Source organism: Gallinula chloropus (assembly GCF_964237585.1).
Source record: "Gallinula chloropus genome assembly, chromosome: 15".
In the NCBI taxonomy this organism is placed as follows: Eukaryota; Metazoa; Chordata; class Aves; order Gruiformes; family Rallidae; genus Gallinula; species Gallinula chloropus.
In genome coordinates this window covers 511,275-581,258 of record NC_140100.1, presented here as the reverse complement: position 1 = coordinate 581,258, position 69,984 = coordinate 511,275, and the positions used below count along the sequence as shown (strand labels likewise).

The 69,984-nt window shown below is 57.8% G+C and overlaps 1 protein-coding gene across 1 annotated transcript; it reads right to left on the bottom strand.

Annotated features, from left to right (window-relative positions):
- Positions 1-28,866: 28,866 nt before the first annotated feature.
- Positions 28,867-49,342, bottom strand: NTN3 (netrin 3; the record flags this gene model as incomplete). The annotated part of the gene is made up of 6 exons (XM_084270852.1): positions 28,867-29,195; positions 29,455-29,529; positions 33,804-33,857; positions 34,680-34,829; positions 41,338-41,526; positions 48,376-49,342. The coding sequence occupies 6 exons, from the start codon at positions 49,340-49,342 to the stop codon at positions 28,867-28,869; spliced, it is 1,764 nt and encodes a 587-aa protein (XP_084126978.1).
- Positions 49,343-69,984: the final 20,642 nt, after the last annotated feature.

Below are 69,984 nucleotides of genomic sequence, written 5' to 3'. Positions count from 1 at the left end.
GGTTTGGCTGGGAGGTCCTGGCTGGGACTACTGGGCTGGTGTCTAGGCAGAGGCCAGGCAGGAGGTCAAGGCCACTCCAAAGGCAGCCTCCCTGCGGGGCAGGGAAGCAGATCTCCTCCTGCAGCTCTCTTCTGTTCTCCCTCTCAGTATCTCTACGTGGCTGGGGGATACACATTGCCACACCAGTGATGGGGCCATATGGGTCCATGGGGACTGGAAGGAAATTCCCTCCTGCCTGCGTTCACACCTTGGGCAGGGACTCAGCACCACTGGTGCGTGCATCACTGCCAGCCTGGCCTCACCCACCCTGAACTCACTGCAGTTTTGGGGTGGCTTTTAATAGGTGCTAATGTTTTAGCTGAAATGCAAAGTGCCTGAAGAGCTGGGTCTCTCTGCAGACCCACAGTGCTCCACACCACAGCGAGTCCTTGCTCAGGGGACACGGAGCAGGGAAGTGGGGGAACTTCCCCTGGCTGCAGACACACATCTGTGGCCAGAGGCAGCTGCCCCAGAGCCTCCCGTGGCTGAGGGACTCCCCAGTTCCCTGGGGAGGGAACAGGCACGTCCTTAGGTTATCATGCACATCGTGGCTGGGTGACAGCGCTTCCCAAGAACACATGTTCCCTCGTAAACCCAGGCTCTGCTTATCTCAAAGGGCACATCCGACAATTAGCTTATCTGCTGTGAAAGTGAGGAACAGCTTTGGTTATCTGCCTGGCTTCCGCAGGCTTGGGAGGGAAAAAAAAGAGAAGAAAAGGCAAAGAGCCCCTGGAAGACAGAGACACATCCCCAGTGTCCTATAAATAAAGGGACTGCGCTCCGAGCGTGCCGCAGACGGACTCCATGTGTGCTCCGGCTGGGCAGCCAGAGGTAACCCCTGCTTTCAAGGATGCTCAGTGGTTCTGTCTGTAACCCCTGCCTGCAGTTGCTGCCAGCTTTACCAAACGGTCCCAGGCTCTGTGGCAATGTTTTTGCAGGGTGGGTTGCAGCCTCCAGCTACGTTTTGGGGGAAAGTTTCAGCTGGAGAGCTGAAATGGCCCTTTCCAAGAATGGGGATAAGGGAAAATAAAGTATTTGTCCTTCTGTTGTTTTAAAATTCTGCCTTTGAAGCAATTTGGCAAGTAGGGAGGGAAGAGAGGCTGAGATTCGTCTTGTGTCCCTGGAATATGCTCAAATTTGACCAGGCTAGAACACTTTATTTGGGAAAAAATGCGGTTAGCACAAGCTCGGTGCAAACTTCTTCCATGGGAGCAGCTCCCTCCCGTCCCTGGGCACAGGTTCTCATCACCTCCCAGCTCCTGGGTGAAAGCAAAAGGCCACCTGTGTCCCAGGGGTGCTGAGCCCCACGAGCAGCGTGGGGTCAGTCAGAACTACATGGTCTGCGACTGGTGCCAGGGCTGTGCCATGACTGAATTGATTTGGGGTGATTTACACCGTTTTTCTCCTGTCCCACTGCAATCCCACATGAAGCACATGTGCAGCCAAGCACACGCTGTCAGCCAGCCCTGTGCAGCTTCAGTTGTCCTCTGCTCAACAGCCTTCAAGCCTAAGGATGGTTCTCCTCCTCGCCTGGCCCAGGACATGGTATCCCTCGCTTGGAGAGAGGATTAAGACTTGGTTGAGTTAGATTGCTGCAGATCGTTGTTTGAGGAGCCAATAAGCAAAACAAGCTGGTGGAAAGCCCATCTTTCCTCCTTCCTGGAGACTCCTGGAAACTTTCTGGAGGACTTTCTGGAGCACATTCCTCCTGGAGACTTTCTGGAGGGTGGTTGGTGCCCCATGTTCTGCTCTGAGGAAGGCATGGGCTGCCTTTGGAGGGGAGCTTCAGTCGGCTCCCCTGCTCCTCCCCCTGGCTCCTTCTATCCCCCAAATCCATACGAAGAAACAAGTATCTTGTTTGCAAGCTAAAAACTAGAAATGATTTATATGTTTATAAGCCCGTCTCTGGCTCCATTTATTTTGGCAAAGGAATTGTTTGCATCTTTGCAGAATTCCTTCACCCAAACCACTCATTAGATATGAATTTCAAAACAGCCAGAGGGAGCGGGTGACTCAGGGGAATTAGCAAATGGCTTCCCAAAGCCTTTTACGTCAAGGCCAGCAGCTCCATTCCAGACCTTGATGCCAGTGGCCCAGAAGACATTGTCATCTAATGTTGGGTCAGTGACTGCAAGTCCATGAGTGCATTTAAGGACCTCGGGCTTTGACTCCTGACTGGCAGGTGCCTTCACCATGAGAAACCTCAGCCAGAGGAGGAGCCAGGAAAGACTGGACAAGAACAGGTCAATCAGTGCACTTTCACTGCACAAAATGTTGGCTACAGGGGCTGACTGAGAAGGAGAGATGTTCCTCCACAGCCCTTTCATCCCAGCATGGAGATTTGGGGGCTTCTGGAAAGGACATTGGAGGAGGGTCAGCTGTGAAGCCTGCAGATGGGCAGAGCCTGTGACAGCTGGCCCCTCTGCTGTGTGTTTAAAATCACTTTGATTCTCACCTGGAAGCTCTTGAGAAAGTTGTGCATGGAGATGATATGAGCTTTCACTTTCCTCTGGCAGACAAGAACCCACAAAGCAGCCATCAGGTGGGATGATGCCTTGTCCTGGCAGAGCTTCTTGACTTGGGCTAGCACTGGCAACAGGAGCAAGCTGCTTTGGCTGAGGAGATGTGTGCAGGGAGGACGTTGCTCTTCTGATGGTATGGTGTGGGCTTTGCTACCTTTTGGTGCCCTCAGAAATGTGTGGTTGGTACTGGCAAAGGGACAGACATGTCTCTTGTGGGAGGTCTGTGAGGAGTGGGATCAGCCCAGATCCCCTTGGCAGGGGGAGATCCTTCTCCCCACCCTGAAGTAGGCAGCCCAGACTGCCAGACATGCCCCATCCCTGCATTTCCATGAGTGTGGTGTCCCCACACTCCGTGCCACCTGTTCTCCCAGAGGCAGAGCTGGAGGTGGGTCGGGCAGCGTGTCCCACCCCACGTGTGCCTGGCAGCCTGTGGTGCCACCAAGCTCCTGATCTCCATCCCCCCCAGCCCAGCCTGCCCGTGCCCCCGCCTCGGCTCCTTGTCTTGCCAGTAGAGATGAAAATAAACTGCAGTGAAGGGTCCTTTAACTTTCTCTACTCGAGTGAAAATACATGTGCTTTCCCTGCCACCCAGCCCTGTAAATTCCCCTCCCTGTGAAATATCTTCCAGATATAGTAAAGAGACGGGTTTCAGCTATTTTTTTAAACATCTTTAACTGCTGTATATATTTCCAGGGAGACGTAATAAGCGCTACAGCTAATTTATCTGCGTGTACTGTAAATATTTTCAGGAGATAGCAGAAAGGATTTCAAACACATGGCTGGGAGGACTGGCACACAGCGTATGCTGGGTGGGAAGGACACCTTTAACCCTTCCTGTGCTGCGTCCCTTCCTCTCGCTTCCTCTCTCTCTGTGTCCCTGTGAGAGCACCTACCCCCCGCCCCCAGTCCACGGCTCTCCATCCAGCCTGGTGTCCAGCCAGAAGATGCCTGGTTTGAACCACGATTTTGGCTCTTCACTTGACAGCAAGGTCCTTGCTCTGGGAGCACAGGTCTGCCAGGATCCCCCCTGCTGTGGCTGTGCTCAGACCCCTCCATCCCTGTCAGCACAACTACCTGCTGCTACGAGCACAAGATGGGCTTGGGGAAGATAAATGCCTGCTTGATCACCTAAGCAAGTGTCTTGTAGCCCAGCAGCCTCTATGTTTCAGCTGAGGTTGCAGCCCCATGGAGGGAAAGCAGGGTGCCCAGTTACTGCTGACCACTGGGACTGGGTGAGGAAGTGGAGCAGAGTAGGGGCAGAGATGCTCACCACAAACTTGGTCCTCTGGGTCACAGTCCTTCGTGTCCCTGGGGGATGGTTGGCTCTTTGGGGTGCCCTGGCACCTGGCATGGGAGTCTTGAAGGAGCTTTGCCCTCTTCCCTGCCACCCCATCCCCATGGAGACACCCTGTGTGATGGAGAGATGGGGGATCAGAGGGTGGCAGGGTGCAGGCACACGTGTCTCTTCAGGGAACAGCCACTGGCAGAGGCAGAGGTGGAGGTCCCTGTCCAGACTGCACCCAGCCTGGCTCCAGGCAGTGGAGGAGCAGGGAGCTGCTGAGACTCAGCCCTCCATGTACCCATGGCCCCAGTCCTGGCATGGTGACTCTCTGCTATGCATCTCACTCACGACCTCATCCATAATGCCATGACCCCCTGGGGACCATGACCCTGTTTTGGGGTCATGCACTACATCAAGTCCTGGAAGGATGGGTGAGATGGGAGCCCAAAGGCCACCTTCGCTCTCCCTGTTCCCTGACACCCCCAGGAGCTTCCGTGGGGGGACGGGAGGAGCCGTTCCAGGGGAAGGGCTGGGGAGGAAGCCGCGGGGTGCTGGGCTGGGGGGAGCAGAGGTCTTTCATCATGCAGCTGATGTCTGGTGTCAGCAGGGAGCCACACAAAAAGCACACTCAATTCAGTGCCTGTTATTAAGCAAACCCAGCTCTGCAGCACGAACAGCCCGTCCTGAGAGCGCGGGTGGCTGTAGCCAGGCCAGTCACCCTGCCGAGGGCTCTGCCCGGCGGGAGGAGGAGGTTGGGCACCCTCCTTGGAGCCACCCCCACCTCTGCCACGAGCTCACTGTGAACCTGCCTCCAGGTCCTGCCTCCTGCCTGCCCCATGGAGGGGGTCTGCTCAAGGTGGCGTTGCCCCTCAGATTGTCCCACCATAATCCCACTCCTCCACTCCAGCAGCATCCTCCTCCCTTCCTGGGCAAACCTGGGGGTCTGGGGACCCTGGGGATGGCTGAGGCTCCCACAGCCCAATCACTGAGGTGGTTCTGGCTTGCTACAGCCCCGGAGAGGGCAGCTCTGGGGGCTCTGTCAGCACATGGGAGCAGGGAGGATGCACAAAGGGCCTGTCAGGGAGGAAGGTGGGATTCCCCCGGCTGTTTGCACAAGCTCTTGTGGTTTTGGGACTCCTCTCCATCATCTGAGTGCTGGGATCCAGGCTTTTAGTGCAGAGATGGCTCTGATCCAGACCAAAGCCTAGATGGGTTGCAGTCCCTTCGGCTTGCTGCAAAGCATCACCTAAGTCCTAGATAGGGCAGTTCCTCCCACCAACTAGGGCTGGAGAATAGGCTGAGGTTTTCAGGGCTGGAAAGCTGCCCCACCGTCACCAAGAAGGCAGCCCTGGCAGAAGCAAGTCCTCTGCAGCAGAGGGTCATGCATTGGCTGCATCTTCCTTGTGCTCTGCTCCCCAGCCTCCTTTTTTCATGATGTAATGTAACACAGAACAAGGACACAAGGTACCTATTGGCTTGGAGCCCACCCAAAAAGCCATAAAAAGGAGATAAAAGCCTTTAAATGCTAAGCCTGTCCGAAGAGACAATAAAAGGCAAATGTCTTCCCAGCTTTATGTCTATGCCTTTTTACTTGATTTATGGAGTTTTTGCTATATTCCTTCATGCTTTGTGACTTTTCAAGCTGTTCGGCTGTCGTAAAAGGCCAGTGGAAGCAAACTGCATCAGCTGGCGGCTCATCTGCTCTCCAAATCCACTCCTCAGCCCAGGCTGGTCCTGACACAGGGTCCAGCTTGGAGTCTACAACATCCTTTGCCTGATGTGCCACAGGGGAGAGCAGCTGGGGGGGGAGCCCCGATGCCCTGGGGCAGCACCTGTGCCACCAAAGAAGGTGCAGGGAAGGTTTAGTGGCCGTGCCAAGGAAGAGGCGAGCGAAGAGAAAGGGCCCAAATGTTTCCATTCAGCCTGCGGGTGAGCGGCAGAATGTTTGGGAGCTGGATCTGCAAAGAGGATCCAGATGGGAGGAACCGCAGCTGCTCCCTGTGAGAGGAGCCTGGATGTCTTTGGGGATGTGGGGTGGAAGGTCGGCGGGGGGCAGCCCCGGGGTTGGGGGGCTGTGGGAGGCAGCCATCCCCACGCAGCAGATCTGGAGCTAATCAATCAGCCCTGAGACAGGATGCGTGCGTGTCTGCTGGGGCAGGGCTGTGAACGCAACTGCTCTCAATAAAACAAAGCTTCCCTCCTCCCTTCCATTCGGAAGTGAAGCTGTGAGCCCAAACGTCCTCAGCTGACTCTCCTGGTCCTCCTGCCTCCTCTGAGAGGGAGGAATTGATGGAGATGTGGGGATCCGTGCAGCTGAGCAGGAGACTCGTGCTTTGGCATCACCCAGTGCTGATGCCCCCAGGCCAAGCTCCACAGCTCTGCCAGATGTGCTGGTTGCTGGCTGTGGTGCTGGGCAGCTGAGCTGGTCTAAAGCTATGGACTCCCAGTCACAATCACCCCTTTGAGGTTGGGAAGTGAAGACATCCCTGCCTTCCTGCATCACTTTGGTCTTCCCAGACCAGCTCTTTTTGCAGCAGCAGCAATAGGGCTTGCACCACAGGAAAGGGGATGCTCTGAGCTGGCATGGATGCAGGGATGGGATGGTACTGGGACAGCAACTCCAGTCTGCAGAAGGGCAGTGGTGGGACAGAGCCCCTCAGAGCTTTGCCCTGCAGCAGCCTGGGAGGGGCACACATGTCCTGGCCGGTCCCTCCGGACCACCACCAGCAATGACCACTGCAGATTCCCTGCCCAGTGCCACCCTGTGCTGTGGCATCCCCAGCCACATTTCATTTTCTTTTCTTCAGGGAGGTGCACATACAGCAGCACTTTTTCTGTGCCCATTCTCAAAACCTACAGGCCACAGGTCCAACTTCTGCAGCTTCAGCTGGTGACTCTGAATATCCCTTCCCAACTCCAGCTCCACAGCCGGGCTCCCTGGGGAACCCCCTGTTCACCAAGCCCTCCATCAGCTCTCACAATTAATGCCAGTTTGCAACTCAGTGAGGGGGAAGATGTGGGGGTGCTGGGGGGGACACAAAAGCAATGTGGGGGAGCAGAATTGGTCCTGTCCTCAGAGGTCTCTAAAAATATATATATTCTTGTCTGTAAAAAAATTAGCAATTTTAAACCACAGGAAAATGCTTCACATTCCTGAGCAATGCTGCCCTCTGTTTACTGCCCTTATTGTTCTCAATGAGCTGGAACCGTGGAAATGAGTATTCGCTCCGACCCCATCCCTCGCCCTGAGAAAGAGAGGGAGAAAGAAAGGACAGAGGAAAAAGACCCAAAACTGCCGAAGGAAAACAGAGTCATTCTCCCCATGATTGAGTGAAAGAATAACATGGGACCATGGAAATAGAGCTGCCAGGGCGCAGCAATTGATTTAAAGCAGGATCTGAATGCCGTCACCGCTGTGGTGCGCGGGGCTCGCTCCGCTGGGGGCTGCTGCTGGGGTCCCCAGCCATCGCTCCAGCACAGGGAGCAGATGATGCCGGGGGGGGGGGAGGGCCAGGCACTGGGGGGTTGCTGACAAAGGGCAGGAAGATTTAAAGCTCAGGCTGGGGCTTCCTCTGCTTAGGTTATCTCAGGCTGGGGCATTGCTGCAGACCACACAGGCACATGCTGGAGTAATTTTTACTGGTTCCGCAGTATAACGGGCAGCACATGGGGCTGGGAGCCGGGCTGTGCCCACAGCCTGCCCGTGCGCAGTGCTGCGCTGCAGGCTGCAGGGGGCTTCACGGGGCTGCAGGGGGACATGTGTTGGGGGATGCACGCTGGGATGCAGGAGGATGCGTGTTGGGATGCAGGAGGATGCACGCTGGGATGCAGGAGGATGCGTGTTGGGATGCAGGAGGATGCACAGTGGGATGCAGGAGGATGCATGTTGGGATGCAGGACATGCACTGGGCTGCAGGAGGATGCTCACTGGGCTGCAGGAGGATGCTCACTCCGCTGCAGAAGGATGCACACTGGGCTGCAGGAGGACATGCCTCAGGGTGCAGGAGGACATACATGCACTACAGGGTAGTGTGCTGGGCAGGACATGCATTGGGCTTTGCAACCTTGTCCATCTGACTAAGGGCTTCCAGGCTGATGGAGGTCAGGGAGCAGGGACCCTGCCCAGAAGAGGACTCCAAGCCCCATTGCCTGGTTTTCTCTTCCCAAGTCATGAACCCATATCTTGAGGGATGGGAGGAGCAGAGAAACCAGCCAAGCTTTGGGCTCTGCAGCCAACAGCCCTATGCCCCACAAAATCCCTGGGTGCAGGGATGCTGGGGAGAGGACACTTACACTGAGACTCAGGTCCCTCAACGCCCACCTGCAGCCCCGGCTTTGCGGGTGGCTCCAGAGGCAGCGTTGGGTGTTGGGCTGCTCAGGGTGAGGGGGACCCAGCTGCCCTGCACCAGTCCCTGTCCCTCCTGCGCTCCCTCAATTAATCATCACGTTGGGTAATTGCACAAGTGGCCGAGGGGGCAGCCTGCAAGGACTTGCCTGCAGGTGTGGGGAGAGCCAGAGGCCCGGCGGGCCCTGGACGGGTGCAGAAAGCTTTTAACTGGAATAGAGTTACAGTCAGGCAGCCCAGCAATGCCAGGGATGTGAGGAATCCCCTACCTGCTTCAAAAGGACGCTTTCTTTATCAGCTAATTAAAAAGAAGGGCAGCGGTGGGGGGGGACACACCGGTGTGCACCTGTGCCTGCAAACACCCAGCCAAGAAAGGGGGGAGCAGGGGACCAAGCTGGGAATGGGAGTGAGGAGGGACTGAAGGGACTGCAGTGGGGGTGTGCAGTGGAAGAGCAAGGACTGGGACTGGTCAGCACCTCCAGGACCTGGTGGCATCGCTGTCACCAGCGGCTTGTCCCAGGCAACCTCTGCCCAATGCCCACTGCAGCCGTGCAGGGGAGAGGGTGTGCTCAGGTGTCTTCATCCCCATGAGTGGCATCCCTCTGTCAGCTTGTCCTGAGGCAGAGACCCAGGCTGGAAAGCAGCTCCGTGGTTGATCTGTTGGCAGGGCAGGGTCCATGGGGACCCATCCTAGCTGGGTAGGCTGGTGTGAGCTGTATGCACCGTCACAGCTCCCCAGCAGTGCCCTGGCCAAGTTTCATGCTGCTTGGCTCTTGTTCTTCCTTTCCTCTTCCTCAGTTGTTTTGCTAAATGGGAAGAGTGTTTTAAAATTGGGGTTTTGGTCAAAATGGTTCCTGCAGTGATTTAACCCAGCAGCCTGGAAGCAGGCAGAATTGCTATCAGTAAGGAGCAAATTATTCTTGGGACTGGTGGGGCTGAGCTCCAACCTGGGGATTTGTGCCTCAAAGCTGCTTTCTCATCTGGCTCCTTGTCCTGGTTTCAGTCACCACAACACTCCTCTGCTGTCCAGTGAAAGCAGGGCTGGGGATGCAGCATCCCCACCCTTCCCACAGGGTACGTAAGAATGGAACCTCTCCGAACTCTCCATCCCTCCACTGACTCTGGTTGAGAATGGCTGGTGGCTCTGGAGGTTAGAGCTGGACAGAGAGACATACCCACACACACCACGACTGCAGAAACCTCCTTTGCTTTGGAAACTAAGCCAAAAAAGTGGGGGGAGGGGGGAGAGAAGGAAAAAAAAGGATGAAGCATAGTGGAAAGGAGCCCTTGGTAAGCTGTCGAAACAGTTTGGACACAGAGCCCAGCACTGATTTAATGAGATCATTTCACACCTTTAATTAAATAGGTGTGACTCTGCACAGGGAGGAGGCTGTGGGCACTGGGACACCCGGGGGGCTGCAGGACCAGGGAACCCCAGGGAAGGAGGAGCAGGGCTGTTTGCAGTGGCCATGCTGGCTGGCTCCAGGAAAAGGGGTGGAACCATCACTAAGTCCATGGAAAAAACCTCAGAGGTTTTGTTGGTGTGCAGGGGAACATCACATCCCATCTCTGCAGTGGCATGCTGCAGGGACAGACACCTCCCAGGTGGTTCCCAGATCCCAGGGGATGCTGGTGGCTCCTGGCTGAGGCCAGGACGGGATGTGTTCCCACCTACTGTGCCTCAGTTTCCCCAGGCATGAACTGCAGGCTGGGACCCCTGAAGAGTGCTGGGAGGTGGCAGAGGAAGGAGCTGAAATCCAGCTGGACAGGGCTATGGCTCTTACAATCCTCTTATAATCACATAGTGTGCAGGAGAGGTACCCAGGGGGGCTCATCCCCATGGGTCAAATCCTGCACCATGGTCCCACCCCAACCTGTGCCTACCCTTTGCAGGGCCATAGGGTGGATGCTGAGGCAGCAGCACATACTGGGGAGTCCCTGGCCTGCCAGGATATAGGAAAGGCACAGTCCTCTGGGACAGGGGGTGGGAGGAGAAGGACAGAACTAAACCCTGAGCTTCACGTGCCTTGCTCCATATCTTGGCTTAGTCTTGTCTCCCACCCCGGCCTGGCAGCCGGGCTCTCTGTGGACCTGTGCCAGGGGAAAACAAATGCCCTTCGAGCCCCTGAAGGGGGGCAGTGGGGCAGGAGGGAGGAGGAGGAGGGGCTGGGGGTGTGCGGGAGTGAAGGAGCCCCTAAGGCCCCCGCCATGGGGAAGGAGATGACCCCTCCATCCCTGCTGCAGCGGGTCCCAGGGCAGGGAGGAAGCACAACCCTACCCATGGCGGGGGGGGGGAGCTAAAGGCACCCCCTCCACCCCCCCACTGCATGCTAAGGGTGTGCACACCCGGCCCCCTCCCCTTCCATGCCCCCAGCAGCGGGAACAGCGGGAGCTGCAGCCGGGCAGGACGGGCTGGGGTGGGGATGGAACCCCGCACCCCGCTCGGCCTCGCAGCGCTGTGCCGGCTACTGGCTTCCAGCCCAGGTCCTCACAGCCAGGGAAGGGACGAGCAGCTCCACAAAGCCCCTCCACCTCCCCCCAGCTCCTGCCCTCCTCCTGGAGGGGGATGCCCAGGCTGTGCACTGCAGCCTGGGTTGGTGTGGCATCCAGGCACGCTCCCTCTGGTGCTCGGGTGTCCAAGAGAGAGCTTGCAAGGACTGTCCCCATGGCACGATGGGCCCGTGCCAGTGGGAGCTGCAGGCAGCTGGGCATCTGCCCATGCCGCCTCCTGCCAGGCAAGATCTGGGATGTGTTTCCAACCTGGAAGACAGAGGTTGTTTTAATACCCAAGTTTCTTGCTGAAACAGTGCAGGTCCCAGTTTTCCAGCTCAGCTTCCCTGGCCAGGGCCCGCTTCATGTCCCTGTCCCCTGACCCTCATACCCACAGTGGGAGGAGAGCCAGTTCCCTGTCCCCTGCCAGCTCTCCCATGGGACAACATGCTGCCACTGCCCTACGCCAGGAATGACAGGGTCCCACTGTGAGCCCCCCCTCGCATGGGCAAGCACATGCAAATCTGTCCCAAAAAGCCTACATGCCAGCTTCATCCTAAAAACACCTGCTGGGGTCCTGCAAACACGGCACATGGGAGAGCTGTCCCCTCAGGACCCCACGACCCAGCCACAGCTCGGTGAGCAGGCTGGTGCTGCCCCTCCTCACACTGTCCCCTGCCACTCCTCTGCCTCAGGTGATGCATTTTAAAGGAAAATTTCAGGGAGGGTGTGGACTCAGCAGCTGCTGGAGCCGTTTGAAGCCAGGAACAGAATTCAGCTGGATTTTCCAGCATGTGCAATGGTTTGCTCAGCCACTCGCAGCTCCTCACTCTGCAGCGGGGGCCTGTGGCTTGGCATGGTGGAGCTTGGGGTGAGAATACCAGGTGTGGTTCAAACATTCCTCCTGGGAAAGCCGGGTGTCGGTAGCAGTGTGGCACAGCCAGCTTCTGGTGCCACCAGCCGCTCCGCACAGCTCCTGCGCCGGCCCCGTGCCATGAGTTGTGTCCCTGCTCAGCACAGTGGGTCACCACCCCAGAATGCTGCGCCCATCCCTGCTCTGCAGCTCAGTGCTGGCCCTCCCATCACCCTGCCCCTGGCCCAAAGGCTTGCCTGCACCTTGCCTCAGCTTCCTGCCTGCAACCTGGGGCAGCTGCCTTCACCTCAGGCAGGTCTGATGGAGCCCTGCAGGCACGGCCCTGCTGCCCATCACAGCATGGGGAGGTGCTCCCCAGCCTGACACACAGCTCCATGACGTCTTCAGCTTTTCCAGGAGAGCTGTGAGAAGTTGAGATGCCCCAGAGGAGAACCCAGGGATGGGGGGAGCAGTAGAAGTTGGGGGGGGGGGGGGGGAGGGGAGAGGGATTTTCCCCTCCTAATTTCAATAAACTAAATGAAAGGGGTGGAAAATTGGTATTTCATGCAAAACTTGGCAAAGGTTAAACCACTTCCAGATGCTGTCTCAGAAGGTTTTGCTCCAACCTGATCTGTTGCAGATAAAGTCGTAGACGCCCCTGCCAGATATTGTGTTACACGCCAGCGGAGTTTCCAAACAGCACCGTGACCCAGGCAGCGTTCCGTACAATGCTGTCCCACGAGGGGAACAGAAAGGACCCAGAAACATCCCCCTGCCTGCAAACCCAGACTAGATCTGCACTGAGCATCCCATGGGGAGGCCTAGGCGAGGTGAGAGGGTGGCAGCCCTGTGGCAGACCAGTTAGTTCCTCTGCTCTTGGTCACCACTATGGCTGTACCCCCTTGCACCAGCAAAACCATTCCCAGCTTCTCCTTCTGCTCCTGCTCTGACCCACTCCCACCCCCATGGTCTCTGCTCACACCCCATCACCCCTGTCACACCAGGCATGTATCTGGAAAAGACCTGTCAGGGTGATGGGTGGTGGTGCAGAGGTTGCTTCCTCCATAACCACGGGCCTGGGAGATGAGAAGATCCCTTGGTCACAGCTCTGAGTGAGGTCCAGGTCTGTGCTCAGCAAAGCCCTGCAGCTCTCAACCCTGCTGACGGCTCATGCCTTCCCCACTACCCCCCGGATGGGACTTGTCACTGCACATGGTTGATGCACAGGGTGGGGAAAGCAACCTTCCCTTGATTTTAAGGTTGGGGAAACTGAGGCAGGGCCAGGCCAAGACTAGAAGAGGAGCTGCTTGCAACCCTTGGGCTGTTGCTCTGCTCCATGCCTGGCCAGGCAGAGGAAACAGGGCTCCCACAGCTGAGCTGCAGCTTTGGCCAGGGCTGCCAGGAGTACCACCAGCGAGTCTGGCACACCTGCCCGGACCGGGGACATAGCTGCATTCCTGCCCCCGGAGCCCCCTTCCTGCCCCCCTGACGGGCGCTGCGCCCCCGCTGCCTCGCAGCCTCTGCTTGTTTTCTTAGCAGGCGGGTCCCGCGCTCACCAAGCCCAACAATTTCCTGCCCGGGCGAACACATTCCTCTACCCCATTGCAGGTCCCTCCTGTCGCCTTCCCACCTTGGTGATGGATGTTGCCGCCCTCCGCTGCCTGCACCACATCCCCCCTCTCCTCTGCTGCCCCCCCTGCCTCAGTTTCCCCAGCTGAGACCTCCTTCTGGGAAGCAGAGCAAAGCTGGGGAATGCAGGATCCTGAGGTCTGCATGATCCTCCCACAGGTTCTGGGCGTTAAAACAGGTGATATCGGTCCCCAGTTGTGGTGTCAGGGGGCTGGTTGAGCACCCATGGCGAGGTGGTGATCTGGAGTGGAAGCTGGGGGGACCCAGTCCAGCCCCAGCCTGGGCATTGGCTCAGAAACACTGCTGGCAGTGCCGATGGCACTGGGGATGTCCCCAGGCTCTTTGGTGAGAGTCAGTCCTGGGGTCCCTCTGTCCCCCAGGAGGGTGAGGCTGCAGGCAGGGTGAGCAGAGTAAGGTGATGCTGGGCAACTCCCTGCCCCTGCTTGGAGTACTGCTCAGGTGGGAAACCAGGAAGGCAGCAGGGACAGTGCTGCCAGGGTGGGATAGCGGTGCGACAGTGACCTGGGATGCCTGGGGAGGTTGCAGAACCTCTGGGTACTGAGCCTAGCACTGGTGGAGCTGCTGGGGGGGCTGGGAAGAGAAGTGGCGGGCAGAGCCCATCGGGTCCACCTCAGAGACCCCCACCCTGGCCAGCTGGGGTACCGCAGAGCAGGGGCCAGCTGCAGAGGGTCGCAGCCAGCGTGCCATGATGGGCTGTGGGCCCTGAGCCAGAGGGACCCCCGTTTCTGGGGCCGGCGCCGTTGGCAGAGGGGGCCGGGAGGCGGGTGGGCAGGGGCAGCCAGCCCGGCGTGGGCAAGCCTGCCGGACGTGCCCTTCCCAGCCGCTGCCCGCGCTGCCAGCGCTCCTACCCACCCGCGGCCTGACAAGAAAGGAAAAACCCCGTCCCGCCCCTCAGGAAACCTCAAATCAGGGCCAATGTTTTGGAAAGGCCTTTTTTTCCCTCCTCTCTCCTTTAACACATCTGCCAATATAATCTGACCTTTTCCAAACAAATACAGCCCGCGCTCCGGCTTTGATCCCGCGCTCCAAACTTTCTATTTACTTAATTGGCCCATCCAAGGCCTGAGCGAGCCGCGGGCCCGCAGCTGCCGCCGCCGCATTCCTGGGGGCTTATCGCTGCCCGCTCACCTGGTTGTCATTACCACTGCCGCCCCCGGCCCCCCGGCCCTGCCGCGGCCACCTGAGCCCCACCACCAGCCCTGCCCGGGCTGCCTGTGCTCTGGACCCCCACTCTCACCGGCTGTTCCCACTCTCACCCTGTTGCCATGGGGTGGGGGCACGGGAGTAGGATCCCCCCTCTCTTGGAGGATCCAGCTCGCCTGGTGCCTGCACTTGGCACCCTGCTCCACCCTGCCTCTGTCTCTAGAGAGCAACTTGGTCCAAGGTAGAGGGACCCTGACACTAAGAGGGTCCCACTAACCCCATCCCTGTGGAGGTCAGGGGCTTCCCCAGGCAGTGTGGGGAGGGGTGGCCCTCCAGAAGAGGGACCAGGGTTTGAGTTACTGCTCAGAGACACTTCTGTCTCTGTACAGGTTGTATCCTGGTAACCCTCCCCAGATGCTCCTGCCTGTGGTTCCTTGGCTTCTTCAGAGAATAACCGAAGGGTGTGAGTGGGCTGAGCTTTGGGACTCTGGGAGGTGGGGGGAGCAGCACCCAAAAGGACCCCTCTCCAAGCAGGTTTTACCTGGGCATGGCTACTGCTGGCAAGTGTCTCATGGGCTGGTGCCAGCCGTCACATCCCTAGGACACCACACAATGCCTGCTGAGGTGTGGGGGTGGAAGGGCTGTCCTTTCCTTCTCTGTCTTTCATTTCCCACTTACTGGGGGGAGGAGGTCTCTGCCTAACCTGGTCCAGCTCAGTGATGTGGGAAGACATTGGTAGTGTACCCGCAGTAACTTCTGATCTGTGGGAGGCCCTGGACGAGCCCTGGAAGCTTGTCCTGGTATTTGAACATTGCTGTGGTGTGAGGATAGATTTCAGCTCCTGAAAAACCCCTACAGTTGGCCATAAACTCTGGGTTCCTGGCACCCACCATAATGAGATACGGGAGATGAAAGAAACCTACAATGCCCTAGACAGGTTTTGATTGGCAGCAGTAGATCCTTTTCCTTACTGTTCCTCAGGACGGTGTAAATAAAGGCAGGTAGATGGTCCTGTTCATGGTTACTACCCTGGAGCCACCAAGCCCAGTCCCTGGGTTGTAGGAAGCTGAAGAGTAGCAGGTTAGAGGAGGCCATGGCTCAGCCCTGGAATAATGGCACTGAGGTGTAGGGGACGTGTTCAGGCTCAAAGGGGTGGACCTCAGCCTGCGCAGGGCATCCAGCACGGAGAAGGACCTGGCCCAGCAAGGCAGATGCCAAGAAACATTGCTCCTTTTACTGGGGTACCAGTTCTCCTCCCAAGCAGCCTGTTGGGATTTCCTCTGATTTACTCCCAGTTCTGCTTTTCCACATCGTGTCTCATGCTTTATAAACTGAGGGTGGGAAGAATGACTTCTTCACTCCCAAGCACCCCTGGGTGGCTCTGCTGGGTGCACCAGCTCAGTGACGGATGGGCACCATGGGGCAGAGGGCAATGGGCCAGGGCACCAGAGAGGGGCACCCCAAGGGTTCCGCAGTGCCGGCTGAGGCAGCTGACAGATGTGCCATGTGCAGCCCGTGGCTCAGGATGGATGTCACCCCCTCGGCTATGCTGCCTTTCTCTGATGTCCTCTCTCCACTTGCCTGCAGAGCTCTGAAGCTGGTATAAATCCTCATAGTCCATTTACACTGGTGATGATGATTCAGTATGACTGGTCTGTCCAAGAGCTGCTTTCCCTGGGGCAGTGGCCACCAGGACCACCAGCATGCCTATGCCCTTCCTGCCTTGCTGGCAGCTACGTTGGCTGAGTTCACCCAGGGTTTGAGAAAGGTCTTTTCTTTGCCTTACTGGGAAAGCCTTGCTGCCAGACATCTCAGATGACTTCACCACCCAGACTGTCCTGCTGCAGCCCTACTCCTGGATCTTCGAAACCACTTGCAGATGCCTCCTCAGGGGGCTGGTTCATCCATCACTGGGAGCACCACCACAAACTTTCCCAACCTCTTCATATCCTTCTGCTTGATGACCCCGTTGCTTCCAAGTGACAAGAGTGACCTGTTGATTCCTCACAGTGACAGTCAGCAAGGTCCTGGACAAACCATCCCTTCTTCTTCATGCCATCCTAGGGGGATGCTGTGGGCAGCATAACCAAGCAGGGCAAGGAGGTGGTGAAGAGGGGAAGGGAAGGTTGTGTCGGATGGGATTTCGACATCTGACATGTTGACATTTCCCAAGTAGAAGCCAGTCACTCAACATCTGGCCGAGAATATTGCATCTTGCTTAAGAGCAACTCCAGATGTTCCCAAGACCTTTTTTTCATTATTTTATTTCTTTCTTTCATTCTTTTCTTCTCCCCCCTCCCTTCCAGCCACTCTTGACTCACTAAATCAAGAGAGACAGGCTTTTAACTCTCTGGAAAGAAATAAATGGCTCAATGGTGAGATGAAACGAATTCTCTGTAACTGTGTGAGCAGATGTGTGTTGGGGGAGGGAAAGAGGGGAGCAAGGTAAGGGAGATCAAGAGAACAAGAGGGGTGTGTGCACATGGCCATCTCTTTAGCATGAAGTGCCCCAGTTGGATGCACAGCATGAAGGCTGGAGGGATGTTCAGTGTCCACTAAACACGCAGGATTGGCAAGGGCAGGACTTGTGACTGGAGAAAAGAAGGGGGATGGACTGGTTCCTGTTTTGCCAAGTTGACTGGTGATCTCCTCTCCAGAGTAATTGGGTCCAGTTCTTACCTCCTGGAAGTGGCTCAGAGCCGAGGATGTCAAAACAAGGACGAGTCTGGTATGCTGATGATGCTCATCCGAAGGGGTGATTTATCATCCCTGACAGGGATGGGGGAATGAGCAGCCAAACAGCAAGAGACTGGGGAAAAGAGAAAGTTTGGAGGGAGGAGGGGAGAGGTCAAAGGTGAGAGAGATGAGTAAGAGGAAGATGGAGGAGGGTGGTGAGAATGTGAAAGGAAGCTCCAGAGATACAGAAAGATGGTTCCTCTGTCACGTCTCAACTCCTGCTGAAGATGCATGCTGGCCAGCCCTGCAGCACTGGTGCCCACTGTGTGCGGATGGGAAAAGGCCTCACATACCTCTGATATCCGAGAGCTGTTCCATTCTCAGTCGCTTCAGAGAGCCACTAGCACAGGGCCTGTCTCCCATTATGCACGCTATCCGCTCCTGAGCCATCCCTCCAGCTCCAGGCATTTGCCAGAGCTGCTTTGCCTGGGTTTGAGAGCTCCCAGCCTCTGACACTCTCACCCCTTCCCTGCGGGACTTTGTGGACTCCCTAGGCGAAGCCATAGGGCTTAAACCATCTGCTTTCTCCTCTTACACTTGTAAAGGTGCCCTGACAAATAGGGTAGTGCAAGAAAAGCTCGTTTTTGTTGCCTCCCCCCTCCCCTTAGAATTAATGAGCCAAAATACTGGATGACGACTGCAGTCCACCTGGAGAAGCAACCTGATGGCATCCTGTGGGTGACTACCAAGATGCCTGGGCAAGCTTGTCTCAGAGAAGCGTGCCATTAAGAGGCAGTTAAGGTGGCAGAATGATGCTCTCCATCATTTAACCCACACCAGAAACCTGCTGCTGGCCCCAGAGCAGCTGAGGAGCCAAGCACCTCCACCAGCACTTCCAACACGATGCTCAGCGTGTGGTGCCAACCTGCTTGTGCCAACACCTCTGCAGGACACTTCCCATGGGAGTTAGCCAAATGCCAGAAATTCAGCAGTAGGTGAGGCTGATGCTTTGGCCTGGGGAAGGCCAAGCTTTCAAGTGTGGGAAGCGGTTCCAGATGCCTGCCTATTGATCCTCCCTTGTGGCAATGATGGAAAGGCTCCTGGCTTTCAAAGAGCTGATGCTCAACATCTTCTGATAGCTGGGTCTCCAAGCGGTCTGAGGGCTGGAAGAACATGCACAGACACACACACACAACCTCGTTGAGGACTGTTCACTGTGCTGCACACACTTGATCCTCATGAGACTCTCTCAGAGACCTTCTATCTGGCAGTCAGAGCCCTTCAGAAAATAATAGAGGAGGTTTCTCGAGGTCCAGAGAAACCACAGGTACTGTCCAGCTAACAGATGGGTGCTCTGGCAGAGTTCAGCTCATTCATGAGCAGGAATTAAGCTTGGCCCTGTGTAGCAGGAAACCATCTCCTGGGATGGCACCTCAGGGCCTGACCCTGGCACGGCGTGTGCAGGGGCTGCCAAGGAGAAACAGCCTGGTTTCCAGCCCGGCAGCCACCCCGCACCAGCCCCAAGTCTCATCATCACCCGTGGTCAAGAGCCGGGGCTGGTTAGAAAATTCCCAGACTGCTTCTACCCTCTGAAAAGGTGCTTTGCCGGCACTGAGCCAGCCACCAGGCCCCTGCTCAGCACCCAGCCCCTGGGGTGCTGGGTCCCCATGTTCAGACAGCCCCGGGGCAGTCTGGGCTCTGGCTGCAGGTGGGCTTATGGGACCACGGTCCCAGCTCAGCTGCAGGCCGACTGTGGCTCTGTCAGGCTCCAGCTTGAGCCGTGGCTATGAGAGTTTCTCGGCTCCCTGGCCTGGAGCCGGGGTCTTGGCTCTCGGTTGCTGGCTCTGGAGAGCGAGGCCGAGAGGCCATCCTGGCTCTCAGGAGGACCTGCGCTTCGAAATTTTCCAAACAAATCACTTGGCTTATTTCTAACAGACATTTTTTGGAGGGCTGTTCTTTCTGCTGGAAGAGAATGACTTGATTTATTCATTTTTCAAAAATTCCTAATCCGAAGCCCCTGGATGCTTGGAGGAGTGTGGGGAGAGGGCCAGTGAGTTTGGCCAGACCAGGTCCACCGGTCCTGCTTGAAGCTGACAGGCACTGGGGAGGTCTGTCTCCTGACACCTCCTCACTGCCCCAGCCTTGCAGATCGTCTGTCCAGCACCCCTCTGAGTGCCCACAGCTACCCCAGAGCCCCCACAGCACCGTCACACTCACGAGCTGGGGACCAGGGTGTTGTCAGTGCTGTGCTCACAGCCCACCCGTGGGACTGTCTGGGACGGAACCATCACTCACCTGAGACCAAATTTCAGTTTTTATGCCTTGGTGTCTTTTCCCTTTCCCTTTCTTGACTTTCCCTTCGGCTGTGGGAGCCTGGGGAAGTTTCCAGGCCGTGGAGGAACACCTTTCCCTCAGACAGGGCACGTAACCGTCTCCCTGCCCTAACTGTGGGGCCACACCACCTTCCCATGCCGGGGCACAGACCCCGACCTGTGCTGGCGGCTCCCCCCGGGCCGGGCGGGTGCCATGGGAAGGGCGCGGGGCGAGGCAGGGAGGGGGTGCAGCAGGCAGGGACCGGCTCGGCTGCAGCCCCCTGGGGCCCCCCACCTCCCCGGAGATCCCCTACAGCAGCCAGCACTGCGGGGGGTCTAAGCAGCGTTGTGGAGGGGGTGAGAAATCAAAACCTTGCTGGGATGAACTGGGCTGCTGGAGCCGAAAAATTCCCAGCGCTGCTGCACCCACCTGCCCGCCCCGTCCTGGGGAGAGGTGGCAGAAGGGTTCTTGCACTGCTGATGGGCATGGCTTGGGGACAGCCCTGTTGTTGGTGGCCTCTGAGCATTCCTGGCTTTCCCATTGCTCCCCACTCCCCTCGATTCTGGCTTCAAGGGGCTGCAGGGAGGTGGGCGAACACATGACAAGCTTCACCAGAGTATATCTTTTTGGGGAACCTGGTGGAGACACCTCTTCCAGGGGCTGCTCTCTGCCTGGAACACCTCCTGCTCACACCCTCGAGAGAAGTACCTGGAGCATTGGTTGTTTTTCCCAGCACCAGGGAGCAGTGCTGGGGCTCACCCCCTTCTGCACTGGGGAACAGAGGCTGTGGGCAGCAGGTCCTCGTGCTCACCCTTACAAGGAAGATCATCCAGTGGGCGAGAGACAGTGGCACCATGCTACCCAGGGACAGGAGCCACCCAGACAGGGGGACACTCTAAGACACCTGCATCCCTGGGAACAGGCACTGTTTGTGGTGGGACTGGGCAGATCTCCTCTCTGGAGAGGCTGCAAAATTCAGATGGAAAAAATATATAGTTTTCCAACCGTTCTATTTCACGAAAGGAGCTGTTCATCCACTTAAAATATAGGTGACAAGTACAAAAGGCATTTGGCATTGTAAAGCAGGCCAAATCTTCAGGAGATCGAAGATATATGGTATGCAACCCAGTCCCAGCTTCAATCTGCTCCTATACTGTAAATTCCAATTACATCATGCCGCCTTGTTTAAATACCGTGAAACCTGGCTCATGCCCTAAGTATGTTTTATATATTGCCACATCCATTTGAAATAGATGGGCAATGTGTTTTACGGCACATGTGCAAATATCTCCGTATTTTTCCATCTGGGGGTTTATGGGATCTTTCAGAAAATTAATAACGGGGCTCGGAGGAAATGTTCGACTCGGAGGCAGTAGCGGAGATTTATGGCCATCCTGCTGGATGCCAGGGAAAAGTCTGAGAGTGCCCTGAGCAGATGAAGGCCCCACGAATTGGCCAGGCGCTGCCTGAGAGCTAATTCTGCATAACGGATGAGAGCGGGAATTTCCCCACTCAAGGCAGCAGGTTGACAGAAAGGGAACACTCTAGAAGGCCAGGAGCTGAGCCCTGGAGCAAGGGATGGAGATGGAGGCAGGGCTCCTGTGGGGCTGCTGCTGCACGGCTGGGACCCAGGCACGGCAGGAGGAAGGACTGAGCCTTGCCAGGGATGGTGACAGCACTGCCCAGCCACCCTGCCTTGCTCCCAGCTCCAGGCACCGTCTGGCTTTGCTGGAAAAGGGACAGCGTGAAGGTCCGTATGGGTGGGCTGGCCAAAGCCACCCTGATTTCTGGCTCAAGACGTGAGCCAGACACTGCTGGGCTCTGCTGGGCTTCCTGATGGACAAGCCCTCACAGCGTGGAGAGCACCAAGGGTTCCCAGAGCACTGACCCCAGCAGCACCCGACCCTGTCCTGGCCAGGCCCCAGGGCTGCAGGGAGCACGGCATGGGTGGCCAGCGGCACTGGGAAGGGACACTTAAGAGCCACCACATACCAAGAGATTCAAATGGCCACGGGGTCGGGTTAGTGACCCATCGCACAACCCTGGAGCTGCAAGCACTGGGGATGCTTTGCTCCTGCTGTCATCTGTCCGGCTGGGCAGAGGCAGGGGACAGGCAGGATGCACCACCTGGCTTTATGCAGTTGCTCAGAGGTCTCTATGGGGATGCTGGTGCCAGGGTGACACCGGACCCAGGCACCTCCAGAACCCTCGGATGTGCTGAGCTGGGTCTGCCCTGCCCCACCTCCATTGCCTCTCTCCTCACACCACGACCAGGGCCTTGGTCCTCGCCGAAACAAACCAGGGTCAGCCAGTGGCTGTGTGCACCCCGGCTGGGTGCTGCTGGCTCTCTGACAGGCAACCCCTCCTCCGACCTCCCCCAGCACCAGACGTCTTCTGGAAGTGTCACCTCTCCCTGCTCCTCCCAGTAAACAAAGGCTGATGATTTCCCATTGCGTGGGTGCGCTGAGGGGGTGTTTGTTTTGACAGTGGAGAGGCCCGTTCTCCAGGCTTTCGGGATAGTGACTCTTGTTCAAGATGAAAACATCAGTGGTTTATTTGAGTCTCGCCGTGGCTGTGTAAATAGAGGACTCACTTCAATGGATGCCTGCTGGCAGTGAGGGCCTGATCCTGCCCTGTGCAGAGGCCCCCAGCCTGTCACTGACTCAGTGGAAGTGTGGCAATCCCCGAAACAAGCAATCCCACACAGGTCCTGTGTCTTGTGGCCTGGGGACATGAATGGCAGAGGATGAGACGTGGGGTTGTGGCGACAGCTGAGCAGTGAAAGCCTGGAGTCAGGCACAGTGGTGCTGAGCCCAGGTCACAGGGGGACCAGGTATGGCTCTGCTGCAGCAGCAGCATCCCTGGGTAGGACGTTCATTTTGTGCTACTGGCAAATATGGTGTAGTGTCACAGCATGGAGACAGGTCACGGGGTGCAGCAGGATGATCCCCACTCCCAGGGCACTGACAAGGCCTGCTCTTCCCTTTTGCTTCATCCTCTCCATCACTGCTGAGGTGGGAAAACCCCTGAAGGAGGGAGCTGACGGCTTTCTCCAGATGGTGCCCGCTGACCCCAGCCGTTCCCCGTCTTTGTCTCTTCCTTGGGAAAACACGGCGCAGGCCAGACCATCGATTAATGGTTTCCTCATGTTCCCCCTGCGCGGCCGACGTGGGAAGCTGCCTCCCCGCTTCCCAGGCTCCTCAGAACTGAGCCCCTGCTGTCCCATGGCCCCGTCCCCGCACAGGTGCTGGGTATCCTGTGCACGCAGGGAGCATGTGTTTAGCCAGTGAATTGTGCCCTAATAAAGATGAACGGGGAGATAGATAGATTGGATGAAAGATTAAATGAACAAATGAATGAATGTCACGGTGATTAACTCTGATGTAATAAATGACCCCAGGGCTTGTAAAAACACACTTGGCATTTTGAAGAATAGCACATTTCTCACTGTTTCACAGGGATGAGAGTGGCTAGAGCAGCACGCTTGGCTGACGTGGTCCTGAGTGGGAAAAGCATATCCTGTCCTGGTCCTGCAGCCCCTCTGTCAGGAGCTTGGGTGGTCACGGGCGGGTGGAAGAACACAGGGAACTGCTGGGATGGCAGGAGGATGTGCAATGTACAGGACAAGGTTTGCTTAGGAAGCAAAATCTGGGAGGTTAACAAGGCTTGTGAGGGTTGTAAAGCACTGAGTGAAATGCCATGCACGGGTGAGGGGTGGCCGACACTGCTGCAGCACGAAGGGCACGGCAGCACCTCTGCTCTGCTGGGAGCTGGTGACGTCCAGTCCCACCTCAGGAGGACTAAGGGACAAAAATCGCCTGAAATCTTTTCATTGTGTTCAGGAAGGCAGATGAGAGACGGGTATTTTGGGGTCATGCTGGAGCACAGAGATGTCAGCAGCAGGTCCGAGCTGCAGGACTCTGGTCGTGGACACTTGCCTTCCTTGCATGTCCCAGAGGGCTGCCAGGGTGAAGGAAGTGTGACTGAGTGGTCACCACACCCAAGGGATGGCAGCAGGCCACCACTCCCTAGTACACCCTGTCCACAGGGGACAAAGCACCATTTTCCCATGTTAATAACCACAGAAGCATGGAAAGGATGGGCTGGCAGGGCCACCACCACTCCGCTTCGACAGCAGACCCACATGGATCTGCATCACAGGACAGAGACAGGTTCTTCTGTGTCCCGAAGAGCATCAAAGGAGAGCAAGGAGAGCAAGGAAACATCAGGCCATGACAAGGGGTCAAGCAAATAGGTCTTTCCTATCTAAGTCTTGCCCCTACTTAGAGACATGGGTCCTCAGCAGGCATCATGTTCCCAGAGCCCAGCACTGAGCTGTGCCTCGTTGGCCGAGCAAAATGCTCTTTGCTCGACAGTGCTGCACTGAAGGGGGATGTTTTCCTGTGGGATTCAGGTCTATTTTTATTAATATGGACTTTGGTTACCACGAGAAAAACGATGGGAAATAATCTGTGTATGCATCCATCTGTCTGCTCATCCTCCCGTCTGTCTGTCCACTAAGGCTGGGACTCAGCTCTAAGCTTCCGTGATCTCTCACGAGTGAAGCTGGCTGGACAGCACGGAAACCGACCATAGAGTGTTCTGTAGTGTTCTCACATCTTGTTACTTTCCTTCTCCGGATTCTGGGTTTCCATGAAAAATGTCCATCGGTGGCTTGAAATGAGAAACATTTCAACCAGCTGCACGCTTTAGTCCCCAAGCCGGCCGGGGGGGAACGTGCAAACTTGGCCTCTCTTTCGGCTGCCTTTGGATCTCAAACAATTTTGCCCCAGCTGAATACTGGGAAAAGGTCTGTTAAAAAACCCAAATCCACAGCACAGCCCACAGAACACTGATGCAAAATGTCTATGGTCATTTTGGCTCTTCCCACGTGTGGACGAGCAGCCAGGCCTGGTAGGGCATTTCTCGGCGCAGGCTCGTGGGGTGGGTGAGAGCTGTGCTCTAGGAAATGGGAGCGTACCACAGCGTGCTGAAGGCTTTTCAGTTCCTCTGCTGAATTAGTAATTTTTTCCCTGAAGAGCTGTTTTGGAACGTTCGCCCTCACCATGGCAGAGCTGCAGCATCTCTTGCCCTCGCAAAGCTTACGGCTGCTGGCCGTGGCCACCAGGACTGTGTGACTTCCCCTGCTGCCACCCAAACCCCTGCCCCACGTCACCCCCAGGCCCTGTCAGCGCCCCGGGCTGACAAGCACTCCTCACCACCAAGGGGGTGGCCAGGGCTGGGTGGGTACGGGGGGATGTGGTGGTGCCCCAGCATAGCTTCAGCCTGCCAGAGCTTGCACCAGCCAACCTCCGGTTGCATCGACGCGGGCGGGAAGGCAACTCCTTGCTTGACTGCTAATTATCCCTTTTCCCCCCCCCCCCACTTAAATTAGCTTTGAAAGCAGTTAAGCCCACTGGAAATTTGGCTTGATTGCTCTTTCTTTTAACTGTGGCTTTGTTTAAATGTTGTGATTATGAACAGCAATGAAATAATTACATAAGCCATTAATGACTGTATAAAACCGGTACCTAAACAAAACAAACAGCAAGGAATATCATTAATGTTTGCTTTTTTCAGTTCCTGCTCTTGGAGAGCCATGATGGGAAGGTGGAAGATTTTTTTCCAGCTATTTAACTGGGTAACTCCAGATGTTTGAGCTGCACGAGAAGTGGAGGTGGGTGGGGGCTTGGGGAGAGCCCCCCACTTGCCTGAGCCCAGAATACAAGGAAGCCAGCTGGAGGCTGGTTAGTCAGTCTTGGTGAGGTGGAAGAGCTCTCTGGGGTCTGCTGTCTCCCTTGTGCCCAGACAGGTGGACAACCACAGAGCCAAGAGCAGGGACCACGATGGGTCATGAGCACCAGGGGATGCTCAGAGCCAGCCCCATGGCATGCCCCAACCCCGCTCACCTTCAGATACACAGCAGTGGGGAAGTTGCTGAAACACTCATGACACCTTGTGGGTCAGCACCACCCCGACCCACAGAGCTGGGGCTGATGGGATAGAGAAACCCCTTGGCACAGCCCCCCAGCCCCACGTGCAAACTGCATGTGCACACAAAGAAGATGCAGAATTAGGCAGCTGGTACTTATTAGACTTGTGTTATTAAAAATAAAAATAAAATAATAATAAACCACCCAAACGTACATATCATACACGTTACACTATGGTTCAGACCACTCACTGGCTTTTCTTTTTACACATTTCACAGACGCCACCACGTCGCAGGGCTGGGCCCCCCCTCACGGGCACCGGGGGGTGGTATTTACACAACACACACCTCAGCAGCCTGGCCTGGGGCACCCCGAGAAGCACAGCAGAGCCCACCCCCAAATCTGCATGGGTGACTTGCAAAGGGTCCCACCAGCATCCTGGATCTGCCCCGTCCAGTCCTATATTTAAATTATAAAGCAAAGAGAAAAAGAAGATAAAAATGCACGTGGACGTGTGTGAGGGTTCACACACGTGTCTGGGAGCAGCTTTGTGTCTCAGTCCCCTGGGCAGCATCGCTTCTCCCCAAACCCCCCGCCACAGCAGGCATCTGGCATGGCTTTTCAAGGTTGTGCCTCCGGCTGCAGACTGTACCTGGCTGTGGAAGTGTGGCAGTGGTGGGCCTGGCTCTGCAGCTCCCCCACCACTGTGGTAGCATCTGTGCTGAGCCCAGCCCTGGGGGAGAGTTGGACAAGCAGCACCTCCATGCAACGCCACGGTGTCTCCACCACCACACTCAGCACCCTGGCACGAGCTGCAGGGTACACAGCCCCAGCGTCCCAGGGACAGCCCAGTCCACGTGCAGGAGCTTCCAGTTGGCTGTGCCAGGCAGAGGAGGAAGAAAGATGAGTTCTTGCTTTGGAGTTTGGGGTGACACAAGCAGGGAGTCAGGAAAATGTCTTCCAGGCAGCAGCCTCAGTGAAGGTGCAGAGTGGCCTGCTCCAGACCTTTGGCCAGGATTTTTGGACATCACCCAGCCACAGAGGGAGAGCTCCTCTTCTCAGAAACACCGCATGGGGTATGGTCATCCTGCCTGGTTTCTCTGATCTGCCCCAGCAGGACGTCCATATGTGGTGGGACACCAACTGGGAGCCATCCCTCCTCACCAGCAGTCCTGGATGTCAAAGCTGAAACAAGAGGGAATAGCCAGCTGGGAGGATGAATGGAGAACTTTAACCACCAACACCGAAGTCCTCCAACAGTTTCTGGTGCCCCACTTCAAAGGAGGATAAATCAGCTGCCAAAGGAAACACTGAGGCCTCCTGGCCCAGCAGGCTGGGCAGAGCACTTTTTGGGGAGCACAGATATATCATGCCTTTCCTGAAGGCTCTACTTGTTTGGAGAAAGCATCTTCCTTCTGTAGCACTGGCCTAATTAGTATCCATGCCCTTGGAACAGTGATGCCACTTTGCTCTTCTGTGGGCTGTGGCTGCTGAAAAGAGGTGAGCAAGGTCAACCAAGGTGAGCACCCCTGAGCAGCCCCTGGGGTCATGGGCTTGACTGTTGTCTCTGCTGTCCACAAGCAAAGTGTGTTCCACCACTGGCTCCTGTGTGATGGCTGTTGGGTGCATGGGGTTGGAGAGAGACTGGAGCAAGGGCTCAAGCTCTGCTCCATGGGTGCATGCAGACCTCGGGGTAAGAGAAGGGCTGGGTGGCCTACGTACCTCAAGGGCCAACTTACTTGGCAGGGGCCTATAGCCTATGACAATCAGAAGAAGAGGAACCAGGGATGGGAGTGTCCCCTCAGCTCAGATGGAGGAGAGAAGGGGGCATCTATGTCAGGAGCCTGGCATAGGACCAACTCATCCAAGCCCAAGTGGTTCCATATACAGTGGTGCCCCTCAGCTTCTGGCATCCTCCCATCTTTGCCCGTGCCCTGTGTAGACACCCAGCATCCATGGAACCTGAAAGGGGGACCACTGCATACCCCCATCTCTGAAAAAATCACTTCCAGCAACTCCACTAATGCACCAATCTCCTTGTATGTCCACATAGACATCCCCCAGTGCCCAGATTCCTACTCCCCAATCTCTCCTGTCCTGAAGCCCAAAAGTGCTCCACCAGTCTTTTCAGCTCATCCTGGGATGCTGGAGGCCAGAAGCACCAGACTACCCACAGGGTGGGGAGTCCACGCAAGCTGCCATGGGCTCAAAAGGGCAAAGCATCATCCTAGGGCACTGGATGACAGCAGTGTAGGCTACAATACCTTGCTGAGCAATTCAGTAAGCAAGGCAAGGTTTGTAGGGAAAGGAGTATCTGTTGCCAGATCACCTAGTATTTCTATTCACATTTATTGTACCAAGACTGCTACAACCTCAACATGGGCAGATACTGATGTCTGTTTGAACTGGAGACTAATACACAGTGAAGAAGAAGTAAAGGACTAGAGGTGGGTCAACAAAAGCCCTTCTCCCTGCCACCTCTGCCTTGTGTATCTCCTCAGACAAATTTGGCCACAGCACAAGCAGGAGAGCATGCAGTCAGGCCAGCTCTGAAGGATGCACACAGAGACAGATGGTCACTCAGGGTCAGATCAACAGAAACTGGTGGAGTTATGTTGGTACCAGCTGAAAATACAAGGACAGACCTGGATGGATGGATGGATGGATGGATGGATGGATGGATGGATGGATGGATGGATGGATGATACACAGTGGCTCCAGTCATCCTGGCTACTGCACCTCAGGTCCTGCTGTCAGGGCAGACTATAGTCTTGGTGGACATGAGAGGGGAAAATGGGAGTCTTCAGGTCTTTCCCACCGGGTTGCCTGGACTATGCACTGGGATTGGTAATAGCCTGGGGTTTCCTCTCTGCCTGGTAGTGGCCACTGACCCATTGCCAGGGCCTCACTCCACCCCACAGCACTGCAGCATTGCACAGGTCTGGCCCCAGGCAGCAGTGCTGGTCCATGTAAACCCGAGGTCACCAGAGATCAGGCCTTGCAAAAGTTCATTTTTTTCTTCCTGGTGAAGACCCTGGGGCTGGTCTCTCTGCAATGCTGGATGGTTTTCACTCAGGCTGCCCATACACACACTGGATGAAGGACAGAAGACTCTGACCTCCTGTTCCTACTAGGCAAGAAGGGCAGAGAGAGGTCAGGCAGCAGCACATTGTCAGAGAGTGAGGAAGAGGCAGGCCCTGGGTGCTGCAGAGGGGAGAGCTGTCAGCTCAGATGTCAACACCAGGCAGAAGCAGACTTTGTTAAGGGGAGAGAAAGGCCTGGGAAGCGAGTGCTGTGACCAGCATGCCCGGAGCAGGGCACCAATCCCCTTCAAGCTCCTCCAGGTGCCAGGCACCCGCCGGCTCTCACTCTGCTTTGCTCCTCGTTGAAGGTTTGTCGTTACCACACTGCTTGTAACACACCCCCAGGGAGCCACACAGAGAGCACACTGCTGTGTGCACACACCCCCCAGGGAAACCATGCCCAAAATATACACTATAGACAGCAGAGTCCGTTCACACTATATATATGTACAGAGTCTCTGGGCACAGCCTGGCAGCGCACATCTGGGCTGGGGCTGAGCGTGGGGTGGGGTGGGATGGGGGGTGGGTGGGAGCCCCTCAGGGCTTCACACACTTCCCCTTCTTCTCCCGCCGCTGCAGTTTCCGCAGGCGGCGCGTCCAGGCGTCCCGCCACTGGATGACCAGGCTGTTCTTGTCAGCCATCAGTCCCGGCCGGTCGGTGGAGTTCTCGCTGATCCCCATGACCAAGTACTTCTTGCTGATCTGGATCTTGGGGCACTTGCAGGACAGGTCTTTCAGGTGGATCCACAAGAAGTTGTCACCGCGCTTCACTCGCTCGTCACGGCACTTGTAGACAGAGAGGATGTTGATGGTGAACTTGGCCCAGTTGGCCACTGTCTCCATTTCCAGGATGTTCACCTGGACCACTGAGGGAAAAGAGAGGGAAGCAGGGTGATGGGGGATGCTCTGCCTTGCTTGTCAAAGGAAGCTTTGGCAACGGGAACTGCCCATCCCCAGGAGCCCCACCTGCTTCAGCCATTGCACCTTTGGGAGGGCTGATTCGGGGAGCCCTCTCTGTGCTGGGTGCTCCCCATCCCCATGGACATCAGGATGGCCCAATGCCACAGCTTGCCTCTCAGCTGTGTCTGTGGTAAAGCATGGCCCAGGGATGGAGGAGTTCCTTACCATAGTCCTTCTTGCAGTACTTCTTCATGTTAATCTTGTAGTTGCCCTTGGCTGGCTTGCAGTAGGAGTCACAGTCTGCAGAGGAAAAAGAGGGTTGAGTACCAAGGGGCTTGAAGCACGTGGGGTCCTGTCCTACCACAAGGAAACAGGATGGAGGGGACAGCAGCAAGACTCAGCCTGGCAGAGGGTGGTGGGTACTCCTATCTCAGCACCATCCAGAAGGCTCATGAGCCAAGGCCTGGGTTGCTGCTGGGAATGGGGGTCTGGTGAGCCCAGCTGCCCCCTTGGAAGCTCAGAGGGGCTGGGGGCTCAAATCCCATCACAAACATCGACACCACATCAGCTGGGAAGAGAAACTGAGGGGCTTTGAGCCCACCAAGCAGCCTGTGTCACCACCTGTGCTGATGGTGACGGGGGGAAGAGAGGACTCAGCACCAGCCCCACCATTGGTCCTGCAAGGAGAGGACTCAGAGGAGGGTCTGACCCCAGGCCAAGGGGATTGTCATCCCCAGGGGCCAGGGTGATGGGAAGCATCTTCGTGGGGTAGCCCCTCCAGACACCCACACCTCACTGGTGTCCCAGAATGGGGGACTCGGGCCAGCGGGAGCAGGTGGGCGAGGGATGTGGCTCTGCTCCACCAGGTCACTCCTGCTGCCCAAGCAGTCCCTGCTCAGGCTGCTGCCACCAGGCTGTCCTCCAGCCCATGCAACATCCCTCCCTGCTGTCCCCCAGCTCTCAGGAGAGGCTCATGTCCTCAAGGAGGCTTTTTTCTGTGCATTTCTAAAGACCCCAGATTTGCATCTCAAGCAGAGGGAGGGCAGGGAATGCCTCTTTCCTTCTCCCCAGAGGCTTTGATCCCAACAATTGCCCGAAGCAGCCTGGTTCTCCTCCTTTCTTTCCCCCTGCCATCTTCCTTTGAACATCTCAATTTGTCTTTTTGCAAATGGCATGTTTTTTCTAAGCCCATCTTTCTTCTTTTCTCTCTCCCTTGCAGGTTCTCTCTCCAGCTTGGCCCCACACCCCGGGAAAGAGCCAGCAGTCCCTGAAGTTGTCTTTGTTCATGGGTTGCCACAGCGATCACTGGGGATGGAGGCGAGGGTCTGGGGGAAGACAGGGGGAATAACAGCACCCTGTGCCAAGGGGAGGAGGAGAAAAGAGGAAAGAAAGAAGCCCGGGAGCACAAACTCGCCCTGGGCTCTGCTGCTCTCCTTTCTGCCCAGCTCCTTTTATCAGGGACTTTGTGCTGCCTGTTACAAATTTGTCATCGATAGAAGCAGCCCAGCGTGAAGCTGATTCCTGGCAGAAGGGCTGAACCTTAATTCTCAACACACACCCCCCCCCGCCCCTTCCCTGCACCCTGTCCCCCCCATACTGGTATCCTGACCCTCTGCCTGGGCTGGCAGAGCTGTCCCAGCCCCACTGCATCTCCTGGGACAGCAGTGGTGGCTGTGGAGGGGACCCAGGGATGCTGGCCAGCCGTGGCTCTGCCTGCCCTGCCAGCCCCGCTGGGCAGCATGCTCTCTGCCCATCCCACCAGGAGAAGCTGGATGGACATCAGAGAAGGTGCTTCGGGAGCACCTCTCCCCTGGCAGCATCCCCCAGCTTCTCAGCTGCCTGTTCAGCTTCCCAGATGTGGTGCTACACGTTCTGCAGGGCAGTGGAAAGACCAAGTTGAGCCTCCACCTGCAGCCACCCTGCTGCTCACCCTTCTGGGCAGCCGGACCGGGCAGCTGAGCCCTGTGGAGGGGCTGGGGGGTGGCAGAGACCTGCCACAGCCTGAGGCTGTGAAAGTGCACCCACAAACCCTGACCCTGTGCCCATCCCAGACACTGACACAGCCCTGGAACACGCTACAGCCCCACCCTGGGGGGAGCTGGCACGGGGATGGACAGACAGAGCGGGGCGAGCACTGGGCGAAGCCACACGCATGTGGGACGAGGTGCTTGGTGGGCCACTGGCCCAGCACGGGCAACCCCAGTCCCTGTGTGAGAGGCAGCGAGTTTGCACATCTGGTTTACTTCTCCTCATCTTGAAAAAAAAAAAAAGAAGGAATATTTTGTTTTAAGAGAGATGTAACTTAATTAGGTGTTATGGCTGCAAATCTTTTACTGCTGACTTTGAATTCCTTTAAAGCCCTGTTTTGTGCTCCATCAGTTTTGTTAATTCTGCTAACAGGAACAAGGATTTTTTTTTCCCTCCTCTAAGTGGAAAATATTTTAAGATAATAATAATAAAAATGACAAGAAGTGGACCCAGGACATTTTGCTGCTAAGCCAGTTGACTGCTTGGGCAGAGAGATCAAAGCTGGACCTCCAGTGGGTCAGAAAGGCAGGAGAAAGCTGGGAAGAGTGATGCAGAAGGTGGCAATGTCAGCGAAAAGCCCAGACACACCGGTGGACAGGACCCCGTGATGGGGAGGTGGGGGAAGCACAGCACCTGAGCACAGCAGCCCTGAACAATGTCCCCCTGTTCCCACACCCTGGCACCTGTTGCCAGAGGCAGGGAGGGAGGTGAGGACATGGAGGTGGGGGAGAAGGGGCTCGGATGCTGCCTGAGGTGGGAGGACCGTGGGGTGCTGAGGGCCCTGCTTGTGGAAGAGCCCCAAGGTTCATGGGGGAGAGTGGTGCAGGCAGCAGGGCAGGCAGCAGACAGGGTGCACTGCTGTAGCCAGCCTTGCCTGCAGCACCAGCACACTGGAGGCAGGGTGTCCCAGGTTGCCTGCCCCATCTCTGCCCCCTCCTCATCCCCCACTGCCCCAGCGAAGGGAGCAGCAGGACCCCAGCCTGGTCCCCTGCTCCCCTGGCGCAGGCTCTGGGCAGAGACAAGCTACTTTGCATTAAAGATATTCGAGCTGGAAGCCAGAAATCTTAAAACAACAAACCCCCAGATAAAACTAGAGGCAGTTTGAGGCAGAGCTGCTCTGCTAAAACAAAGTAAACACCCGGGACTCCAGCGAGTGCCATTTATTTTTATGCAGCTGAAACTCTCAGCCATGGCTCTAGGACTGCTCCTATTTATAAAGCGCTGGAGGGGAGTCACCTTGATTAACTCTGCTCCATGTGTCACTCGCTGTTTGCAGTAAATCCGTCCAAATCCCCCTTTCCCTCCCCCATTTCTTTCCTTTTCCCAAAGCCTGGTGTTCCCAGCTCCTCCCTAGAAACAAGGCAGGGCAGGCAGGAGCAGAGGTGGTGGTGGTCCAGCCTCTCCTGTGCAGCCTCCCCAGCAGTGTAACCATCACAGCTGAACTCTTACAGTCATCCCATCGTGCCAGGGAGATAGATGAGGTAGCAGGAGGGCGGCTGATGGAAGAGGGGTGGTCAGGCAGGAGAGGCAAAGTGGCTGCTTTACCTTGCCAAGCTGCATCCTGCAGTGCTGGGGAGAGCTGAGCCCAGTGGCACAGGGTCCAGAGGCCCATGCACCTCTAAAGTGGTGTTATTGGCATCTGCTGTGTCAGGGCAGGGGCTGAGGGCACCTTGCTGGGGCCCTGGAAGCCGCGGCTGGGCTAGCAGAGGGACCCTAACCATCAGTGCAGGCAGCATCCCTGCAGCCCCAGCCAAGCCTCTGCATCCTGTGTGGAGATGGGAGTCTGGCTGCTCCAGCCTGGGGAGCCAGGGCAGCTCTTGAAAAGCTCTAAGGACAAGGGCAGAAATGCCTCCACTGCCCATTGCGTGCTGCTGGAGCTGCCCCCTCTCCCGCTGGGTGACAGCAGCAGTGACAATGATCCTCCCAAGGTCTCATCTCCCCCTGCTCCCATCACCCTGCAGAGCTGGGATGAGCAGCTCAGACCCAGACACTTCACTCCTCTGGACCTGGATGGGGTGATCCCCATGTCACACATGTCCCAGGGGAAATCTGGCAGTCCTGCGCTTGCCAGCAGCCTACCAGACCCCCACCGCCCTGGCACAGCTCAGAAAGCCAAGGCCCTGTGGAGGTAAAGGCCACCAAGGAGAAACCTCTTGCATTGGCACAGATTTTAACCTACCAGCCCCCAAGCACCCACTGAGCCAGAGATACCAGAAGTCACAGCCCCTGCCGTAACCTGCCGAAGGACAGCGAGGTCCTGGCAGGCTGCATCCCTGCTGTCCTCCTTGGATGGGATTGAGAACCCCCTTCCCCAAGACCATTAAGCTTTGTCAGTCCCTTTCCAGAAATAGAGGATTTGATAGCTCAGTCACTTCTTTTTTTTTGCCAAAAACCTTTGCCAAACTTTTTTGCCATTTATGTTTTTTCCAGTGGGTTTGGTGAGTCTCAGCCCTTCTCCCTGCTGTGCTGGGGAGAGGATAGCTGGGGTGGGATGTCTCTGGGCAGGGCTGGGGCTGTGGGCTTGGCCCAGGACACAGAGAACTTACCTGCAGGTGCCTCTGTGCTGGTGACCAGGGAGGTGGGGTTGATGGCAGGGATCTCTGGAAGAGGAAGGGAGAGATGCCTTAAGGATAGCAGTCCCTAGCTCTGGGGTGACCCCTGGGAAAAATTCCTCTGCAAGTGGGGTGCAGAGAGGATTTTGTGGGTTACCTGACTAAGAGAAATGATGGGATGAGTCTGTCTGGAATATCACAGGCTGTTAGACCTGGAGATGCCCAGACTGAGCTCAGTAAATCGGGACAGGCTGAGACACTGCAGCCCCCAAGAGCCATAAGCCACAGCTCAGAGGACACATGCTCCAGGGAAGGACAGACAAATGGATGCTTGGCTAGTCTGTGTGTGCTCCATGCAGCACAGTACCTGGATAAGTGTGGGCAAAGACGACACTTTTTCAAGACTCCTGGTGATAGAACCTAGGATTAATGCTGTCCTAACCCCCAATCTGGGGGAAACAGAGGGAGAGGAGGCAGCCCCTCAGTTCACCCCCACTGCCACAGCTCCAGCAGCACCAAAGGATGCTGCAGGGTGTGATGTCGTTCCTCTGCTTGTGTCAAATTTAGACCCACAGCAAAACCACCCAGGAGCTGGCTAGTGTAGTGGGGGGAGGCAGGCCCCCAGCAGAGCTGTTTTGGCTGGCTAGAAGCACTAACTCAAGGGGTCTTTCAGAGCCCCTTGTGCTGGGGGCGGGGAGAGCAGAGCATGGGTGCCCTCAGAAGGTGACCCGACTGGCCTACCTCAGCCATCCCTTGGACATCAGTCATGGGGATGGGGCAGCCTCCCACCCACTGCAAGCCAGCCCAAGGAGAGCATCCCCTGGGCAGTGGCAGGTCCCCAAGTGCAGGCCAGGGGGCAGAGGCACTCACTGATGCAGGGGGCCACGGGCGAGCGGCTTTGCTGGTAGCCCTTGGCACAGCGGTTGCAGGTGAGGCCGGTCACGCCGTCCTTGCACGGGCACTGCCCCGTCGTCTGGTTGCAGGTCTTGCCGGCCGCGCCGACGGGGTGGCAGTCGCAGGCTGGCGGGAGGAAGAGAGAAGTTTACGTGAGAGGGGATGCAGGTCCCAGACTGGACCCAACGTGCTGCCCCTGGAGAGGAAAGGAGAAGCAGGTGGGTCTTGCCAGTGAACCAGGGGGGCTGTGAACAGACGTCGGGGCTGCGCCGCCCACACCAGCGGGCACAGACTGTGGCCCCAGGTGCGCTGCGAGCAGCACAGGAGGGAGGCTGAGCAGTCAAAGCCTTGGCCTGTGCTGGTGGTGATGTGCTCAGCGATGGGCCTCTGGAGACCCCACCACTCAGAGTCACAGGATCACAGGGGCTGGAAGGGACCTCCAGAGCTCATCAGATCCAACCCCCTGCCCAAGCAGGGTCCCTAGGACAGGTCACACAGGGCGGCATCCAGACGGGGCTGGAATCTCTCCAGAGAAGGAGACTCCACACCCCCTGGGCAGCCTGTCCCAGGGCTCCCTCACCCTCACTGGGAAGAAGTTCTCCTGCATGTTGGTGCAGAACTCCCTGTGCTCCAGCTTGAGCCCATCGCCCCTTGTCCTGTCCCCACAGACACTGAGCAGAGGCTGCCCATGGCCCCCTGTGTCCCACACTTGAGATATTTATAAACATTAATAAGATCCCCTCTTAGCCTTCTTTCCTCACAGCTGAACAGCCCCAGCTCACTCAGCCTTTCCTCACAGGGGAGATGTTCCAGGCCTTTAATCATCTCTGTCCCTCCTCTGGACTCTCACCAGGAGATCCCTGTCTTTTTTACACCAGGGATCCCAGAACTGGACACAACACTCCAGGTGGTACCTCACACAGGTACCTGTAGCTGGCAGCTGGATTCTGCAGTCTGGACACCAGTTTCTTCCTGCCCACTTTGCAGGCAGCTGCTCTGGGGAGAACCCAGCATCCGTGCAGGCAGGAGGGTGCGTTTCCACAGGCAGCCCTGCGCCTGCTGCCAGCCTTGTCCTGTGCAAGTAAGACAGCAGGGCTCACATGCAGCCATGCAAACCCTTGTTCATGGACAGGGTGGGACTGAGGGCACTGCAGGGACAGAATATGGACAGATACATGCCCAGGTCTACTCTTCCCCATCTCAACCCAAGGCGATGCTCCTGTCACAGCAGTAAAAGGCATTTTCTCCATTTGCTCCTGTACCTCTGAGCTTTCCAGTCCCTGGAGCTGAACCAACACTGAGCTTCTACACAAACTTTGGCCTTGCTTTGGTTTTATGACAGCCTGAAGTGGATTTCCTTGATGCTTCCCAATGCTCATCCTGCCTCCTGGAGATCCCATCCAAAGACTGTCCCCATGGCTTTCCATCACCTGAGATGGGTGAAAGTTGTGTCTCCATCCTCAGTACAGACCCAAAGTGACTCTCTGGATGAGGGACCCACCAGGGATTGTCTGTGAGGAGGGCTGTGGGAACGAGATGCTCACTCAGGAAAGGACCTTCCCATCTGCCTGCACAGGGATGGGCTGGCTATGAGCTGGATGAGGTTATCTCAGCCTCCATCAGTGTAAGAGTTGAACGTGATTCCAAAGCAAAACAAAAACATCCCCCCCTGCCTGCCCCCGCAGCCCCCCGATGTTATCATTTCCCTAATTTTCACCAGATGGAACTAGTGGGAGCACCACGGCCCTGCTCCTAGGGCCTCCTCCCACATGGCCAGAAACCAGAGTGAGCAGCCTCTAATGGGGACCAGATGCTTCATTCTTATCAGATCTTGGCTGGGACTGGAAGCGGACGTCTTTCTGACAAGGATATTTTGGGGGCTCAGCTGTGATAACAAATGGCAGCGAGCGAGGGAGTCTTGGCATGACGTGGGGCTGTCAGAAACGTGGGGTCTTTCTCCAGCCACAACAGGCTTGTCTCCTGCCAGGGCGCCGACCCTCCCCAGGAAGCCAGGCTTTCCCAGCTCTCCTGCAAACACCTGCTGCCGGGTCATCGGGGACCCCCAAAGGTCTTGAGATCGTGGGATGGTCCAGGCCTGGACTGCAAAGAGCAAAGCCAGTGGTGACAGTCTGGTCCTTGGCCAGCCTTGGATGACCCATGGGAACAGCACCGCTGCTGCACCCAGAGGAGAGCACTGGCCTCACTGCCCTTCTTCAACACTCTGCTCCGGCCCATTTCAGCGGCTTCCAATGCATCTTGGTGGTGTCCCTATGCCTGCTCTTCAGGGCTCTGCTGCAGGGGCTGGGGTGGATCCTGCAGCACTTGGAGGAAGCAGGGCCCTTTGATGAGCTGGGAGGTGTGCTTCCTGGACACCACCCACGGCTCTGTCCTTTCTGCTAGCAAAGGCCTGGGTTTCTTGTTGGTGGGGCAGGGCATGATGAGCCTCATCACCACCCGTGCTGGAAAGAGTAGCTGGAGCCACCAGCATTACCTGGATGCTGCCTCACCACTGGAGGTAGAAGTGCTCCCAGGGCCACAGCACCCATCTCCAGCCACTGATGTCCAACCCACCCTGGGGCAGCTGGGCACAAACCCTGCCACACACCCACTCATCCGAGAGCTGGGGTCACAGGGGGAGAGCTCAGGGGTCCCTGCAGCCATCGCTCCTGCTCCATGCGCACCGCGACAGACAGTCCGTGCCCTGAACAGATTTATTGCCAGAGGCACGCTTCCAGCCAAGATTTATACAAGTGCTTAGCTTCACACGGTGGGGATAATCTCTTGGGCCCCGGTGGTGTAAAGTTTAAGGATGGACATAAATCGCAGCACAGCCAGGATCCAATTCATCTGAGGAGAGAGATGTCTCTCCACCAGTGGAAGCAGGCTTTCGGTGGCTCTTGATGTTTTACCCTGGTCGGCAATTAGGGCAGCTTTGCTCATCCCATGTCCACAGCAGATCGGTGTCTCTGGGAGATGAGCTCGATCTCCACCAGACCAATCTCTGGCCCCTTGCCCGACCCTGGTGGGATTTCCCACAGTCCCACAAAATTCCATTGCTCCTGGGAAGAGCAGCCCAGGCAGCACCCAGCGCTTGCCCCGGACGGTCCCACACCCCAGCACGGCCACATCCCATCGATCCAACTGTAGCATCTCCATCCCTCATCATCCTGACACGGCCCTCAGAGGGGGGCTGGCTCGAGGACGCCAGCCCGGCACGGGGGGATGTGAGTGCCGGGGGCACAGGCAGCTCCACGCCCGCTGGCCACACACACAACCCTGCTGCTCGCAGCCCTGACGGTTGCCGGGATCTGGCCCACAGTGCTTGAATGGTGGATTAAGTCACTAGCTTGGAGCTTAACTCATCAAGCTGTGCTTGCCAGAAAGCATGTCTTGCACCTAATATTGAGGGTACTTTTGCGTCTTAAGGCTTAGCTGCTACTGCTTCACCAGTTTTCATTGGAGAAAGCCCGTGGTTTACAGCTTTGTTTAAATTACGGGGATTAATGCACAGCCATTCTTTATTTGACTTTTCAATTACCACCATTGAATTAATCCTGTAGGTTGTTCTGCCTTTTCCATCCTCCCAGCTTTTCCATCTCGCGGCGTCCAGCGCTGACGCCGGCTGCTGGCGGGCCGGAGGGAAGAGCTGCCTCCCCACTCGCCGGCCAGTGGCCGAGGGCTTCTGGCAGCAGGAGAACAGGGGCTTGCGTAATCTTCAGCCAGTATTTCTGTGCCTGTCTCATAGACGTTGCATCCCAGCAGAAAGGAGCTGTGGCTTGCGTAGTTCTTTAGTAGCACGAGCTTGTTTAAATAAAATTTAACAGTTCCTGACCCCTGGGCTAGTATTTTTGCCTCCTGAATATAAACTGAGCTGCGTTGCTAGCACCTGCCTGTGCTGGGGTGCTCAGCTCCTGCCCTGGACCAGCACTGTGGTAGGTGCAAAAACCTTCCTTTGAAGCCGCAGCCCTCAGTTCCCAGCAGCTTGCTCCACGCCCGCTTTTAACATCTGCTGTCACAGGCCTTGATTTTCCTTTTCTTCCTTTTTTTTCTTGCAGGAGTGTAGATACTTGAGCTGTAGGTGCAGGACACATCTTTGGACAAATCAAGCCCAAACTGTCTTGTCACGTCTCTGCCACAGCAACGGGCAGGCAGGGTCCTAGGTGGTGGTCCTGCTCCAAGGAGCTCCCAGTCCTAATGGATCCACCACAGTACATGCACAAGAAAGGGGTGGAAATGTTCTCTGCTTTACCAAAGGAGGAGCAGTCAAAGGAGCAGAAGCATCAGGGATTTTATTATTAACTTGGTTCCCTGAGGCAGAGCCAGGAACTGGCTCCCAAGACCCAGGGTACTGCCTTTGCTGCCAAATCCTCCTCAACATATGCACCGTAGCAGGGGACGGCCCTTGTGCACATGTTCATCTGGCTGGGCTGAACCTTTGCAGCACTTTCATCCATGAGCAAAGCCTGCCAGGCCTCCGGAAGCAGCACCCCCTGGACCAGCCTGGCAGAGACCTGCCTGTGGCTTGGCACGGGGACGGGCAGGGGAGGGAGGTTTGTCTGTGAGGTGGGACCTGCTGCTGCATCCCACTCCTCTGCAGTCCAGGCATCGCTCGCTGGTGCTCCCCTCACACAGCGGCATCAATCCTCCCCACATAGTCTCCCTGGGATGCTATGTCACCCCCGCCCCCAGAGGAAGCAGCCTTGAATCTGAGAGACTTTCCATCACCTTGATGCTCTACAACTTCTGCCCCGGGAGGATGGTGGGGCAGGACTTGCCTTGACAGGCTGCAGGCTGCTGCCTGCGTTAGGCAGGTGCTGGCAGAGGGGGGCAGCCAGGGCTGCTCTGCTTCCTTCATCCTCTGCCCTGAAAACAGAGGGACCTGGGCCATGGCCTGGCTGGGAAACGCTGTGGCTGCAGTGCCCCTGGTCCCACAGACCCATACCCAGCTCCAACCCACACATCAAGCTGGGCCGTATTCAGTTACCTCCTGCCCACATCCAGCACCCAGCCAAAGCCTGCTTGCTTTAGTTATGATGGTTACTTTGGTAAGTGATCTCTGCCCTTAGAAGGGAAGCAGGAACTGGGACCTCAATGCTCACCACAGAGGTGGCACTGGGGACCCCGGGTCACACGGGGAGGTGGGTGGGTGCCTGCAAGGCTTCCCCTTCACCGGGGATTTTATCAGACAGTTTTGGCAGGAAATGTAGAAGTTGCTGGTGAACCAAAGGGGAACAGAAGCCTCTTGTTCAAGGAGGGATGGGGAGTTTGTGTGCTGCCTGCAGAGGACACAAAGCAAGCTGGAGGTGGTACAGCCACTCCAGCACTTCATGAGCCCCAGCAGCAGTTGGGGTGAGCCAAGGCTGCCCGCTTTGGGACCTGGCTGCCACCTGGCACAAGCCCCATCAATGGGGAAACCCTTGCTGCTGCTGGGGGGCTGCCAGACCCAGAACCATAGCTGTGACATGGCTTAACCCAGGTGATGGGGCTGGGGACACAGGCTGCTGAGGTGGGACCTGCCAAGTCAGCTGCTTGGGTTATTAGAAATGATTAGCTTGCTGTTTGCTAATGAGTTGGCCGCAGGCAGGGCTGCCCCTGCCAACGCCCACTCAGCTGCGCTCCCGCTGCTGCCATGGTGTCAGCATGGGAAGTTTCTCCCATTGCTCCATCCTCTCAATAACTCCTGTGGGAACAAGGACAGGGAGAGGCAGGGGCAGCTCACACAGCTCATGCACCAAGGGGTTTTACCCGTTACGTACTGGACCCAGACGAGCCATTCCTACAAACACCACTAATGCACCTGAGAGGGCAACACCACAACTGAATCCTTCACTTAATGCCTCTGGCCACAATATCAGTGGTGCAAAACAAGCTCCAGCAGCTCCTGTGGGCCCTACATAAACACACTAGCATCATGTCCTTGCAGCAGTGAAGGTTCCCAGTGCCAGTGCATCTGTGCAATGCATGGGAAAGGGATGCTGCACTCCCTTTCCAGGAAGTACTTGCAACCTAAGCTGTTAAAAAAGGAATCAAGGATGGATTCCCAGCCTCAGAGCAGCTGTGGCCAGCCTCCTGCTCACCTCAGCATTTCAGCCCGGATCCCACCAGTCCTTGGGGACAGGTGAGGTGTTTTATCATCTCAACTGCTTTAATAAAACTATTGTTTTGAAGCTTCATAGAGAAAAAAGGTTCCAAAGAGGGGCCTGAGCAGGGAGAGGTAAGAGAAACCAGACCAGCTTAGCCAGGAGCTTCAGCAGGGAGGGGAGAGGAAAGGTGCAGGTCCCATGACAATTGACACAGGCTGAGGACCTTGTGATGTCAAGCTGTGGGTTGGAGCCAGTGCAGCTCCTGGACAGCTCAGAAAGCAGCCACCCTGCTGCAGGCACCAGGAGCCACACTGCTCAGCATCCTCCCCTTCCCTTGCGGAGATGCTGGGCTCAAAGTGATGTCCCTGCCTGGCACACTTGGGGTGGCAGAGGTGACTGGGGTAGCAGAGGCCAAAGGTGACCTGCAGCTGCTGGAGGGAGCAGCCAGGCTCCAAGCAGAGCAGAAGGATGTCCCACGGATGGAAGGGAAGAACAAGGAGACCAAGAGAGGTTCTCTCACCCGTGCTGCCCACATGGCGAGCCCAGCATACCTTTGCAGGCTTTGCGGTCTGTGATGGCCTTGCTGAGGTCCCGGTAGAAGCCCTCCTTGCAGTAGTGGCAGTGCCGCCCCGCGGTGTTGTGCCGGCAGTTGAGGCAGACGCCGCCGCTCTTCCTGCCCGAGAGCTTGTACAGCTCCATGTTGAAGCGGCAGCGCCGGGCATGCAGGTTGCAGTTGCAGGCTGCAAGGGAAAGGGAGAGGTTGAGGGCTGGAGACACAACCTTAGAATCCCCCCGGGTGGGCTGGAGCTGCTCCAGCGTGCAGTCCAGATGTGCAGCATCTGTCACCCTGCGGGGCCAGTGCTGGGAGGTCAGGGCAGAGGAGAAAGGGCACACGTAGGGACAGGGCAGTGCTCGGCTGAAGGCAGACAAACATGGGATGGAGGGGTGCAGCGGGGGGTCCAGCAGCACCAGCCGGGCACCTGCCGCCCCCACATCCCTTCCCCAGCAGCCAGCTCCGGTGACAGCCCGGCCAGCCCTTCGGCAGGACCACCCCAGGGTCCTGTGACCTCGTGCCAGGGGCACAACGGTGTTGCCCCGCCAGCCTCAGCCACGGATCCCCCCCATTCCCTATACTTTCAGGCTCTACCCTGTGCACACACACACACACACACACACACACACACACACGCTTACGTTATGAGCCACGTGTGCACATACACACGTGTGTGCGCACACAAATGTGCACAAGCAGTTACACACAAGCCCATGTGCACGTGTACACACACCCACACACGCCTCCCCACACGCGTGCCCAGACACGGCCACACACCGTTACCCGTGCGCACACACAAAGCAGCACACACGTGTGCAGACAGGCACAGGGGTGAGCACGCACACTCATGCTCGTGCCTACGTACGCAGGGACAAGCACGCTCCCACGTGTGTGCACACATGTGCACGCTCCTGCAAACGCTCCCCCCCCCCCCATTCCTTCATCAGCCACCGGAGCCACCCAGCCCCCCGGCCCTCCCCGCTTCCACGTGTGCGAGATGAAAAGGCCACGCCGTGCCCGCTGCCGCTCAGCGCTCCCGCAAGAGATAATGGGAACAAGATTTCCTCTGGCAAGACACGGCGCCCGCCTCCCCCAACCCTGGCCCCCTCCCCGCGCCGCTAAATTGAGGTTGGGTGAGAGTTTTTCCAGGCGTACTGTGAAATTCATTAACGTGTCAGCCCAGATTTAACTGCTTAGGCCTGGCTTGGCCGTCGTGTGAAGTTGCCTCCCCCCCAGCCGGCAGCGCCGGTGGGAGCTTCAGCCTGCACAGATCAAACGCTCCCTCAGCCACCTCCTCTGGCCTCCAAGATGCTGGGGGAAGAAAGCTGAAGAAAACCCCTGAAAAGGAGCCCTTTTGGAGGCTTAAAGGAGTGGAGTGAAAGGTTAGTGCCAGGCTCAGTGCTGCCGGCACCGTGCGCTCAACCCCCGGCTCCCTGGAGCTCCCTCGTGTTATGAGATTAGTGTAAACTCACATGGCCAGCATCAAAACAGTGCTCTGGCACAGCAGAAGGTGCCTCTGGGGGCTTGTGCCTTTTGAGCTCTTTTTTTTTCCCCTGGTGCCAGTGAAAAACAGGGACTTCCAAGGCAAATTCTGGCATGGAGCTAGGTGCTGGGATGTGGTGTCTGGAGGGAGAGCAGCACAGAATGCCCATGGTCGCAGGCAGCCTCAGATGTTGCTGTGTCGGGGATGCCAACGCTCAGCCAGGCTTTGCTGGGGATGAAAAGATGTGGTGAAGTACCCCAACATGCAGGCTGCTCTTGCACTCACCGGATAATGGGACAAGTTGGGGTGGTTTGTGCTGCTGAGAAGAGGCAGCCGCACATAACTGCAGCAAAGGAGCGATTTTTTGTGGGGTAAAGGGGATTCGTTATCTCCTCGTATCACTGAAAGGCTCTTTGGGTCACCCCAAAAGGCAGCTTTGCTCTCCCACTGGGAATGGCATCGTCCCCCAGCATCATGAGCGGAAGGGGAGGGGAAGGCAGCCAAGAGGGGAGGTGATGGGCAGTGGAGGAGAAAGGTCAGGTAAATGATTTGCCACCCTCAGTGCAGGTCCCTCTCTGCCTTCTGATTAATCGGTGAGAGAGTAACTGGCCAGGGCCTTTTTGCAGCATCACTGACGCTGCTGCAGGCCCTCCTGACTGGCACGTCTCCATCGTCCCCGGGGCCACCTTTCCCTGGGAATGTGCTGCAGATCCTCCCAGGAGCCAGCTTTTGGGGAGAAACCTCCTCTTGCTGCCCAGCATCATCCCCCCTGCCTGCAGGCAGCCGCGATGCCCGCTCTGGGTTGTTGGTCCCGGTGTGGGTTGGGCATCAGCAAACTGCCACAGGCTTAGCAGGAGCCAAGCTGGGATTTGGGCGCAATGCCGGCCGCCAGCATGGGGACCTGGCTGGGCTTGGCCGCGCTGGGGTGGGCGGCTTTCCCCTCCTCGGGGACGGGGTCACTCCAGCACGCGTGACTGTCCCCTCACCCCGGCGCCGCCATCCAGAGCTAATCGGGGCAGGCGGGTCCCCCCTCTTACCCGGCTAAATGCTCGCACTGTTCCTCGGTGCCGACTTGGTCGCAAGCTCTGTCTGTCTCCTGTTAATCACTAATTAGAGGCTTGAATGTTCCCTGCTGTTTGGGGTATTAATAAGAATTTAATTGCACAGTTTGGGGCTAATTACGTGGTAGCTCGCTTCCGCCCTCGTACAGTATGCCCAATTAAACAATCATATGATCAATTAAACAATCACAAGATCTAATAATTTGCAATAATAGACTAATTAAACGTCGACACCTTGCAATGGAGCAGCCTTCTGTGCCCCTTTTGATAGCGTTTGAACCCCTGCCCAGACCTTGGCCACCCCACAACCTCATCTCCTCTGGGCTCCTGCGGGTGGAAGAGCTCGGGGCAAGAGCACGGGGGGGTTTGGGGCAGCGACCCCGGCACGGGACGGGCAGCGCCGCACCCCGGGCACACATGTGGCAGGTGATGGAGCCTGCGGGGCAGGAGGGGGGCTCGCCGCCCCTGGAGTTCCCTGGGAATAATTAGTGAAGGCAGCCGGCTCAGCGAAACCCTAGACCGGCCGCTGCTGCCAACCCGCAGCAGACTCGAGCTACGCCCCTGCTTTGGCTGGAGGAGAGCCGGGCGGGACGGCGGGGCAGGATGGGGCTGCACCTCCACCCCGGGGATGGGAACTGAGACCAGAAAAGCCACTTCCCTCCCAGCCGCACAGCACCTCCATCCCAGGGAGGGTGCTCAGAGAGGGAGGCTGGGGCTCGTACATCTACTGCCAAGAAGCAGGAGGAGAAGCAGAAGCGGAGAGCCCTCCCCAAGGGGCTGCGAGCTAAGAACAGGGCTGCAAGGAACAAAGCTGAGCCACTCCAGCCCCATCCTAGGAGCAGCAGGGCTCAGGATGGTCAGACAAGTGTTGACCCTCTCCACTGCGGCAGTTGCCTCCCCCCTACACCCCAAATCTGCTGGGATGCTGCAGCCCATGAGCCGGCGCCCAGGCAGGGGGGTGCTGCCCGCTTGCCCACCTCCGAAAGCCATCACCTGCCCCAAACCACAACAACCCCCCGCTCTCCCTGGGGAAGGACCCTGGCAGATCCTGCTGGGAACACGCTGGTTTCCAGCACACCTAGTGGGGAGAGGGCACGGAGCATCCTGCTGGGGGGGCTGCGGCACGGGAAGGGGGTGCAGGCGTGGTGGCCAACAAGCCGCTGGAAGCCAAGCTGCTGCCTCAGAGGGTGAAACACCCAGCCTGGCCCCCTGGGGAACTCCTGAGAGTCGCTGCATGGGAAGTACTGCGATGGATAAAGAAAGCAATCTCAGCCAGGAAGGGGCAGAGAACACGGGGAAAGCACAAGAGACCCTCTAAACCCCCTCACCCCTCCAGGGAATGGCGTTTTCAGGCACCGTCATCCCGGGTTGATCCCTGCAGCCCCCAAACTCGAGCAGCAGCCAGCGAGGTCTTCCCAGGAAAGCGCAGCCCCTTCCCTGCCGAGCCCCCCAGATCAAAGCGAGCCCCTGCATTATCCCGGGGCTCCGGGGAGCGCTCCCGCCGCGGCGGCCACAAAGGGAACAAGAGCTCCCGCATTACCAGCGAGTGCATCAATTACTTCCAGTGGCTGCCTCCTGCTAATCCGCTTCCCCCCTTCCTCGGGCCGGGTGTTTCGGGGACAACCTGCCAAGGGGGTGAAGTGGGCGGCCCCGAGCAGCTCCGTTCGTGCAGGCAGGGACAGGCAGCAGCCGTTGGAAGGAGGAGGTGTGAGTGTGCAAGAGGCATCACATGGCAGGTGCTCGGGATTTTGGCAATCATGCTCCCACCAGCCACTCTGCCAGGATTATGCTTCACTGAGCCTGACCCAGGCTAAAAGGTGAGGGCACACATGGATGGGGATGTGCCTGTCTCGCTCCCACCCTTCTTCTTCCCTTGTTTTGGGCAGGGCACACCAGAGGCTATGCACAGCATCCCAGTACTGGCAGGGCAAGTTCCCTGCGGGACATGCAGCCTTTTGGGATATTGGGAGAGCCCCCCCACGCCTGTGGGCTGATGGCATAGCTCTCTAACCACCAGGCATGGGGCCATGCACCCTGCAGCACGGAGCTGGCACCGTGCCCTCCTGCCAAGCCAACAGCATGGCAAACCCACTGTCATTGTCCCACAGCCTGCTTGCCAGAGTCACGCTGACCCCCCGTAACACCACAGCTCAGCGACCTCCCTGTGAATGCCATGGCCACCCTACAGCAGCTGTGGCACACCCCATGCCAGCGGTCAGACCTCAGGCGTCCCTTGGCCGCTTCACCTCTGCTCTTCCCCACACCAGCCAGAGGCAGAAATTCCCATGAAATAAGAAGTTTGTGCTCACCAGCGCCGAGGATGGGTGTCCCAGCACCGTGACACGGTGCAGGACTCCAGTGTGTCCCCGTGCTAGAGGACAAACCCCTGTGCTGGGCGCTGGGGAGCACAGAGCTGAGAGACGTGACATCCCAACGTGATCTGAGGCTGTACCAGCCCCTTGGCTACATCCGGATCCGCTTCTGGGGTGCTGCAGCGCCCTGCCCCTGCCCCTCAGCCAGCGCTGGGCTGCCGAGCTCCTGCATCCATCCACCCTCCTCCTCCTCCTCAGCCCTCCCTGGCCACGTGCAATCCTCCACACCACGAGCCAGCGCTGCTGATGCCCGGCTGCAGGACCGGAGTCCGAAACCCCGCAGCCCCCGGGGTTGAGCAAAGGGAACTTCCCGGGCGGCCTCTCCTTTTAATTGGTGCTAATTGCTGCGTCTGTTCGTGCTGGCTGGGGAGATGTCATTGTTGAAAGGCACAGAGGGGAAGGCTCGGGGAGCTAATCCAGCTTTCAGCCGCTAAGCCCTTCGGAGGCGGGTGATGGAGAAGCTCTTTCAGGTTCCTTCAGAGAGGCCACAAAGCCGGAGAGGGGAAAGGGAGAAAGAAGGGAAGCGAATCAACAGGAACAACTACTTTCACACGCAGCTCCGTGAAGGGTCTTTGTGCACGGGGCTTGTTGGGGAGGGGGGGGGGGGGGTGTTGCTTGAAGGGACTGCGCCGTGCCCCCACCTCCTCTTCTCTCCCTTGTTTATCTTTTCAGCCCCATCTGCCAAAAGGGTGATGCAGCTGGGGGCAGGGATGCTCAGCAGCACAGCCCCGCGGAGTGGGACCCTCACTGTGCGATGGACAAGATGGACAGACAACAGACGGACAGGAGATCTCTGGATGCTCCCCTAAAATCAGCCTGCTCTGGTTTAACCCCTTCTGTGCTGGCAGAGCCACCTCCACTGCCAGCACGCTGCTTTACCGGAGGATTTGGAGGCAAGGAGGATGCAGCACGGGGTGCCACAAGGGAGGCAGCCATTGGACCGAGGTCCTCCTTTTGTCCCTGGGGGTTTCTGTGGGCTCACCCACCAGCCAAAGCCCTCCCCTGCCTGACCTGCCAGCAGCTGGAGGCAGCAGCCATGGGCAGGGTGTTGGAGTTCAGGGTTTGGGTTTTTTCCAAGCTTTGCTCCAAAACTCCTCTTTCTGAGACAAGTGGGAAAAGGCAAAGGGCTGACACATTCCCACAGGGTGTGAGGTGGTTTGAAGCACCAGCTCTGGCACTTGCTTTGAATCCGCTGCCTTTTTAGCCATTCTTAGAAGAAATCTGCTGCAACATATATATATATTTAAGCCAACAGCTGGGATCTCAACAAGACATCGATCACAAACACTAACAAGTCCCTCTGACCTCTGGCACATCCACCGAGCCTTTCAGGCGCTGATTAATGGTACGGCTTTCCCTTGTCTCCATCCTCCCACCACCCCCTGGGACCTGGGCTCCAGTCCAGGAGGAGCAAGAAGCTCTTCCTCCCTCTCCCAGACCTTCTCAGGGCTCTCACATCCCTCAACCCCAATCCAAATCAGGGCAAAAGGCAAAAACCTCCACCAACCCCCCCCAAAGAAACACAAGCAGGTCGGCCAAGCAATGCCAGTTCAGTGGTTTGGAAATGGGTTGTGTGGATGACAATAATTTTAACTCCTGGAAACCTTTGCTAGGACAGACAGGCTAAAACCACCACACAAAGCACCACGCCAGACCGAACGCGAACGATAAACTGTTGAATTGGGCTATCCCAAGCATTTCCTTATTCTCTGCCAGGTTTTGCTGCCTGCTCCTTGCCTCAAAGCACATCTCACAGGGGATCTCCACGAGTCCTCCTCCCAGCTCAGGGATGGCTGGTTTGCTCCCAGCCAGGCATCCCGCATCCTGAACTAAGGTTTGCTGGCCAGATGGCAGGCACCGGTGGTTGTTCAGAGGGTTTTGGTGTGTTGGCTCATGGCCAAACCACCGTGTCTCTGGAGGGGCACCCACAGCAGAGACAGGGCAGATGCTTGAGCCTTTCCCAGCCTTCCAGCGAGGAGGATGCTCCCCAGCATCTCCAGGCAAACAAGCCCCATCACTTTGGCTCAGCACCCATCCCTTCCTTCCCTAGTGACTCATTTTAGGGTTTCAGCCCCAGAAAAAATGAATAAATAAATAAACAGGAGATGAAAATCACTTACCCAGACACTCGTTGGCCTCACGGGCGCTGGCCCGCTGCCAGGGGCGGTCGTAGTGGAAGGGCTTGCAGCGGTCGCACTCGGGACCTTCCGTGTTGTGCTTGCAGTCGCACACCAGCTTCTGCTCCTTGTCCTTGACGCAGCGCGCTGCGTGCCCGTTGCACTTGCAGCGCCCACCGACCTGCAGCTCCCCCACTGCATAGTAATAGGGGGTGGAGCCAGTGCCCCCCTCCTCCTCACCGGCATCCCGGCTGCCCAGGTCACGGAAGAGATGCGGGCGGCTGAAGACCACGCGGATGTCGGTGGCCGTCACCCAGTCCTGGAGCACGGGGCTGCTGTCAAAGTCCTGGGCAGAGGGTCGCCCGTCGAGGGTGCTGAAGGCGATGAGCCCGCCGGTGAGGGGGTAGAGGTCAGTGAGGCCGTCGGTGCAGAGGGCCTCCTGCTCGTTCTGTTTGGTGACGGTGGCTTTGCTGGGCTTGCCGTAGATCTTCCGGCACTGGGAGGAGTAGTACTGGTACGGCACCCAGGTCTTGCCGTAGTCCATGGACTTGAGGATGGCGGTGGACTCGGGCCGGGGCGAGCAGAACTGCAGGCTGACGTAGACTACTTCAAACTTCTTGCCCAGGGAGAGGGTGAGGGTGACGTTCTGGGGCGAGTGGTGCAGGGTCTCCGAGCGCCAACACGTCATGTTGGAGGCAGTGTTAAGGTCGGTCAGGTAGGTGGGTGGGTGGGCTCGGCGGGGGTCCGAGGCATTGCAGTGGCGTGTTGGGGGCTTCCCACACGTGCTGGAGGCTTGAACCTCCTTTCCAAAGGCAGCGTTGACGAATTCAGGGATGCAGCGGCGAGGAGCGCCGCTCTCGTCGTAGCAAGGGTCTGGGGGGGTCTGCTGGGCTACGAAGGGGTTCACGGTCTGGGAGAGGCCCAGCATGGCGGTGGTGAGGAGCAGGCGCAGGAGCTGCAGGACATCCATCCTCCCGTGGCAAGGGAAGCGGCTCCTCCCTGGGGCGAGAGCAAAGAGAGTGATCGGCGCTGGCACCGTGGCCACGTGCCCCGTGCCTGCGGGGAGGCTGGTGAGGGATGGGAACACCCCCGCGTCTGGCCCTCGACCTGTGCACACATCCCCACCCCACATCTCCTGATGCAGCACCCCGGGAGCAGGGCAGGGAGGCGACTGCTTTGCACTGCCCTGTGCACAGCAACCCCTCGCTGCGCGTCAGCAGCGACAAAATGTGGCAGGAAATGGCAGGCGCAGACAGGCTGGGGAAGGAGGAGGTTGACATCAGGGCCCAGCCCTTCCATGGCCCTTCACAAACTGCCTCAGGAGTGACAGGAACATTCACCCTGCCAGCCACCTCCATCACCCACAGCTCCAAGGCACATGCAGCTGCTGAGGAGAGGTGCTGGGGAGGCCTTTGAGCTGCGACAGGAGCTGCAAACCCCAAGCTGTCCAACCACAGCCAAAACCAGTTCCCACCAGCCCAGGAGAAAGGAGCAGCAGCAAAAACATCTCACGGGGACAATTTGCAACAGGTAGGAGGTTGCCAGGGCTCAGCTGAGGTTGGCACCATCTTTCCTGCCATGCCACAGGCCCAGCAGCATGCTGCTGGCCATGGCCACGGCAGTTTCTCCAAGCTGGGGACTGGATCCCCTCCAAATCCCAGCACCACACCACCCAAGTATTCCCACTGGCAAAAGGAAATTCTCCTGGCCTCACCACCACCAAAACCACCTCTGGGTCAGCTGTTAATGAAGGGAAAAGCAAGGACCAAGCTCAGGGCTTGGCTGGGCTCTTCTCCTGGCAGCCACAGCACAGAGCCAGGAGGCACTGGGTGGCTCCCAGGGGACATAGCCCCTCTCCAGCACTGCTGGCTTGGAGGGTGGAAGACAGACCACAGGTGACGTTCCCTCCCACTGGCTCTGGCTGCAGCAGGAGCATCCCACCAGATGCAGATCAGCCAGTGGACACAGCTCGTGCATCCACTCACAGCGCTGGGTGCCACAGCCAGGACAGCCCCTTTCAAGTGATCTGCAATGTTTTGTTTGGGTCTTTTCCCCTTTTGGAAAAAAAAAAAAAAGAAAAGGAAAAAGAGCAGTGGCTGTGGAGGAAAGCTGCCTCTGGGCTGCCAAACCACTAATGGGGAAAGCTCCTCCCTTCCCAGCCACACTCAGCAGGGCAGCCAGAGCCTGTGCCCACCCTGGGGGAAGCAGGGACAGGGGTCTTCAGCCCATTCCTGGACATCTCCCCCTAGGACAAATCCTGGCCTTGTCATATCCGGGTTGTTTCCTCACCACTTAATCCTCTGCTGATGGAAAAGGAGATGCTCACTGCTGAAAAATCGGTGGCTCCCTTGGTGGTCTCTGCATCACCCCAGCAGCACACCCCCGACTGTCCAGCACTGCTGCAGAGGCTTTTGGGGACAAGCCAGCCCGTGGCTCGGTGTCTGGGCAGCTGTCTGGCAGCAAGACAAGAAGGGATGCTGCCCCTGGAGCGCCCAGAGTACTGGGGACCCCCTACTTGAGGAGGTGTAGAGGCAAAGGCTGCAGGAGTAGAGAGGGGAGCAGCAGGGATGCAGTAGTCCCTGCAGCGCAGGAAGGGCCATGCTGCAAGCACCAGAGCATCCCCTGTGCAGGCAGCCCACAGAGCTGTGTCCGAGGCTCCATCCCCATGGCAGGCAGCTGCCTCCAGGGCAGGAGGTGCAGCTACAGCCACTGCAGGCTCTCCAGCATCTGCCTGTCTGGGAGCTGTTGAGCCAAGACAGCACCCAGCTAACCACCCAGCACACTCCTGATTGGAGCATCCCCAGCACCTGCCCAGCGCTGAGCAGCAGGCAGAGAGCCTGGGATCCTACCAGCCCACAGGCAGAGCCCTGCTCCAGCACTCACACCCAGCATGGTGTGATGCTGATGGATCCCCCTGCAACGCCTGGCAATGCCCACACATAACTGTGGACACCCAGATGCTTCAGTCCTGCGATGCTGCCAGCTCTCCCATCATCCCTGTCCCACCACACATCTCACAGAGGGAGACCCAGTTGGTGCAGCCATCACCGTCTCCCATCCCACCAGCCCCAGGGCGGCACACAGCATGGGCACAACTCCCTGGGAAGATCTCTGCACTGGGAGGAGAGGGGAGAAATCCCTGGGGATGCCTCAGCTGCTGCATTCATGAGCACTGATGGGTGATTGAGGGCATATTGAGCCAGGCACCCACTACACCCTGCCATGGAGTGGCAGCAAGGGGACAGGAGCAGGGCCACTATCAACCATGTCACCTGCAAAGGCCTTTTAATTCCCTGGTTGGTAAGACAAGTCACCGGGAAGCCCCTGCTCAGGCTGGAGAGGTGGCACCAGAGGTGTCAGTGCAACAGGCAGGGCTGGGGCAGCAGGACAAGGACACAGGGGTACCGCTGCTTGGGGGGCACACGGGGGGGCACAGGCATCTCCTGCCTATCCTCCCCACCCTGATGGGAATATCCATCCCTCCCATCAGCCATAGCAAGGCGTGAGCAGAGAAAGTTAGTGCCCAACTTTCAGGGCTCTGCTCCTGCCAGGGAGTAGCCGGGGGGGAGCCAGTGCTCGCCCAGCAGCACATCGGCGCTGTGGAGGCAGGGCATGAATGGAAATCATTATCATCCGTGAGACCACACACAGGCACGCACGCTCCGCGCTCGGCTCACCCCATTATCCTGCTGAAAGGGAGCCGGGGCCGGTGGTCTCCCTGGGCCTCACCTCCGTATCGGAGAGGAGGGCAAGCTGCAATCTGCTCCCTTTTATGCATATTCAGCATGACCCCGGGACTGCCGGCAAGCTGCCAGAGAGGCCCAGGAGTGGGTATTCCTCTCCCCGGCCCCCATCTGCCCTCCCCACTTTCCACTTCCCATCTTCGCTGCCCCCAGTTCAGATCAAATGGAGACACTGCTGACTAAGCAGGGAGCGATGGGACAAGCCCCTGGGCACCAAATCCAGCCCAGCACCAGCCTGGACCCAGCACGAGGAGGGACACAGGGTGCATCTCCCCGGGACAGCATCCCAGAGGTGCCCCCAGCACTGCGCTCGGGTGGCAGCCAGCTCCTGGCCGCCAGCGGCACCCATGGGGCAGAGGCGATGCGACAGCGGGGCTCAGCCTGCCCGAGGACGCGGCCGCCCTCCCAGCTCCTCCCCAGAAGCGGCTGCATTTTTGAGGTGGGCGATTTCCTCACTGCTCCACTCGGGGAATGCTAACAGCCGTGCGGTTTGGAGAGAAGTCACGCCGCCGTAGCGCTTCAGAAGTGCTCTAAAAAAAACCCAGCTACCACATCCAGTGCCTCCACACCCCTTCTCCCTCCAGCAACACACTTCCCAAGGCGACCAAGCAGCATTTCCCCACCTCACGGGAGGCTTGCCAGGGCGATGCTCCAGCCCACCATGGGTTCCCCTTCCCGGGAGGCAGTGCTGCTGAGGGCGATGCCGGGTGCAGGTACAGCCCAGAGCTCCGGGTGTTCCGATGCCACACCACTGGGTGGGTGCTCAGTCCCCAGAATGGATTGCACGAGGCAGGTGCAGCAGGTGAGCTGAGGCAAAGCGAGCAGCCTTCCCGAAATACGGGTGCTGATGCCTACAGTGGGCCTGGGGTCACTGCCCAGCAGACTGGGGCAGCGGCAGCTTCGCCAAAGTAATTACAGGATTAAGTGGAACAACCCCGGGGGGGGAGGGAAGGGGGATATTAGCCAGATTTGATCCCAGGACCTCTGCGGCACAGGAGCAGCCTTCTCTGATTAAAGCGGAGGGGAAAGGCGTGAGCAGCCCAAGCAGCGCTTCACCGCAGCCCTGCCACGGTAAAACATGGGCTCAGAGGGCAGGCGATGGCTAAAGCTCAGCAGCCAGCACTGATGGGGTGGGGAAGGGGAAAGCCCCAATGGAAGGAAGGGAAATGGTGCTTCCCCTCCCACCTGGGACCTGCACTGCTCCCCTGGTTCTTCTCCAGTGCCACGGGCACGGTGCAGCGGGCTGGGTTTCCCCCCCAGGCCAGGGCAGCACAGCGGGATGGGATGCTCACATTCCCTGAGGAAAGTGCAGGGCCTCACCTGAAACTGGCTGGGATGGGGCTGCGTGGTCTCCACAGGGTCCCGCATCGCCCTGTGCACAGGAATGAGGTCCTGGGTGCCAGCACAGGGCAAGGATGGAGCCACCCACCCACATGGGGCACCAGAAGGCTCATCCCTGCGCTGTGGCTCCCCAGAAAAACACACTAGCAGCTCAGGTGCCCCCTCGGTAGGAGGGCACAGGGGACCCACTGCCTGGGGACAGGAGGGGACCCAAAGGACAAGAGGAGTGCGGGGACCCAGAGAAGCTGTAACTGAGCACAAATGCCCAGAGCACATCCCTTAAGCAGAGACAGAGGTACCTGCTGCCAGACCTTGCACATTCCCACCTTGTTAAGAGCCCTTCTTAAGGAGAGCATCCCCATTCCCTGGCCACGTGTGCTGCAGGAGCGACCCCCTGCAGATCAGCCCCAGGCACAGGACCCCTTTTAGGGAGTTGCTGGGGTCCCTGGGACCCTGTCACATTCCTCCCTTCCACTGGCACCACTCCCTCACCCACCGCACCAATGCCAGCAGGGAGATGCTTCATTCCCCCACCCAACAAGCAGAACACATCAGGACCAAACTGTGCTCCGGCCATGGATAAGTCATTCCATGTGTTGCTGGGACAAAAAAAAAAAACACAAAAAAGAAAGAAAATAAAAGAAAAAACACCACCGAGAAGTATTTCAAATGAAAGGAAAAACCCCACACAGCCAAGGCACTGGGACCAAGCTTGACTTCCCAGCTGGGGGGAGTGCGTGGGGCGGGGAGGGGCTGGAGGGACAGGCTGCCTGGTGCTGATCGCCTGCCCGGCTGCTAATGGAGTGAGCGGTGCCCACTTGGGATGTAGCTAATGGCTCCGGGGAGGTGCCTCGCTTTTCTTGACGAGCTCCCTCCCCTCTTCTTAAGCTATTTACCCATCAGAAGCCTCCAAGAGCTGTGGACCCGTATCCGCGAAGCCAAGCGCTCGGTGCAGCCCCTCGGGCTTTCCCTCCCCGCTCCCCAGAGCACGTGCCGCTCACAGGGGCAATTACAAGGCAGTGTCTTCCCAGTGATAGATATTGCAATGCACTCTGGCAGGCCAGAGCCAGCATTACACAAGCCATACGATACCCCTGAGGTGCCAGGAGACGCATACAAATTACACTGCACGCAGGAAAGGATGGGCCAGATTCTGACCTCAGCACTTTTGGCATCAGCCAGAAGTAACTCCATTCACATCAGGCCAAACCCAGACGTAAGCGACTCCATTCAAATCTACACTGGCATACCTGTGGTCAGGGTCTGGCCTGGCTTGAATTAGTCGCAGCCTGACGTTACAAAAGGCAGGAATGGAGCCCAGATTTCCTAGGTTATCGAAAACAAGCAAAAAATAAAAGAGGAAAAAAAAACCCGACCAAAGAGAGAGAGAGAGAGAGAGAGGGAGAGAGAAATCCACCGCAGAGCAAACAGGCCCCGGGCTGCTCAGCCATGTGCAGGGAGCTGTCAAAGGCTGGATGCTGGGACGCATCCCTCTTCACCTGTTTCCGTAACCTGTAAGCTGCACTGCCCAGGAGAAGGAGGGACCGGTGCCCAGCATGGGCATCCTGCTGGGTCCTGTGCCCCTGTTGCTCACCAGCAGCCCTGGTTAGAGGCAGTTCTGCTCCTGGGAGACCAAGGCACAGTACCAACCATGTGCTGTGGAGCCGAATACATTCTGCTGCAACACTCTGCAGCATCCCCCGGCCAGCAAGAGCTGGAGACCCCACTCCTCATGCTCTCAGCGGCACTCGAGGACGTATCTGGAGCCCTTGGCCGTGTAGGAGCAGAAACCATACCTGCCTCAAGCCTACACTATTTATTAACATCTACTACTGCTCGACTTGTTTTTACCACCAGGCAGCCCCTCTGTGTGCTCCCGGGAGCATCCCTGGGGGCGCAGGGGTTTTCCTCCCGCTGCTCCCAGCGGATGCACGGGACTCGCGCAGTCCCGGCCCAGAAGTGCTGGTCGCTCCGAGCCCTTTGCACTCCACATGGGAATGAAGCGATCTGGTTTCCATAACGTCCCTTGTTGCCTTTTCACAACATGCCGGGCACAGATGTTGAAAATAGTCTGGATGAATATTTAAAATGGTATTTAGAGATGACAACATTTGGCCGGCTTTGAAAGATCTCTCACATCGGGTAGAGGATGGCTCACGACAACGGGGCCGGAAACACGCTGCACTTTGACATCTCATTTTTTCTTCCTCCCCCCCTTCCCCTGGCTATTGGTACGATATTTCATGCCCCTGGTGTCACACAGCCTGTTATTGCTTGAGTGCCAGCCAAGCCTGCAGCTCTTGGAAGAGGCCGTCACGTACGTTTTCAAACATCACGGGGCAAAGCGGAATATGGAAAATGTGTCGCGTTTCCATAGCGAGCGCGAGTGTCCTGCGCAGGCTCAGGGAGGGGCTCATGGGGGCACCAAGTAATTGCTTCCTTATGGAGCAGGGCCTGACTTACAGGGTGGGGGAACAGGAGGCAGAGGTGCCGCAGACACCCTCGGCACGGCAGGCTGGCTCCCCTGCTGAAGGAAGACGAAGCCATCTTAGCATGTGCCCCAAGCTCTGTGCTGGTGCTCACCTCCTACAGGGATGGGGAACCCTGCTCAGACCTGCACCTCTGCCAGCTGCTCCCCAAAGCGGGACCTCTGTCTGTCTGTCCCAGGCTGAAGACCTCAAGTTCTGGTGCCCAGAGAGAAGCAGCAGCGTTCCCCACAGAATCACAGGGTTGGAAGAGACCTTCGAAGTTCATCAAGTCCAACCATTCCCATCCTATGCTAAACCATATCCCTGAGCACCTCATCCAGCCCAGCCCGGGCTCCCAGCAGTTTGTGGTTCTGGTGAGCTCCTCGCTGCAGGCCCCAGTGTGCTCAGCTGCATCCCTGGCACTGGCTTCTTTCTTCAGGGAGCTCCTGCCCAACTCAGCGTTACGTCTGCCCTCTTCCCTGCAGGGACCCAAATTGCGTTCCTCCTGCCACACGCAGGCAGAGGAAGAAGGGACGTTGGGACCCCCGCAGCCCACCCTGCACTTGGACTACAAGACCTCCCGTCCCCTCACCAGCTCGCTCCAACCAGGTGGTCAGAAAAGCACAGCAGCTCCCTCTGTTTTATAAATGGGATATTGCAGGGGGCGGGGGGGTGGAACGGGATAAGAAAAAAGGAAGAGAAAAGGAAAAAAAAACCAAGAGGCGCCCTCCTTCCAAGCAGACACCTTGGAGGGTATCTTCAGAGTGCCGCTCCAGTCACATCCCAGCTGCCCTGGTTACAGGGAGCTCCAGACTCTCCTAGCTTTGAGACAGGCAGCAGTGAACTCAGCTGGGAAGATGGACCTTTGTGGTTTCCAGCTGCCCAGGGCTTGCACATCCATGTCTATGCTCAGCATCACCTCAGCTCCAACACAAATGGCACAGATGGAGGTGAGGATGCTCAGCCTGGCATCTTGCCCTTCACAGGGCAAGATCTCACCCAAAAGAGGAAGAGCCACACACAAAGTGCTGCCCGGCCAAGCAGCCAGCCAGCGGGACTGCTGCACTACCCAAGGAGCTCCTGCCCACGGGGCCCTCCTCACCCACCCTGCCTGGCGGGAGCTGAGCAAGGCAGCAGACTGCCGAGCGCCACGTCCCCCATCACAACAGTTATTCCTTATCCCAAGAAAGGTATTTCCATCCACCCACTCTCCGGCGAGCTGGAGGAGCTGGGGGAGGGATGGCGTTTTGAAGAAACGAGGGTTTAGCAGCCCCAAGCCAGAACCGGGTTCCCTTCGCCCCGTGCCACCCCCGCTGCACGTGCCCTGGCCAGAACCCCCGGCACGGTCTGGGGCAGGCTGCTGGAGGGGTGCCGAGGGGTCGGTCTCACACAGCCCGGCTCCAGGACTGCACCGCGGCTGAGCGCACCACGCAGGAGCTCTTCTCAGAGGGAACTGGCCCTCCGAGCTGCCCCGCAGGCGGGTCCCTCGGAGGTGGCTGTGCTAGGGAGGGACCAGCGATGACCCTGAGCTTGCGAGCGCACCCCGCCACGGAGCCTGCCCGGCAGGTGAAGGCCTCGGTCGGGAGCTGCGGGCAGCGCAGAGCACGTGCGTGCCCGGTCAGCCGGGGCTGGCACCGGGGCAGGCAGCGGCCTGGCGGGGCTCCCCCCGCTCCCGCTCCCGCGCCGGGGCTCAGCACCCCGGGAGGCTCCGCTGCGCCCGCCGCAGGGACGGGTGGAGGTGGATCTGCCACCCCGCGAGGCTTCGTACAGCGCCGAGCACCTCGGCGCCCCGTGTGCCCCTCTCGCCGGCTCTGCCGGGGCGGTGGCAGCGAGCCGGGCCGGGACAAAGCGCGGAGCGGCGGCGGACGGAGCTGCCCGGGGCCGGGAGCGGGGCTCGGCCGTGCCCGCTTGCGGGCGGGCAGCACCCCCAGCCCCGCCGCGGTGTGGTCCCTTCTGCGGCGGTGAAAGGATGGGAAGGGAAATAAAGGGAGGATGGGGGGGTGCGGGGAGGAAGAGGAAGAGGAAGGAATAAAAGGCAACGAGGAAGGGAGCGGTGTGGAGGGGAGCGGGGAGCTGCTCGGCCGGGGCCGCCAGCGCCGGGAAGTTGGAGGAGCAGCTTACCGCGGCCGCGCAGGTAGCGGGGTCGGTCTGGGCAGCAGGTCCGGGGTCGAGGAGGAGAGAGGAACCAGGATCGCCGAAGCAGCGGTGCGGGCGGCGGGGCGCGGGGGGAGCTTCCCCTTCCCTTGGCTGATCGCAGCACAGGGGAAAAATAAAAGAAGAAAAAAAAAAGGGGGGGGGGGGTGGAGGAAGAAAAATAAAAGAAGGAAAAAAAAAGAAGGAAGAAAAAGGAAGGGGGAAAAAAAAAGCAATAGTAACAAATTGCCAGGGCAAAAGGGGGAGAAAAGAGAAAGCAAAATAAAGCGAAATAGTGCAAAGCGCGAGTGCTGGTCCCGGCGGTGCGGGCGGGTCCCCAGCGCCGTGCCCGCAGCCGGCCGTGCTCCCGCCCGCTCCGCCGCACCGCCCGCGGCTGCTCCGGCTGCGGGAGGGAGGGAGGGAAGCGGCAGGGAAAGAGGGAAGGGAGAAAAGGAGAGGGAGAGAAGAGGGGGGGAAAAATAATAAAAAGAAAAGCAAGAAGTGGAGAAACTGAGCGCGACCGCTGCCTGGAAGCGGAGTAAAAAAGACTCCAATAAATCCCGGGTTGAAAAGAAGGGAAAAGTCACCTCCCCGAGGAAATCAGAAGCAGATTTCGAGCCATTTAATCACATGCAGGGAGGTGTGTGTGTGCGTGTGTGCGCCGCCCGCCGCGGCGCTGCCAGCCCTGCCTCCGCCCTCCGCCGCCGCGGCCGCCCCGCCGGGAGCGGAGCGGGAAGGGGCCGGGAGCGGAGCGGGCCGGGAGGGGAAGAAGGGGCCGCCCCACCGGCGGACAAGACGGCCCTCCCCGTCGGGGAACCGTCGCGGGGGTCCCCGGTGGCCGCGGGCTCCCACCTGCCGCCCAGCTCAGCCCCACCGCGACCCCGCGAACTCGCTTTGCCCGGAGTGGGTCCATCCCCCCGGGCGTGCTGGTGGCTCCGGAGCGGCCGCCCAGCGCGCCGAGGGCTCAGCCGGTGCCGCAAGAAGGGCGGCCGATAATCCTTCCCCTGCCTCCCAAAGCAGAAGAAACGAGGGATTTACCGGGCGGGGAGCAGCCGCCTCTTACGGAGGAGGACGGAGCCTCCGCTCCATCCCGTGACGCGGGGGCTTTTCACGTGCTGCTGCACCGGAGCCGGCCTCGGGCTCTGGTTTTGGGGCGGGGGGGCTGGGGAGGGGGAGACAGAAAGAAAGAAACGGGGGCATTCCCACTGCGAGAGACTGCCCAGCACATCTGCCTCTGGGCTTCCCCGGGAGGATCTGTGCCTCCCTGCCATCCCCAGGCCACCTGCCAGAGGGGCAGGAAAAAGGTGAAACTAATTTAATCAGCATTTGTGTGAGGCGAGGAGGAGAGCAGAAAACCCGGACCTGGATCCCCTCGCTCACTGGGGTCGTGTTCACAGTGCTACAAGCCCTGCGTCTTCCCGCTTGGCCCTGGGGGGTCATCGTTCCCGTAAATGCCCTCCCAATGGATGCAAGGACTAAGCAGGGTACCAAAACGGTGGGGAGAAGGGCAAGATGCCAGGATGGTGCTGGAGTTACATTCAAGGCCCCCCTCCCCCGGCGTTGCTGGCCCCCTGGCAAACCCATATCCTGTTGCTCCAGGGCAGCAGGTTGCAGGAGAAGCACTTCTGCTCAGCCGGCTGGCAGATGCTGGCTGCAGGAGGAGACCCCAGCTGGCCACGAGTCCCAGGGGAAATGCTGTTTGCTGCTCGCAGCCTTGTTGCACAAAATGTGTTTCCCCCCCTACTCCAGCAGCAGGGACATGGATAAACAAGGACAAAGGCAGCAGGTGACCGGGCAGAGGAGACCTGGGCCATGGACAGGGGAACTTCAAGGCTCTCTAAACCCAGTGATGTGGGTGTCCTGCAGCTGCACTGCCTCTCTCCAGGAGACCTGTGCCTTTGGAGAGCCAGGAGGCCAAGCCACAAGCCACAAAGCCCCAGCAGCCCGGATGCAAATCCCAGAGGAGAAGCAAGTGCAGGGCCAGGGTGTGCCTTGCACAGAGCCAGATGTGAGCAAGGGGCAGAGTGAAGCCAGCAACTGCCAGCAAAGTGCGGGACTTTGTGCAAGGGGCTGAGAACAGGCTGGGATGACCAAGGCAACGGGGCAAAAGGGCTCCAAGATCCTGAGGTGATACAAAGCAGTTGTCCCAGGGATGGGCCTGAAGGTGTTTTCCTCACCTTCTAGGTGAGGTCTAGCATGAATGTGAGCTGCGATGCTGTGCCAGCCTGGCCTGGCTGCTCCGCAGTGGTGCTGAGCTGGCAGGTTGTGTCACTTCAACCTCAGTGCTCCTGTTTTCACGCTCAGAGGGTAGTGTCAGACCCACCCTGTCCTGGGACCCAAACATGCTCTTAGGGGCACTGTCCAGTCTACAGGGAAGCACTGGGACTGGCGTCCACAGGCCTCACGTCAGTGAAAGCTCAGCAGAGAAGGGCAGAAGCTGTTTCCTGCTTCCCCATTTCCACTACTTCCTGCAGGTTCCCTCTTTGCAGGATGGAGAGCCTGAGGGAAAAATAGGAACCTGGATTTGGCAAGCAAGGGGGCAGGGGACAATGAGGATATCAGCAGGGAGGGGACTAACTCTAGTCGGAATAGGACTGCAGAGCCCCTGCTGAGTGTCCCTCAGTGTGCCAAGATTACTGTGAATGGGGCACCCAACACTCCCTGCATTGCTCTAATTCCTGGGCAGATTTGCAAGGCCTGGGAGGAGGGGAGTGTTTCTGCAGGAAGATCTGTGTCCTGTTCTGTGTGCGCATCTGTTCCCGCTCCTCCTGCTATGTGAAGACACAATGTCTGGTGCCAGCCAGGCTTCTCATTTCATGAAGGATTGCTGGAAGGACACAGACATCCCTGAGCTGTTACAGCAAAAGCTGTGGCTCCAGCACCGGGGGCCGGATACAGAAGCACAGAATTGTAGGTGTTGGAAAGGACCTCCGGAGCCCACCGAGTCCAACCCCCTGCCAAAGCAGGGTCCCTAGGACAGGGAGCACAGGTCCGTGTCTAGATGGGTCTTGAATATCTCCACACCCCCCTGGGCAGACTGTTCCAGCACAGAATGGTTTGGGTTGAAGCGACCTTTAGAGATCATCTAGTTCGACCCCACTGCCACGGGCAGGGACATTTCTGACCAGATCAAATTGCTCAAGGCCCCACCTAGCCTGACCTTGAACACTTCTAATGACGGGGCATCCACAACTTCATTAGGCAACCTGTTCCAGTGTCTCATCAGCCTTGTTGTAAGCAATTTCTTTCTTATATCTATTCTGAATCTCCCCTCCTTTGGTTTAAAACCACTGTCCCTTGTCCTCTCACTACCGGCCCTGGCAAAAAGTCTCCCTCCAGCGTTCTCACAAGCCCCTTTATACATGGGAAGCAGCGGGAAGGTCTCCCTGGAGCCTCTTCTCCCGCAGCCCCAGCACTCACCCGCTCCCTGCAGCCCGGCTCTCGCACCCCTCCCGCAACACACGCCCGCAGTCGGACCGCACCTGCCAAGAACTTGTGCTTTTGACCTGCCCGGTGCCGCGCCCGCCGCCGCCCGGGCTCCAGCCCCGCCGGCATCCCGGGCCGGGCGGCGGGCGCGGCGGGACGGGAAGGGCGATGCGCGGCCCTCGCTTGCCCTCTGCTGGGCTCGTCCCGCCCGGGCTCTGGCCGCGGGGCAGCGCGGGAGGAGGCTGCGGGCGGCTCCTCGCCCGGCTCAGCGAAGCCGCACTCCCGGCTCTCCGGGCCGTAGCGCGGTCCCCGGGCCACCCGGGCGGACAAGACGCCTTTACGGCTGCGGGGCGGGTCGCTGCCCGGCTGCAGCCGGGCTGGGGACACGGGGCGGGGGACCGCGGCTGGGTGCAGGGCAGCAGGGTGATGCAAAGGCCGGGCGCCCCAAGGCTGCGTCGGACCCGCAGCAGGACGGTCGCAGCTCCCAGACCCGCCCAAGCAAGGAGAACGTGTGGGCACCAGGCAGCGCTCCCGCATCCCAGCGTGTAGGAAGGACTTGGAGAGGTGGAGGTTGGTGTCACCTTGCTGGGCAGGCAGGGAAGAGACCCTGTTTACCACCTTCCTTCTGTCTTCCTTTAATCTCTTCACTGGAGGAGGAGGAGGTTTGCTGCCAGAAGGGAGGCTGGTCCCAGGAGGCTCCTGCCCCAGTGCAGCAAGAGAAGAGGACCCCATTTTAGCCACCACGTATCTTCTGTAACTCTCATCTTTCCCTTCTTTCTGTGCCATTTACTCTTCTCAGGGATGCTCTGCACCTCACCTACGTGGTCTTCCCAGCACGTGCAGAGAGGTATGAACACGCTGCCTCTCTGGGTGTGCTCTGCCCAAAGCTTCCTGCCACAGCTCCATCATGTCACCAGCTTGAGACTTGCCTGCAGCTCACCAGCCCTAGGGGGTCTGTTCCCTCCAGCCCTCAGCCTCCCATTTACCACCAGCCCTCCTGCAGACCCAGCACACCCATGGCACATTTGGATCCTTCCTCTTGCTCTGCATGGCCAGAGAACAGACTTCCCAGGCTGCCCACCCACCCTGGAGTCCAGGCACAGGCAGCGCTGGGGGTTTGAGCACCATGGGGGTACTGGGGCAGCCCAACGGGGCCTTTCCCAGGGACCAGTAGCATTGACTGCTCTGTGCCATAATGACTCTTCTCTGCCACCTGGGAGGGTCGATGGGGCAGCTCCCAGTGGGGTATTCAGGTCTGGGTGCCCCTACGAGTTTGCAAAATATCGGCATAGCATTGCCACGGGCAGAAACACAGACACACCTCTGCCTGCTGCCTTCTAGGGGAACACTGAGCATCTGGGGCTTGAGTCCCATTTCTACTCAAGCCATTTCACCACTGACATAAACACATCTCCAAGCATAAGCAACGTGAGAGCCAGACCCTCGTGAGGACAGGGGGTGTCAGTTGAAAGGTGTGTGATGAGTGTGGCTTGGGAAAAAAGAAACAAGGTGCAACATCACTGCAACATCCAATGTAAAACACCCCTGCAGAGTGATGTTATGTGGATTTTCCCCTGTCCTGACCCTGCTCACCCCACTCAGAGGTCAGGCACAGAGCTGGAGTTGTAGCTCACAGCACAAGACCAAGCTGGGGCTTGCACTGCAGCTACTCCAGCAAGAAGGAGCCAGGGGAAGGCTGGATTGATGCTGAACCTGCAGCACTCTGTGCTGAGGCCACGTGCTGATGCCTTCACCCTTCCCAGCCTTGGGATGCTGTGGGAGGAGGGTGCAGAAGCCACGGAAGATGAACAACACCTCCCCAAGCACCCTTTGTGCCCCCAGGAAGCTGCATCTGCACAGGCACCTCAAGTTCTGCTCCTCCAGCATGTCTCCAGACCCGCACCATCCCCTGAGGCTGTTCCATGGGGACGGACAGTCCCTGCTCAGCTAACTGCCACTGTGAAGACACTGCCCTGGGCAATGCTGAATGCCAGGGCCGTGCCCTCCTCCCCCGCAGGTCCCCAGACCTAGCAAGGGGCTGTTGGGGGGGGTCAGGAGCTGATGTCGAACGTCTTTCCCTCTCTCAGCAGCTTTCTGAGCCGCAAGGCCTGAGCCTGGCCCCTTCCAGCCACGCTGCGGGTGCTCTGGACCCATTCCCACCCCCGCCCCGCCGCAGCGCTCCCGGCCGCGGCCACCCCCGCTCTGCAGTGACTCGCGGCGCCCGGCAAAGGCACAACGCGTGTCCCAGAGGCGCCGGGAGACCCCGGCGCGAGGCCTGAGCGGGCCGGGCAGCCGCGAGGTGGTGCCGTTCCCCCGCACTGCGGCCCCGGAGCATCCGGCTCCGCGGGGTCTGGGCGGAGAGAGGCTCTGCAGGCCGGGGCTGGACGGCTCGGTACGGCGGGCTCGTGAAATTCCCGTCCCTTGGGGGACTTGCGGCTAAATCCGTCCCCTCAGCAGCGGGCGGAGGTGTCCGGTGCCCGGCAGGCCTGCGCCGGCCATGGCGGGGTCCTCAGCGCGCTCCACGTGTGGGTGGGTCTCTCGGGAAGCACGGCCGCTCGCCGGCAGCATCTCTGCTGCACAGGGTTATGTGGATGCAGGGCACGGCTGCCTGCTGGAAAACATCTCGCCTGACCTCTGAGCGCTGCTTTTCCCAACCCAAACGGTATCCACCGGCCTGAAGGCAGCAGCAAACCTCGGCTTTAGCACAAGGAGCTCTTTCAATAAACCTCATTAGGTACCTGAGCATCCTTCCAGTGCTGGGGACCCTACTCCTGTCTGCTCTCACCTCCCAGCCCCAGTCAAGTGCCCGTTGACCTTGGGCTTACTGCAGGCATCTGGGTGATGTCCAGCTGGGTGGTGTCCTCAAGCACTGGAGGGATCTGAGCTGTGTCAGGTGGTGGGTAACACCTCATCTGCAGTGCTGGAGGAGCAGGCGTTCAGTGCAGAAAGCATCTGCTGACGTTGCAGTCAGAGCACAGCACACTCCTGGTGCTGCAGGGGTGTTCCCAGGGAGACACTAAGGGAAGAGGTCCACAAACCTGCCTGGCAGATGGAGCCTGTCCTGCGTGAGCCGGGAGCAGCTTGCTAGGCTGGCTCTGGCAAGGCTGGGCTTGAGATTTGTCTTGTTTGCTCCAAACCAGTTTGGTGTTTAGGGTTTGGGTAGATTTGGGCTGGGATTCCAAAAAGCCTCAGCTGCTCAGGCCATGCCTCTGCTGCTCAGTCGGGCATGGCTTGGGGGCCCTTAGTCTGGTCCCAGCCTGCTGGTGGGACCACAAGTCACAGCAAGGAGATACCAGCCCAGGTCCCCAGCCAGCAGGGACTGCAGCTGCCTGAGCATCACCTTGGGCCGTCGTGCCCTGCAGTCTCTGTGAGAAGCCTGTGGCTCCAGGGCTCCAGCAGCTCCTCAATTGCCAGCATCAGCACCTTATGGGATATCAACAAATCCCTGGGGTTTTTTTAAATGGTGGTGGGATTTCCTCCAATTTTTGGGAGTGCTGGTGCACAGGCAGGCATGGAGGGATGAGGGTAGTTCCTGGGGGGCAGCAGAAGGAGTGTGAGCACCTGGTCAAATGGATGTGCTGGTAGGACCAGCTGCCCATGCTGCTGCCAGCAGCACATCCCTGCTCCCAGGAGTGGCAGGGTGGAGCACAATGCTCTCCCAAAGCCAGTGTGTGCAGGTGTTTGCCAAGCATGGTTGGCACCATGTTGCCAGATCCCCTCACTGAGGTGCCCACTGGCAGCCATAGGGAGGGTTGGGGTCCCATAGGGATCCCAGGGGAAGGGCTGGGGCAAAGGGTTGGGAAGGAGGGACCAGAAGAAGCATGGAGAGAAGGAAGGCAGAAGGGGGAGAGGAACGGTGAGAGGGAAAGGGACGGTCCACTCACAGGAAAGCAGAGCACGAAGGGGGAAGAGAAGAAAGACGGGTTTGGGGAAGAGAGACACACAGAGACACAGAGAGTTTTGTAACAACTTAAATTCATTCCAGACAATGTCCAAGGAGCCCTGGCAGCACGGGTTGAAACAAACCCTGCCTTTGATTTTATGAGTTCATTATATGTTGTTTGGGACAGTGATTCACGCGTCTTGGCTGCTTCACATTTTCCCTTGTGTCACAAATGAAGAGGGGACCACGAGATGGATTCTTTGGGTGGAAAATATTCCCTCAATTGTTAGGTAGACGTCTCTGTGCCATGCAGAGGTCCCAGGAGAGTGGTCTCCTGGGCTGCCCCAGCTCCCCACACAGCATACACAACCTCTGTGTCTCACTCCCTCTTAAAGGGAAAGCGCTGGGACCAGAGCAGCAGAAGGAGGCAAGAAGATGCCTGGTGGTGGCCACGCACGTTCTGCACCCGCCCTTTGCTGCAAAACACAGGCCAGGCCAGAGGACAGCCACCCTGGAGAGCTCAGACTCGTCTGGGGGGGAGATGCAGCCACCAAGGAGAACAGTGTCCCAGAGCACGTCTCCTGAGGGTGAGGAATGGCAGCCCCAGGGCCACAGTGCCAGGCCCAGGGACCGTGCTGCGGTCACACTGCAGCACTGCCATGGGCGCTCCTCACCTCCGTCCCCATCCTGAGAGCATCACTGGTTGTTTCTGCTTGAAGGTGTGAGGCACTGGATGAGCTCCAGGGAAAACCATGCAGGAATGGGTTGGTGGCTTCCCTAGACCGTTTTGGTTGGATATATTCAGGAACCTAATATAGGCCCTGGTCAAAAGCATAACAAGCCCTGCTCGAGCTGGTGCCGAAGTTTGCACTGGAGCTGACTGAAAAACACCAGTGACTTGGTTTGGTATTGTTACTATTTTTAGCTTCCTGTGTCATTTCAGGTTTTCCAGCAAAAGGAGGGACAAAAATGCACTGATTTTTAAAACATGTTGCTGGTAGAAAAAATACAGGCCTCAGAAACTGAACACCTCGGAAACTCCTTGCCCAGCATTTTCTGGGCTTGATTTATAATTTCTCTTCCAAACCCAGACAAAGTTCAGTAAATTGTCTCATTCTGACCAGAAGGCCATTTTTTGATTGGTCAGGTCCAGTCTGAGCCCTGGGAAACGACAACTCTTCTAACCTGAACAGCCGTGACCCAACCAACCTGCACAGCCACGAGGAGACTCCAGAGGTTCTCCTACTGACCAGCACAAAGGTCTCACAAACCCCACATGCTCCTCATCAGAGCGTGGAAACTGCAGCACAGGTCTGGATTAGCTCGTAAGAAGAGCTGAGACTCACTAACAAGCTTCTGCTGGTGCCAGCAGAGCTTCAGGTTGACTGCTGGTTAGAAATGCCATGTGGAAGCCCACCTTGAGGTGGGCTGTGCCGAACAGGACAAGGAGCACTGAAGTGGGGTTGCTGAAAGCTTGTGGAGGAGGACTGATAGCCCTGCCCTGCTCTGAAGGAGTCCCAGAGACCCAGTTACCCCACGCTCCCTTCTTCCTTCAGGCCTGGGCTTCGGCACGCCAGTCCTGCGGGGAGTCTCTTCTGAGGATAAAGTGCAGCCTTTATTCTGCTGGGATTGCAGGCCAGCATCGTTCCTCAGCACAAGCTTCACTTCAGGAAAATGAGGGAATTTTTTGTTTGTTTGTTTGAATGTTGTTGTTTTTAAGGAGAATTCTTAGGAAAAACACTCACTGAGACGGATCAGCTCATTTTCAAAGTTATCCTGGGGCAAAAGACAGAGGGTGTGGGCTGTGATACACACCCACATCTGTACAATGAGGAAGGCAACAGCACAAAGCAAAAACAATTGCATGAAAAGCTTTCCAACAACAAAGTTTGCAAACCCGCAGAGCCCAGGCTATTTCTTGTGGTCGGTGGGTAAGAGTTCCCAGATAATGGGGCCTGACAATGGAACAATGGGGGCCAAGAGACGCAGCTCATGATTAGGAGTTATATAACAGCGCCTGGCATTTATTAATAACACTCGTGTTGTGCTTTATTTTCTTAGTTAGCACTTTTCAGGTTCAGAGCACTTTACAACCCCTGGTTATTCCATATTTGATGCTCTGCATGAGGTGACTAAGAGGAAATCTTGGCCTCTAGTGGTAGGAATATCCTTCACGCCCTCTTCTGCTGTAGACCTTGAAGAGAAGAAAAGGAAATGCTAAGAGATGGGCTTGCACCGACTGTTTAGGACCTCTCCTGTTCCCTTGCAGTGGTGTAAGACCACAAAGAAGCAGTATCTGGGAACAGAGGGTTTTCCTGGGATGAGTTATGGAAATGTAACTCAAAGTTCTCCTTTTCCTGGTGAACAAGCCAAGCTGGGCTTTTCTCTGGGATGCAGGAGTACTGTTGGGTGTGATCTCAAGTGGGAACCAGCCCCGGAGGAGCCAGTCCACAGTCATGGACAGCGATGGCATCCGAGTCCTGGCACAGCTTCAGGAGCGGGAGGCAAACGTCCCACCAGGGCATAGATGGCTGCCTAGCCCATCCCTGGGACGTGCAGACCGAAGAAGTAACCATGGCCTCTCTAGGAGGACCCACTTGGTGCAGTCTGGGCCAGGCCGGAGGCTTTCTGCCCCCAGCACTCACGAGACCTTGACGCAGAGCAACAGTCACTCTGCCCGGCACCGGGGATGAGCGGTCCAGTCTGAACAGGTTGTCTCCTTCTGGTCTGGGTAGGCTATTTATTGCTCCTCTGACTGTTGCTCATGGTATGTGCTGACCGCTCAGCCTGCTCATGAAAAACAAGAGAATTCCCGTCCAAGCTCCGGTGCCAAGCAGGCAGCGACGGGTTTCTGAGCAGGATGGGAACCTCTTCTCAGCCCTGGGCGGCAGATGTGTCCACAGCAGCTCGGACCTGGGGGAGCTGCAGCCCAGGACCCAGGCTTTGGACTCCAACGCCCAATCAGCTCATCAGACGCTGCCCTGGCTGGTCCAAAAGGCAGAAATAGTGCAGGTAGGAGCAAAACTGGCTCAGGCATGTGCAAGTGAAAGCAAAGGGGTCCTCATGGCCTCCCAGCTCCACTCCTAACCAGGAGGCACGGGAGAGCAGGAACGCTGCCGATCCCACAGGAGGACACACTGCACTGGGAAGGAGACATGTTCTGCAGCTAGAGCAAGGGCTGGGACCTTGTGCTTTCCTCCACTGGTTACTGGCTCGCACGTGCTCCGGCAAGCAGTCCTGAGGCATGGAAATTCACACTTCCAGCAGTTCCTCTATAGGAAAGGCCTGGGGATCCCAAACAAAGCCAAGGACAAAGAACCACCCTAGGGACAGCCCTCTGACAAGCTCAGAGAGTCCTGGGGAAGTGCCCGCAGAGTCCTGGCTCCAGTTCATAGATCGCTGCCTGAAGACATGGGGCTGTGAGGCTGAAGTGCCATTTAGAGAGCACGTTGAGCAGTAGCCAAGCTCACACATACTCTAAGGGGGGCATCTCGTTTGGTGGTGTGATTTAGATCATGCACATCTGCCTAGACATGCCCGCCTGTGCAGGAGAGAGCTCCAGATAACAGGTACCATGACCCTGGCTTTATTTCACCTGGTGTCTCAGAGGTGCTGGCAGCTTCAGGAGCATTTTGTGCACTTGTGATCTACCCCATCCAGGGAAAAAACACACACACCTCCAGCTAATGCTCTTTGGTGGAAAGCACATTGCCTGCTGCACTCCAAGTGCCAGAACCACTGTGCAGGGACTCTGCTTGCTGGCAGCCACCTGCCAGCCCGTGGCTTATCATCTCTTTTTAGTTATAACTGTTTGGAAAGGCGATGGCAAGGTAACCCCCACAGACTAGTCATCCCACATCTTCTCAGCCCTTTGCTGTCTGTGTGCCAAATGGTGTGTGAGACAGAGACAGCAGGATGCCAGCTGCTTGGCATCCTCTGCGATGCAGCCAAGGGGATGAGTACAGGCAGGGCTGGTACCAGGCATCCCTGGTGAGACGCGGGGACCACAGAGAGGGAGACAGACTTGCTCTCAGGTCTTTGGCTGCAGAACATATTGCTCATGGTGGTAGGGGAGACAGGGATGTCTCCTGGGATTCCTCGCTTGTCGTGGGTCTGATTCATCCTTGGGAAAGAGTCAGTCCTGTGGCTTCTTTCCCTCCCTGTACAGCCTCTTGCATGGCTGGGATGGGCATCAACCAGGCTCGGTCAGGCCCGGGGTGGGGGGACCGCAAAGCTGCAGGGCTGTGCTGTGTGACACGGGTTGAACAGGGGGACGGTGCCTGGAGCCCCAACCTCAGGACGTCTGGCCCGGTGATCTGAGCTGTGGGCTGGCCAGGACATCCATGCGGATGGGATCCAGCTGCCTGTGCCTGCTCCAGGTGAGGCAGGATGAGGTGAGACTGGCTGTGTGAGACAAGCAGACAGAGATGATGAGAGTCATTTCAGAGCTTTTAAATCAAGACTTACACACGCTCTTTGTTGCTGAGATTGAAATTGGGACCCCCCAGCTTCAAATGTGGTGGGCATAAGAGGTCAGATTTTTGTTCTATACCTCCACCCTGAGAGCTACAGCTACAAAGGTCTAACGGCACACTGCTTCCAGGGTGCTTTTTGTTAT